At 46.5% G+C, this 67,502-nt stretch overlaps 1 protein-coding gene across 3 annotated transcripts; it reads right to left on the bottom strand.

The window, feature by feature from the left end:
* Positions 1 to 7,743: 7,743 nt before the first annotated feature.
* Stox1 (storkhead box 1) lies at positions 7,744 to 64,315 on the bottom strand. Of its 3 annotated transcripts, none has more exons than XM_075978860.1 (4): positions 63,999 to 64,315; positions 19,607 to 19,756; positions 15,724 to 18,007; positions 7,744 to 7,771 (listed from the first exon to the last, which is right to left on the bottom strand). In XM_075978860.1, exons 1-4 carry the CDS (start codon positions 64,297 to 64,299, stop codon positions 7,756 to 7,758), a joined length of 2,751 nt encoding a protein of 916 aa, XP_075834975.1. In that variant the 5' UTR covers positions 64,300 to 64,315; the 3' UTR covers positions 7,744 to 7,755. The 3 variants fall into 3 exon arrangements, with proteins under 3 accessions (XP_075834975.1, XP_075834974.1, XP_075834976.1); XM_075978859.1 differs by lacking the exon at positions 7,744 to 7,771 and adding an exon at positions 10,270 to 10,692; XM_075978861.1 differs by lacking the exons at positions 7,744 to 7,771; positions 19,607 to 19,756 and adding an exon at positions 10,270 to 10,692.
* Positions 64,316 to 67,502: the final 3,187 nt, after the last annotated feature.

Raw genomic sequence — 67,502 nt, 5'->3', positions numbered from 1 at the left:
GTGCATCAGCTCCGTGGGCCAGCACGCGCGGGGGCCGGCCAGAGCGCCACGCGCCGTCCAGCCATTCGCCGCCGGAAACTGCAGCCCTCCGCCCGCCCCCCGCAGTGGGTGGAGCGTTAGCATCTAACGGCTCGGCGGGTGGACGGGCACTGTCGTTGAGGCTGCGTGGGGGTCTGCCGGGTCGGATGGGTCTGCGGCGTTAGGTTATGGCTTCAGTTTAGTTCCCAGGCTCCACAGAAGAGACAGAACCCACCCGAGAAAGGAATTTGTCCAAAGCTAGTCAGTAGCTCCGGCGGGACTAGAGAACTGCTCAGAATCCAAGATGGGCACACCAGCCTCAGCTATAGTTTCTCGGAGTGGGAAGGCGATTGCTCCTATGAAACAGAAGGAACAGAAAAAAAAAAAAAAACCAAAGGAACCTAAGAAAAGCAAACCCAATGTGTCTGACAGACTTATTTGTAATTTTACTTTTAATTTTACTGATCAGGATTGACTGCCTCTGAGTTAACAAACTTACACAAAAGATATGTTAGTAGCGGCGGATCTTGGTCTCTGTGTGTGTTCACAAAGACTGGCTTCAATCCCAGTACCTCTCAGGCCAGGCTGTCAACTGAACAACCCCAGTCCTTAAACCTGTTTTATCATTAGATGATCGCTTCATTCATTCTGGAGAAGATCTAAGACACAGGACTGAGATGTCGGCCAAGGGGCATTCTTGCAAGCCACATGTTACTGTCCAGTGCAGCAGCCTTGTAATTTGAGCCCAAACAGCTGGACGTGAATGACCGGGATTGCAATATTCACAGTATTAAGTTTGTGTGATACCTTCCGGACTTCGTGTGATTAAGGAATAACCTAGAAGTCCATGCTTGTTTATTTGAATGTAGTTTTATGGATTCAGTTCTGTGAACAGGTGTGTTCAAGGATTGATGGTAGGGGAAAAAAAAGCTTTTTCCAAAGGTTAGAGGAATACATAGGGGTCTCTTTGTCTAAATCTTTATAAATCTAAATCACTTTTCTAAATCTAGCCTGTTGCCTCACACCCACACCCAGCTCTACAGTGACAGTCATTGTGCCCCACAACAGAATATGGTATACATAGGAACCTAGATAGGGTGAAGAATACCACACGAAAAACAGGGATAAAGAAAACAGATGCAGAGTTGGGGATTTAGCCCAATGGTAGAGCGCTTGCCTAGCAAGTGCAAGGCCCTGGGTTCAGTCCTCAGCTTCAGAAAAAAAAAAAAAAAAAAACCGGATGCTGCTTTCTTGTGGTTAAAGGCCAGACAGATGAAGGAAAATTTTAGCTTTTTGGGATCCTATTTTTGATATTCTCGTGGCAAGCCTGAAAAGGAAAAGCCTAAGATCTCTACTCCCTCCTCAAGTGACTTCTTCCAAAATGACCTCCTGGAGGGACACTAGCCCACTCACGCATGTAGCTCTGGCAGGCCTTGTCTTTCTCCCCATACCCCTCTGCCTTGCTGAAAACCGTTAGATTACATTCCTAAGGCTAGGCCCAAGGTCTAGTCCCTTATTGGCCACTTCCTCCTGCTAGGCCTACTATCAAATGTTGACATCCAGCAATCAAAAGCCCCCTTTGGCTCACCTAATTAACATGCCCAACTAAAATTAAACACCTCACCTTAACACGGGGTGGGGGGGGTCCCCTTTACCTCTGGGCCAAGTCTGTCTCCTCTCCATCCAGAAGCTGTTCTTTGCTCCTCTGGGGTAAAGACCCCTGTTCCTTTCCCTCCTTCCTGGTCCCCTGTCTCCTTTACCACCACATCCTAGCCCATTATAGCACAGAGTTCCCTTTTTCTGCCTGTGAGGTCATTCGCTGCTGTTTTTCTCTCCTGCTTAAGAAAGGCTCTCTGCGAAAGCAGGTGTCTAATCCGGGGCTGAGAGGATGGCCCTACTCCCTGCACTAGTGCTTCCAAAGTCCTAAACTCCCCGAACCAACTCGCGGATCTCTAACCAGGCAGAAAAGGATAGTATAAGCCTAGACGTGAGTAACCTGCCCAAGGAGTGGAAGACTCAGTAGCCATCAGCTTAGCTTAATCAATTAGGAAACCTGGGAACGGGAACTATAATTTTAAAATTAAATAAATGGGTTGGAGAGATGACTCAGCGGTTAAGAGCACTCGCTGCTCTTCCAGAGGACCCGGGTTCAATTTGTAGCACCCACATGACCGTAACCCTAGTTCCAGGGATTCCACATCCTCACACAGATGTGCTTCAGGCAAAACCCACTGCACAAAATAAAAATAAATCATAAAAAAATACCTCAATAGACTTATGTCTGCTCATAAGATTTGGACCCAATGGGAATTAAAACAGGACTTTTCTCATCGCTGTGACCAAATATCTGCGAAGGACCGCGAGGAAGGGTTTCCTGTTGGCTCCTAGTTCACAGGTAGCACTCGTTCTGGCAGGGCAGTTGTAGCAGGAGGCATACAGGCAGCTGGCCACATTCCATCCACAAATCATAGAGTGATGTGGCTCACCTAACTTTTCATTCAGTCTGGCAACCAGTGTGGGTCTTCCCACATCAATTACCCAAATATACTCCCTCACAGATATGCCCAGAGGATTTCCTCCAAGGTGACCTAGATCCTGTGAAGTTGACCAATATAAATCATCACAGACGTCGAGTCAAAACACAATCGTCAATTTGTGGGATCAGGTGATCATCCTGTTCCAGCCTCCCTAATGCCTGGGACTACAGGCAGGAACCATGTGCCTAGGTCCAAATATAACTATCGAAACATCGTTATAGACCACATATTTTCATGTAATTTGTTTTAGATAAGAGTTTGGGGCTGGAGAGAGGGCTCAGCGGTTAAGAGCACTGCCTGCCTCTTCCAGAGGACCTGAGTTCAATTCCCAGCAACCACATGTTGGCTCACAACTGTCTGTAATGAGATCTGGTGCCCTCTTCTGGCCTGTAGGCAGAACACTGTAAAAATATAAGAGTTTTACAAAGTAGCCCTAGAAGATCTGGAACTTGCTAGAGGACAAAACTGGCCTCAAACAAACAGAGATCTGCTTGCTTCTACCTCCTCAGTGCTGAGATTAAAGCATGTGCCACAGTGCCTGGCTTTAATTTCTTTGCTTTGTGTGTGTGTGTGTGTGTGTGTGTGTGTGTGTATGTGTGTGCAGAAGTTCTCTTTCTACGACGTGTGTCCTGGAGATTAAACTCAGACTGTCAGCCTCAGTGGTTGATGCCTTTACCAATGGAACCGTCTTGTTGATCGTATTTTCTAACTATCCTAAAATAGGTGTTGATATAACCTGAAAGGATAAATTCTGTGTTCTTTTCTGGCTATTCTCTATCAAAGTTTCTATAAAAATCCCCTTGTCCTTGGCCTTAGCTTATTAAACTGTGTGACTTTTAGGATTTAAAATTTCTAAGCTTGCCGCTCTAGTCATTTCCAAAATTAATTTTTTAGCCCATAGTTATAAAGAAGGTAAAGACATATCAAACGACATCTAGCACTTTGAAGGTGGGTATAAAACTTTCCTCACACGAGGAAATAAAACACTTTGGATTATGATATGGAAGTGAATGGGCAGTTAACAAATTGATGGAGACAGCGGGGGCAGAGATTGTTGGGAGTGATAAGGAGAAACAAGAGGGCATATGACCTTAGCCCATTTACCTTTTGTTGTGATGCCCAGCAAAATTCTTCAAAGACCTCGAAAGAACGGTACTCAACTTCATTTGGAAAAGCAAAAAACCCAGGATAGCCAAAACAATCTGGCGGCATCACAATCCCTGACTTCAAACTCTACTACAGAGCTACAGTACTGAAAACAACCTCGTATTGGCATAAGAACAGACAGGAGGACCAATGGAACTGAATATAAGACCCAGATATCAATCCACACATCTTCAAACACCTGATCTTTGATAAAGAAGCAAAAAATATCAAATGGAAAAAAGAAAGCATATTTAACAAGTGGTGCTGGCATTACTGGATATCAACATGTAGAAGAATGAAAATAGATCCATATCTATCATCATGCACAAAACTCAAGTCCAAATGGATCAAAGACCTCAACATAAAGCCAGCCACACTGAACCTTATAGAAGAGAAAGTGAGAAGTACACTTGAACGCATTGGCACAGGGAACCACTTCCTAAATATAACACTGAGAGAAACAATAAATGGGACCTCCTGAAACTGAAAAGCTTCTGTAAAGCAAAGGTCATGGTCAACAAGACAAAACGACAGCCTGCAGAATGGGAAAAGATCTTCACCCCCACATCAGACAGAGGACTGATCTCCAAAATATACAAAGACACCAAAAGATCGCATAATCAAATAAAAAAAATGGAGTGGAGTACAGACCTAAACAGAGAACTCTCAACAGAGGAATCTAAAATGGCTGAAAGACACTTAAGGAAATGTTCAACATCCTTAGTCATCAGAGAAATGCAAATCAAAACAACTCTGAGATTTCATCTTAACACCTGTAAGAATAGCCAAGATAAAAAACACTGATGACACCCAAAGAAAAACATATAGGCATCCTCCTGAATATTAACCTTCATCAGGTGATGAAAGGAGACAGAGACAGAGACCCACATTGGAGCACCGGACAGAAATCTCAAGGTCCAAAGCAGGAGCAGAAAGAGAGCACAAGCAAGGAACTCAGGACCTCGAGGGGTGCACCCCCACACTGAGACAATGGGGATGTTCTATTGTGAACTCACCAAGGCCAGCTGGCCTAGGTCTGAAAAAGCCTGGGATAAAACCGGACTCGCTGAACATAGCGGACAATGAGGACTACTGAGAACTCAAGAACAATGGCAATGGGTTTTTGATCCTACTGCATGTACTGGCTTTGTGGGAGCCTAGGCAGTTTGGATGCTCACCTTACTAGACCTGGATGGAGGTGGGTGGTCCTTGGACTTCCCACAGGGCAGGGAACCCTGATCACTCTTTGGGCTGACGAGGGAGGGGGACTTAATTAGGGGAGGGGAAGGGAAATGGGAGGCGGTGGCGGGGAAGAGACAGAAATCTTTAATAAATAAACTTTAAAAAAAAACACTGATGACAACTTATGCTAGAGAGGTTGTGGGGAAAAGGGAACACTTCTGCATTGCTGTGGGAATGCAAGCTGGTATAACCCCTTTAGATGTCAGTGTGGTGATTTCTCAGAAAATTAAAAACCAACCTTCCTCAAGACCCAATAATACCACTTTGGGGTATATATCCAAAGGATGCTCAATTGTACCACAAGGACATGTGCTCAACTATGTTCATAGCAGCTTTGTCTGACATAGCCAGAACCTGGAAACAACCTAAATGCCCGTCGATCAAGGAATGGATAAGAAAAATGTGGTACATTTATATAATGGAGTACTACACAGCAGAAAAAAATAACAACAGCTTGAATTTTGCAGGAAAATGGATGGAGCTAGAAAACATTTTGAGTGAGGTAACCCAGACACAGAAAGATAATTATCATATGTACTCACTCATAGGTGGTTTTTAAACATAAAGCAAAGAAAGCCAGCCTACAAACCACAATCCTGGAGACCTTAGACAACAATGAGGACACTAAGAGAGACATAGATCTAATCTACGTGGGAAGTAGAAAGTAGAAAAAGACAAAATCTCCTGAGTAAATTGGGAGCATGGGGACCTTGAGGGAGGATTGAAGGGGGAAGGGGAGAGGCAGGGAGGGGAGCAGAGAAAAATGTAGAGCTCAATAAAAAAAACCAAAAACCTTTTGTTAGCCAAGTAATGCAAAAAACCTGATTAGCAAAAGCAACAAACATCACTGTAGAAGGTAGGTGCAGAGGTGCTCACCCTTAAAATGATTGCTGCTGCTGTTGTTGTTGTTGCTGCTGCTGCTGCTGCTGTTTGGCTTTTTGAGACAGGGTCTCAGGTTGCCTAGGCTGGTCTTGAACTCACTATGTAGCTGAAGTTTTCATTAAAGCACCCATGTGCTGCCTCTTGCCTTCTCTGCTAGAATTAAAGGTGTGTGCCACTGTGACCAGTTTCACCATTTCGCTAGTAAATAGTTTTGTGAGTTTTAAAAAAAATGTATTTTTAATTACATGTATTTATGTGTATGGGTATATGTATGTGAGTGCCTGGGCAGGCCAGAAGGGGCCATAAGATCCCCTGGAAACCACCCTACAGTCCTCTGTAGGAACCAAACAGGTTTTCAGTCACTGGGCTTTCTCTCCAGCCTGGTTTTGCCTGTGTTTTAAATTGGGCTGTAGGAAGCAGGACATCAGAGCCAGCATGAGTTACCCCAGAAGAGGGCACTGTCACCTAAGAACTGCCTGGAAGCTGCTGAGAAGCCCCTGAGGCTTCAGGAAGAGAGGCTGTGTGAGAGACAGGGTGCTCCCTTTCTTGCTTTATAGCTTCCTCACCCCTGGTAGGCAACAGCCTCTTTCCTGTTTCCTGTCTCCTCAAGTCTGTAGCTTCAGATAAGGCCCTTCCTGTTGTTTCCAGAACAGAGCCCACATGTCCCAGGAGCATGTTTGCTAATTACATTCAGCGATAGGTTCGCAACCTAAGAACATACACATGTAGTTTAAGAGCACACCGGCATGGCAATCTATTATTGAGCTAGTGTAATTTCAACTACTATCAATAATTTGATTAAAAAAGGTGCAGGGGGATGCGGGGGAGACACAGGACTGGGGTAAGGGGTAACTGAAGAGAAGATGACTTCTATTAATAGTACTTGTTCTTTTGAGGTGGTGGTGGTGCTCATGTCTTTAATCCCAGAACTTGAGAGGCAGAGGCCAGGAGAGCCTGAGTTCAAGACCAGCCTGGTCTACAGAGTGAGTTTCAGTAGCCAAGGCTGTTACATAGAGAAATCCTGTCTCAAAAACAAAACAACAGAAAAGCATAGGTGTTCTTACAGAAGATCAGGGGCCAATTCCCACCATTCACATGTAGACAGACTCACGGTTGTCTGTGACTCTGGTTCCAAAGGATCTGGCACCCCTTCTGTCTAAGGACACCAGGTATGCATGTGGTAAGCACAATAATTGTGTGTAAAACATTCATATGCATAAATCTAAAGAGTTTTTTAAAGTGTGCATGTGTAGCCGGGCGGTGGTGGCGCACGCCTTTAATCCCAGCATTCGGGAGGCAGAGGCAGGCGGATCTCTGTGAGTTCGAGACCAGCCTGGTCTACAGGAGTGGCTCCAGGACAGGCTCCAAAACCACAGAGAAACCCTGTCTTGAAAAACCAAAAAAAAGCCGGGCGATGGTGGCGCACGCCTTTAATCCCAGCACTCGGGAGGCAGAGGCAGGCGGATCTCTGTGAGTTCGAGACCAGCCTGGTCTACAGAGTGAGTTCCAGGACAGGCTCCAAAGCCACAGAGAAACCCTGTCTCGAAAAACCAAAAAAAAAAAAAAAAAAAAAAAAGAAAAACCAAAAAAAAAAAAAGTGTGCATGTGTGTGTGTGCTCATGTGATGGAAGTCTGTGTGCACCTGACACGGGTGTGCTCCTGGAGATGCCAGGACAACTCTGTGAAGTGCCCCACGACCCATTCATAGCTTAGAAATAGGTCATACACTTGCGATCATTAATAAAGACAATAACATATAAATAATAAAACTTCACGAAAATTACATTTGTTATGGCATTATGCGCAGAGGTCAGAGGACAGCGTCAGAGAGTCAGTTTCTTCCTTCCACTGTGAGTCCTGGGGATTGAACTCAGGTTGTTGGGCTTAGGAGCCTTAACCCACCGAGCTTTCACGGGACCTTTGCTGAATTTTAAAAATGTGTTTTACTGTAAAGAAAGAGAAGATAAAATGAGACATTTGACATTGTATTTACTAGTGTGTGATTGTGTGGTAAGAGGACAAAATTTGGGAGTCGGTTCTCTCCTTCCACTGTGTAGATCCCAGGAGTTGAACTCAGGTTGTTAGACTTGATAGCAAGTGCCTTTACCCACTGAGCCATTTCATGAACCCATTGCATTTGATACTATAAACTACTTAATGTCAAAATTATAAAGCTTTTTTTTCGAGACAGGGTTCAAAATTATAAAGATTTTAACAACTGGCCTCAACTTACCCATCTTACCTCCAAAGCAAATGATGTTGATGAAGTCCACATCAACACTTAATAGAAATCCCATGAATTGGGGGTGATTTATGGGCTCGTAAGAAATTCAATCTTGGTGAGAGACATGATGCCTTTAATTTTCAAATAAATTCCTTGATGCAATGACACCTCATTGAGGGTGAGTTTGGGGTGGTAATTTCATGATAATCTTTTTCAAGTTCCTCTCCTTTATCTACCATTACAGGGCAGGGCACCATCCAGACACATTGATAATGGAATATATTACTTTGTACAAATCTACTTAGTGTGTATTAATGGCACAAAGAAGATATTTCTTAAATTGGGCCATGGTGGTACACACCTTTAATCCCAGCATTTGGGAGGCAGAGGCAGGAGACCAGCCTGGCTCTATAAGAGCTAGTTCCAGGACAGTCTCCAAAGCTACAAAGAAACCCTGTCTCAAAAAACCAAAACACCAAAAAAAAAAAAAAAAGACATTTCTTTCAACAGTGACACTTGTCACCAGCACCACTAATAAAAAGGGATAGTGGAGGTGTAATGGCAGGCTCCAGTGGGAATGTCCACCTCCAAGGCTTAGAAGAACCCTTGGTAGGTCTACCATTTTCCCTTCCTTCCTTCCTTTTGAGACAGAACCTCATGCAGCCCAGGCTAGTCTCAAAGTTGGCATAGCAAAGGATGACCGATGACCTTGAACTTCTAGGGCTCCTGCTTCCACTTCGTGCAGAGCTGGGGCTTGAACCCAGGACCCTCCAGTGCCAGGCAAGCACTCCACCGTATGAGCTTCAATCCTCACCGCCCTCAAATTTCTTTCCATTTTCCAGTTTCTTCGATTCACTTGGCTGTAATCCAGTAGAAAAGCTGATTTTAGAATTATCCTACCTCCCCCCGGGACGTATTATATCTGATATAATCTCTATACATAGATTAACAAACTCACCATCAGTAAATGATTTTGCTGCTATTAAATATGCTACAATATAGCCAGCTTTTACCATAGAATCTGAGTCTCACTTTTTTAAGAATGTTGAGGAAAAGGCCCTTGCTTGATTCATTCCTTTTCACCATGTTCTCCTTCCAACATAATCCTTGTGCACACCCAATTTGGCAGCACATTTTGTAAAATGCCTTTTAAGTCTTTGAAAACATGGCAAGTTCTCTATAAACTAAACAGAGTGTCTTACTACTATAGACACAGACATTAGACATCTGCCCACTTTTCACTTGGAGGAATTTTTTTTTGTCTGATTTTGTTTTCCTTTTTGGAATGAATGTGACATTTTTAGTAAACACGGCTAAAAAAAAAAACCAAAAACAAAAACAAAATCAAAAAACCCTGATGATGTAGGAGGTTCGGCACAGTGGAAGAAGGACCTTGAGAGCCCAAGGCCTGCCTCTTGCACCGGAAGCACGACTGCGATATATTTGACCACACAGCCATCAGGTGAGCTGCTTCTCAGCCACCACGTCTTCATATTCATCTGGATTTCACTTAGTGAAGTCTTTCTTGAAGACATCTTGGCCGGGGGACTGAAGCTGTAGGGCTTTGGCCATGTGGTCCTTATTCATTCCGCAGCTCGATCTGAATGAACATGATGCCCTGGGCAATGTGGACTCTGGCCATGGTGCTCTGTGACTTCCCAAAAGGACACGGCACACAGCATACCTGTCTGGACCTTGGTCTGAGGAGCCTATGAAACCAGAATCATGGATATTCACCAGAAATCCATCTCAAATGCCCCTTAAAGCAACACATACAAGCAATGGGTTGCATACATTTCTTTGTAGTCATTACACACACGGTCTCGAGCTGTAGGGAACCACAGGTCTACGGACACAGGCGTTCTAGATATCCTTAGTCCACCCCATTTGGGGCCATTTGATTACCTACAGGCAGGCTGGAAAAAAGACCCTGGGCAGCGACGACCCAGGGAAGGATTCCTCTGAGAAATGGGCAACACATCGTATCAGTTCTTTCCGACAATGCTTTAATCTCCAAGTGTCTGTGCAGCCCTTTGTTCTCTGGGTTTTGTGTGAAATCCACTTAACCTGAGCATTCCACATTCCTGCGGCTGATGAGAATGGCACTATATGTATTGGCAAACCGATCAAGGAAAATTAAAGTTAATAACATTTAGTTAGAAAATGATAAATGATTTCATGTTTCTTTTATTGAAAAACCACAAAAATTTCTAGTAAAAGGCACTGAAAACTGCTTTAAAATGGTAAAAAGGAAGAAAGTAATTAGAATACAATATGGTGGGGTTAATAATAGCACATATGTTCAGCTTTAGAGGATCCTTACATATCCAGTTCCTAAGAGTTCTCCAAAGTCAGTTAAAATTTTAATCCTGACATGGTGATTTATGCCTGTAATCCCAGCACTCCAGAACCAGAGACAGGGGGATTACCCATCGAGATCCAGGCCAGCCTGATCTACAGTGTAATACCACACCTGAAATACATTTGTTTTTAAGTTAGACGTTTATAACTGGGGTTAGTTGAAGCAAGGAACTGGATGTGAGTGTTTGCCTCTTCTTTATGCCGTCACAGTTCTGCAGAAAATTCTGTCTTCTCTTAAATCCATCCAAAACGGCTGAATTATTAGATGCCAGGCTCTGGGTCCTAAAGACATTAAAAGGGACAGGATTACTGTCTTCCAAAGGGACCTGGGATGCCACTCAGGGCACTGTCATTCCGTGTTAGTTTGAAGCTTTATTAACACTAAGCCATACTTAACAAATCTAAGGTAGCCTTTCAAAACCAAGCCTGTTCTTCACAGCTGAAAAGCCACACAATAGCACCCTAGTTATTTGACAGGTACTTTCAAAGAAGTTTTTGTTTTCTGAACATGGGTTCTCAAAACTCGCATCAAGTGTCAAACATAGTGCCTGCTAGCCAGAAACATCTATCTCCCTAGTGGAATCAGTTTATCAGGTATAGCATCTTTCTTTTGGGAAGTCACAGGAAGGGGATAATGTTCTTGTTCTGGGGACTGTGAGCCGTGTCCTTCCTTATCTAGCCCCATTTGTCTTGTTCCAGGACATCTGTTAAGTGTGTATCCTACTGCCAAGATGCGCCTGCAGCTGCACCAATAATTTGGTGGTGGTTTGGTTTTGTGGTGCTTGCGCTGAACTCAGGGCCTCGTGCATGCTGGGCAAGTGCTCTCTATCTAGCTGCCCATCACTCTGAATCCTACACATCTTTGACAGTCGGGAAGAATCAGTGTGTGTTCTTTAGTTCAGCTTGTCTGTGTTAACTTTGTACTTCTCTTCAAACAAAGTACCAACTATGTCTTGTTCATCTGACCTTAATCCTGAGCATCACAGCATAGAGTTGACGTTCAAATGCTGTTTTCCTTCTTCTTCTTAATATTGGTAATGATTATAAGCCTCTTAAGAAACCCATAGCATGATCAGTTTTAAAAAATGGCTCTCTTGGGGCTGGAGAGATGGCTCAGTGGTTAAGAGCACTGACTGCTCTTCCAGAGGTCCTGAGTTCAATTCCCAGCAACCACATGATGGCTCACAACCATCCATAATGAGATCTGGTGCCCTCTTCTGGCCTGCAGGCACACACACAGACAGAACACTGTATACTAAATAAAAAACTTTATAAAAAAAATGGCTCTCTGCTCTTGCAGAGGAGCTGAATTCAATTCCAAATACCCATGTGAGACAGCCCACGAGTACCTGTCACTTAGGTTCCAGTGGATCTCAGACTTCTAGTCTCTTGAGGGCGCACACACACACACACACACTGCACATTATTAAAAAATACAGAACAGCAAGAAGTTGGGCCAGCATGACAGCTAAGCGTTTAAAACTGTGTGCCATGAAGGCCTAATGATCCTTGTTTGATATCCAAAACCCACATAAAAAAGCCCAAGGCTCTCAGCCAGCCAGTGGTGGCACAAGCAAGCGTTTAATCCCAGCACTCCAGAGGCAGAAGGAGATAGATCTCTGACTTCGAGGCCAACTTTGTCTAAAAGTGAGTTCCAGAACAGTCAGGGCTGTTACAGAGAAAACCTGCCTTGAACCCCACCCCCCACCAAAAGCCACAGGCCTTAACTGAAATGCCAGCAGTCCCGGGGCGAGCGGGGAAGTGGGGACAGAATAATTGGTCAGCAGACAGCGCAGGGGCAGAAACAAAAGAGTGCCTCAAGGTGGAAGGAGAGAACGTGGCTCCCCCAAAGTAGTCCTCTTACTTCCACATGAACACTGTATATACACAGATGAACATGCACGTACAAACACATGTAAAAACTTTTTTATGGGATTGGTTAGATCAGTGGTTCTCAACCTTTCCCATGTTGTGACCCTTTAATAGAGTTCCTCATGTGTGGGACCCCCCCCAACTATAAAATTATTTTCATTGCTACTTCATAACTGTAATGTTTTCTGATGGCCTTGTGAAAGGGTTGGTTTGACTCCCAAAGTGGTCTCTGCTCACATGTTGAGAACTAATAGGACAGATGGTTCAGCTGTTAAAAGCACTGGCTCCAGCCTGGCGGTGGTGGCGCACTCCTTTAATCCCAGTACTCGGGAGGCAGAGGCGGGTGGATCTCCGAGATTACAAAAAGAAACCCACTGGCTCCTCTGGCAGAGGACCCACGTTTGGTTCCCAGCACCCACACAGCAGCTCATAACCCTCCGGGGATCTGCTGCTCTCCTCTGGCCTCTGTGGAAACAAGCACACCTGTGGTGCTCAGACATGCAGGCAGAGCATCCATACCTACACATTTTTCCTCAATTAAAAAAGAGGAAATTAAGCTGGGCAGTGGTGGCACACGCCTTTAATCCCAGTACTTGGGAGGCAGAGGCAGGCGGATCTCTGTGAGTTCAAGACCAGCCTGGTCTACAGAGTGAGTTCCAGGACAGACTGCTGAGCTACACAGTGAGACCCCATCTCAAAGGAGTAAAATAAGTGAAAACAAAAAGCTGTGGGACAGCTGGGTGCCTGCTGGGCTCATGCTCAGGCAGCCGGACACTGCACCCACACTCGGGGAATGGCAGTGCTCACTTCACTTTTTCCGTTTCGTTCCATCCAGGAGCCCAGCCCATGGGACGGTGCTGCCCACAGTCGAGATGGGAAAACCCATCTCAACTAACCTCATCTAGATAATCCTCACAAACATGTCTCCTGGGTGGTGATGGCACCATCATACTCTGAGCTACACGCATCTTGGGTACATAGGAAAACTTTCTCAAAAATCTAAATATCACCCGACCCAAAACTAAATTAGCAAAACAGAAGAATAAAGAAAGACTTGGGAGAGTAATGCGGGAAGCTCACAAATTGGAAGCTACTCTGGTCAACATAAGAAGACCTTGTCTCAGAAATAAAAAGCAGGGGCTGGAGAACGGGCTCAGTGGTTAGGAACTCATGTTAACTCTGGCAGAGGACTAAAGTTTTGCTCTCACTGGGTGACTCAATTGCTTGTAATTCCAGCTCCAGGGGATCCAAAGCCACCTTCTGGCATCCCAAAGGGACCTGCACACACAAGCAAATACCATACACACACACACACACACACACACACATATATATACTAATTAAAAAAATTAAAGATCTGGCCCGGCGGTGGTGGCACACATGGTTTAATCCCAGCACTCAGGAGGCAGAGGCAGGCGGATCTCTGTGAGACATTCGAGGCCAGCCTGATCTACAGAGTGAGTTTCAGAACAACCAAGACTGATTAAAGAGAAACCCTGTCTCAAAAAAAAACAAACAAAAACAAAACAATAAAACAAAACAAAACAACAACAACAAAATGCAAAAAGACCAAAAAAAATTTAAAAATCTGAAAAAGCAAAACAAACTCCCAAGATAGCTGTGAATGTATGGGTTGCAAGAGATCCATGATAAACTAGGTGGAAAAGGACACATGACTGTGAATGACTTCTTGCTAAAAGATGGACTCTGTCTGCAGGTGTTTTGTCTGCAAATTCATTTGCATTCCTAAGGAGGGCATCAGATCCCAAGAGATACAACTGTAAACAGATGTGAGCTATCATGTATGTTCTGGGAATTGAACCTGCGTCTTCTGGAAGAGCAGCCAGTGCTTTTAACTAACCACTGTGCTGTTTCTCCAGTCCCCGGCATTTTGTTAAAATATTTGTATTTGTGTTGAGTGTGGTGGCACGCTCCTTTAATCCCAGCACTCATGAGGCGCAGGCAGGCAGATTTCTGAGTTTGCGGCCAGCCTGGCCTTCAGAGCAAGTTCTAGGACAGCCGGGGCTACACAGAGAAACCCTGTCTCAAAAAAACAAAGAAAAAGTAAGAAAAAATAGTGGGATCCTTACAAAGTTTTAAAAACTACTTTGGGAAGGAGGGTAAGATTAAGATGGTTGCCAATAGTGATGATAACCTGAGTTCTGTCCACAGGAACTGCACAGTGGAAGAGAGAACCAGCTCCTTCAAGTTGGCCTCTTACCTCCACACTCTGTTGTAGCACACACAGAGAGTTATTTAAAACCTTTTAATACCTAGTTTTTGTGTGTGTATGTGTTTGTGGGGAGGGGGTTGAACCCAGGCTGGCTTTGAACCTGCTTTGCAGCCAAGGATGATCTTGAACTCCTGTTTCCACCTCTCACGTGCTGGATGCTACCACACCCCCCCCATCTATGCTGGAATCAAACCCAGGGCTTTGTGCTTGCCGTGCAAGCACGCTACCTGCTGGGCTACAACCCCAAACACGTCCGTCTTATGTTTGTGATACAAACAATTGTTATTTAAGCAAGTGAGAAGTGGCCACATCCTTTACTTAACTCGGAGATCTGATCCAGGAGTAGAAGAGCTCCAACTCTGAGTTCTGAAAGTACTTTGGTTTTAGCAGTTCCTTTCCTTTAGAAATAATTTCCAGTAAAATTTTGTTCCTACTGAAAAGGAACTCAATATATTGAGTCAGGTTTCTTTAATTACGTGAGCCCTGTAGATCAACCACTCTCTAGGTCAGGCCCCACCCCCAAGAGTAGTTAGACAACACAAACTAACCTGGTGGGAAAAAGAAGAAAAGTTAGGTGGGTAGGGAGGAGAGGAGGGTACATATGGGAGGAACTGGGGGCGGGAGGGTGAATACAATAAACGCCTTGAATGAGGCTGGAGAGATGGCTCAGCAGTTAAGAGCACTAGCTGCTCTTGCAAAGGACCTGAGTTCAGTTCCCAGCACCCACGCGGTGGCTCACGACCATCCATCACTCCAGTTTCAGGGGATCTGGTGCCCTCTGCTGATCCCACGTGATGCATGGACAAATAAATACACACACAGGCAAAACACTGATACACATAAAATAAATCTTTAAAAATATATAGTCTGAAATTCTAAAGATACTAGTTTTTAAAAGTGAACTCCAGCCAGGGGATGATGGAATAAGGCCTTAATCCCAACACTTGGGAGGCAAAGGCAGGCGGATCTCTGTGAGTTCGAGGCCAGCCTCGTCTACAGAGTGGGTTCCAGGACAACCAGGGCTACAGAGAGAAACCCTGTCTCAAAAAACAAAGAGTGAACTCTATCCTACCATATGCAACCTGATTATAAGGTGGCACAATTACCCCCCAGGGCTGTTGGCCATGTTATACTGGTTTGTTCAGGAGTCTCAGGAGGCTCCACAAGCTCCACGCTGACTCTCTTACTCCAACCTTATGCAGCCTTACCTCGGGGAATCGATCCCGCTGTCTCCGGTCATGCTGTAACTCTCTGTCCCTTCGAGGTGACTGTGCTCTCGCTGTGGCTCCTGAGTCAACACTGGCACGTTCAAAAGTTGCGATTTGTCTGGGAAAGGCTTGGTTTCCTGATTCGGAGGGCTCTGTCTCCAGCCAGCTGGATCCATTCCTGCATCAGCAGGAGAATCTTGCAGGATCTCTGCCCCACAACTGGTTTTCCTTATAGTAGAGAATTTAAGTAAACTTCCACAAGCTGCTGCTGGGGCCTGGACACAGGCAGCGGTGGTCTCTCTTTTGTAGTTGAAACCAAATGGAGTCCCTGAATTTAGGCCAGGGCTATCAGTGAAATGAGGGTTTGAGCCGTCCCCTGAATTCGCAAACAAGCCAGCTTTGTACCAGTGCCCTTCAAGCGCCAGTGGCTCAAACCTGTCAGCTGTGCTATCACTTTCGGTCAGAGATCTCCCTGTCACCGTTGGTCTTCCCAGATGATTCTGCCTGCCTCCACCTACAGAGGTGTGTCCAGGCAGTGTGTAACAAGAGTCTTCATCAGTTTCAGAGAAGTCGTCATCTAGGTACAGTGAACTGCAGGCCCCGTCATCCACCCCAGTGTAGCTCTGGTTCAAAGCTACCTCGTCCTGCTCACTATTGGAGAACCCCTCATTTTCCAGATTGACAATCTTGGCCCCTGGGACAAACGCCTTCCTCGTTAGTTCTTCAGAGTCACCGTCTTGTCTTTCACGTGCCCTCAAATGGTTTGCCCTAACTGGGCAATCTAAGAGGCCCAGGGTTTGGAACTGGTGTACCGTCTTATCTACTGAAGGATACAAACAAGATATTGAGTCCAAAGAAGGCAGGACCTGATGCGTTTCTTTGGTTCCCAAGAACATGTCACAGTCAGAGTAACTTTTCCTTAAGATTTCAGGAATGACCTTGCTTTCCCCATCATACACGCCACCTCTCAACAAGCTTTCCCGGAAGGAACAGCACCGAGGGTGGGGAGGGTAGTTTCCTGAGCCACCACTGGAGTCACTGACAGGATGGACAGGTGCCTTCACCCCCTGCTTGGTTTCTGTCCCTGGGTTATCACAGCACTGTTCTGCAAATGGCCCTTTGGCTCCAGCGTCAAAGACTCCCAAAGGACCTGAAGACCCCGCCCTCGGGAAAGACTTTTTCTCTGGCCTCACAGGACTAGGTTTCAGATCATGGCTCTTCAGAACACTGTGTCCTTTGGATACTGGGTGCCCTCGGAGACACATGCCCTGAAAAGGATTACTGATCTGTTTTTTATAAATCAAGTGGGCACCTGACATAGCTGGGTTCCCATCATGCAACTGCTGAATTTCTTTACTGGGACTTTTCATTCTGGGAGCAGGCTGGGCTTCAGAGACCTTGGGGTGCTTTTCGAGTCCTGGCTCAAGTTCATCCCCTTGGCTCCAAGCTCTTTGTCTACCCCTATGAGAACAGCCCTGCCGGTGAGGCTTGGCAAACCTGCCATGCCTTTTCCGAATTCCCCCTTTAGGAGAACACTTGTGCCTGGTCGGCGGTACATCAGTGGAAGTGCCCTGGTTATTATACTTTTTCTGTTCTTCATATTTTTGCATTAGGACTGTGTGTTTGATTAAGTTGTCAACAGTCAACACAGGGTTAATTCTTTTGATTATTGCATGTTCCACATCTCGGGGGATGTTGTTGGAGCTGTCTTCATCTCGGACGGGCCACTCTTTGGGCGGGAACTGCGCAGAGAAACTGCGGTACTCTATTTTGGGCTTCTCTCTTCTAGATAAGCTCCTCCACAAGAAACCAAAACCAAATTTTTTGCCTTTGTCTTTGGTGAATGGTAATAATGGTTTGGGGCTCATACAGATATGGGTGTCTTCAGATGCTGAAAGTACCTGGTTCTTAGACAAAGGTGTGGGCTTCTCGAGACCTTCCTGGTTTTTTCTAGTCAGTTCTTCAGCAGACAGTGGGTCCTTAGAGTCCTGAATGCCTGTGTCGAGGAAGCACTGACAGGAGGGACAGTGGGGGACAGGGGCCTCGTTCTCCTGGGCCAGCTCTGCACAGCAATCCACGCTCACCAGACAGGTCACTGACGTGGGCTCTGAGCAGCCTTCGTCTGACAGGAGAGCTCTCTTATTTCCCTGCATGGCTGTCTTTGTGACAAAGTAAGTGTTCGGTGTAACTATGAAGTAGCCCTCTCCAGTGTAGTAAATCTTCCTCTCTTGAATTAGAGTCCCAAGTGTGCTGTGGAGAATGTCTGGGGATGGAACCGCAATACCTAAAAAAACAAACAAAAAAACAAGTGAAATCAGAATTTTAGAATGACCACATATCTGCTCAACAAACTGCTCAATGGGCCGTGGTGGCGCACGCCTTTAATCCCAGCACTCGGGAGGCAGAGGCAGGTGGATCTCTGAGTTCGAGGCCAGCCTGGTCTACAAGAGCTAGTTCCAGGTTAGGCTCCAAAGCTACTGAGAAACCCTGTCTCAAAAAAAAAAAAACAAAAAACAAACAAACAACAAAAAAACAAAAAGCAAACTTGGAGCTGATTGTATCTAATCCATGCAATTGAAATGCCAGCAGGTCAGATAGCGCAATGGAAAACGCTGCCTGTGTGCAGGCCTGACGACCTGATCCTCGCTCCTACAAAGCGGCGAGCTGTCCTCTGGCCTCCACACGTCTGTGACACTCCCATGCCTGGGCTGTCATGCATGTGCACGTGTACACACACACACACACACACACACGTTTTCTAAGTCAGAACTAAGCATGGTGACTCATCTGTAACCTCGGTGCTCGGGAGGCTAACAGAGGAGAATCGTGTCAGTTTCAACGCCACCTACTGCTCTCTACTGAGAACTAGGCCAGCCTGAGCTACGGTGAAACCCTATCTCAAACAAAACAAAACAACTCAAAGAATGTGTAAGCAAAGTACAAAAAACTATGTAAGTTGGTCCCCACAGAGGCAGATGGCTGGACTAAGGGTTAAAAACAAAAATTTGAATACCACTGGATATAAATCAACTTAAAATCTGAAGATTCAGTAGGAAAGCAATTGCCTAGCAGGCATGGGTTCGATCCCCAGCACTGAAAAAAAAAAAAAAGTAAACCTTGAGAAAGCCTTCATAATGAACATACATGAAAAGTTTTAAAAAGTCTCATGAGCGCTACATGGAGAATGCCCAGAATGACTTCACTTATGCCATAAAGGGTAAAAGACATTAAAATGCAGTTCCTGAAGGCGTGAGTAGGAGCTGCAGATTCTACCCGTTCCACCTCTGGGAAACAGACGTGGGAAGGTGGGAGGTGGGAGGTGGGAGAGGTGAATTGATTAACATGTATTGACATATTGGGAAAAAATCATCCATAAAGTAAAAGAAATACCGTTATGAAATGTTGAAGCTAGGCTGGATCTGCTGCTAAGCCCAAGGACCTAGGTTCAAGTCCTGGGACCCACATGGTGAAAAGAGGGTCTGGCTCATTCTGCAAGACCTCTGCCCTCCACATATGTACCGGGGCACGCATGTGACACACAAATGTTGAGGTAGGGCTTTTCTTGACAGTATCCTTTATTTTTTTCCTATACCAGTGATGGAGACCAGGGCTTTGTGCATGCTAGGCTAACGTTCCGTCAGTAAACTATATCCCCAGCTGTCTTTTTATGTTCTATTTTTAGATAGGGTCTTACTAAGCTGCCTAGGCTGGCCTTGAACTTTGAATCCCGCCTCAGCCTAGCAAATAGCTGGGTTGGGCGACTCAGTGCTCTGACAAGAGAGTCTGCAGAAAAGGGGGAAAGGGACACCATACCCTTATGTCACAGTTGTTTAAATAGAAACCCAACACATAGGAATGAACACAGGTGGTGAACACTGGTTACCTGGGTAATGTCTCAAGTGCTCCAAGAGTGATTCCCGTGTTACAGCCACCTGAGCTGCGTTCATATCAGCTATAGTGCAGCAAAGAACTTCAGCCAAGGGCACAAACCGACACTGGGCTATGGGACTCATTTGCACTGGGAAGACATCACCTGAATTGGAGGTCAAAAACAGCAGAGGTGATAAATCTGCTATAAACCATTCGGAATTAGTGAGCATAGAACAGACTCTGCTAACATAGCCTGTGCGAGGGTAGAAACTAGGGAACCAGCCAGGCAGCGGTGGCACTCGCCTTTAATCCCAGCAATCCCAGCACTCGGAAGGCAGAGGCAGGCGGATCTGAGTTCAAGGCCAGCCTGGTCTACAAGAGCTAGTTCTAGGACAGGCTCTAAAACAGGTGAAACCCTGTCTCGAAAAAACAAAACAAAGAATTAATTAATTTAAATAAAAGAAAAGAAACTAGAGAAGAAGGTTTACATCATGGTCTCTCTGTGACACCTGTTGCAGAGGTCGAACATGCTATCCAGCAGTTCACACGCTAAAAGCATGCCTCCAGATCAGCTGGGAAGCCGTGGTACAAAGCACAGCATCATGTGCTGCACAGGTGGAGATGGATCATGCTTGCCACTAGAGTTGACAGAAAGTATCGGCCAATGAACAACCTGTTTATGTCTATGGAGTTTGTTACACCAAAGATAACCATTGATGATAGTTTGGGGATGGAACTCAGTTTGTAAAGGGCTTGTCTCTCAAGGAAAAGACCCTGGCTGCGTTCACCCCCCAACACGGCATAAAGAGCCTGGTGGCACTCGCTTGTACTCCTCTCACTGGAGGCGTGAAGGGTGGAGAACCAGAAGTTCAAGGTCACCCTTAACTACCAAGTAAGCTTGAGCCTAGCTGGGCTACTTGAGACTCGATCTCAGAAACAGACGTGGATATAGCTCGGGGATAGGACACTGGCCTAGCATGTTCATCTCCTTAGGGCAGGCCTTAGATTCATCTTGAGGTATCTCACACTAAGAATAAACTAATCTACTACCTATAATCCCACAAGTTGGGAACAGAGGCAGGAGGATCGTAAATTCAAGGTCATCTTCAGCTACATTTGTGAGTTTGAGATCAGGGTTGGCCACAAGAGACCTTTCCTAAAGTAAAAAAAAAAATGAAGGAAAAAAAAAAACAGAACTAAAACTACCACTAGCTAGTAGTATTTCCTCTTTAAAATCCATGTACCTCTATATGAAACATGCTAGAGAGAACATTCTAAATTGCTTTACTCTCCTCTCAGGCGCCCTTCCTACTGTGTGCATCCAACCTTTTGATTCCCCACCCCACCCCCGTCAAAGCCGGCACATTCCCTTCACAGCTGTTGCGAAGATACACGCTGCAGGTGCATAAATCATGCTTTCTGTGTGCAGGAAAGTGAAGCAAACCCTAACCTGGGAACTTTTGTGTCGGATGCCAGGGCGGCTTCCAAGCTACAGTGATGGTCTGCTTCACTTACTGCTGTTTTCTCTGGGTTTCTGCAATGCAGTGTGAAGTGTCCGTGCAGAAGCTGCACAGACCCCACTGGCAGATCAGCCAGGTTTCGCAGTTCCAGGAAAACTCCCACTGAAGAGCAACTAAACAGCGGCGCCTTTAAGAACAGGCCAGTTTAGGGCCTTCCACCCCCACCCCCCCCCCACCTCCCCCACCCCCCACCACCCCCCACCCCCGAGCTTGCAAAGCACTGAGCTAAAGAGAGACTGTAGGCAAGAGAGCAGTCACCACAATGCCCCTTCTGTTTACACAGGTTAGCATTCCTGGATGTCTCAGAAATGGAAAAAGTAGTTAGGCTGAAAGACAAATATCAAAGTTAAAACAATATAGATGAGGCCAATTGTCTGATACACTTTCTACACTCCATAGATAGACAGACAGATAGATAGACAGATAGACAGACAGATAGATAGACAGACAGGCACATACATACATACATACATACATAGATGACAGACTGGAAATGGAAAGCATTTTTTTGAAAAAAGTTTTTAAAGACAGAGTCTTAACTATGTATCATTGACTGGCCTGGAACTCACTATGTAGACCAACCTGACCTAGAATTCACAAAAAAAATCGACCTAACTCTGCCTCCCGAGTGCTGGGATTAAATGTGTGCATAACCACTATCATCTTTTTTTGTTTGTTTGTTTGTTTTTGTTTTTCTTTTTTTATTTGCTTTGTTTTTCAAGACAGGGTTTCTCTGTGTAACAGCTCTAGCTAGCTGTCCTGGAACTCACTTTATAGACCAGGCTGCTGGCCTTGAACTCACAGAGATCAGCCTGAGTGCTGGGATTAAATGCACCCCCCCCCACCTGGTGGTGGCATCATTTTTTTTTTAATCCCTTGTTGTCTCGCAAAATAATCTGGTTGGTTGATTTATTTGTTTTTAATTTTTGTTATAAAGAAAGCAAAGAACAAGTTGTAAAATAATCACATCCCAAAGCTGACTTTGAGGGGAATTGTAAGGCAAAGTGCATGAATTCCACGTTCACGTAGATGGATGCCAACCAGCAAGTGAAGGAGGCAGCTCTTCATTCGCCAAGGCTGACAGCATCGAGTAAGGCAGATCTTTGAGCTGGCGACCTTCAGATGGTGACAAGATGACGGGCGGTGGTGACACATGCTTCTTATCCCAGCACTGGAGAGGAAGAGAGGCAGGTGGATCTCTGTGAGTGGGAGGCCAGCTTGGCCTCCAGAGTGAGTTCCAGGACAGCCAGGGCAACACAGAGAGAGACCCTATCTTGGAAAAACTAACAAAAATGGTGACTAGATGTCAGGGACCAGATCAGTCTGCTGGCGGATGGATGGCTTTAGACCAATGGTTATCAATCTGCTGGCAAGACCCCTGGGCGGGGGTCAGACGGCGCGTTCACAAGGGTTGCATATCAGATATTCTGCTTACCAACTACTTACACTATGATTCATAACACAACAAAATTACAGTTATGAAGCAGCAACAAAAATAATTGTATGGTCGGGGTCACCACAAGATGAGGGACTGTATTAAAGGGTTGCAGCGTTAGGAAACTTGAGAACCACTGCCTTAGTCTAAGGCAATCAGTCCTTGCCTCCTGGTGCCGAAAGCCTTAGAAAGCCCCAGGCCCGTTGTGTGTGGGCATGACTTGCTCTTTTGGGTGGCAGTGGTTTAACAACCCAGAACAAAATGCTGGAGTGGTGGCCCTTGTTATTCTTGCAAAGACCAAGGTTCGGTTCCCAGCGCAAGATAAGATCTCACCAAAGAGGGAAAGCAGAGGTTCTTTATGGAAGGGCATAGACCCCCCCCCTCCAACCTCGGGGGAAGCCATCAGGAAAAATACAAGCACTATTGCAGTCCTCATTGACACCTCATGACCTCAGTCATCACAAAGGTAATGTTTAAAGACCTTATGATTCAGGGGCTGGAGAGATGGCTCAGTAGTTAAGAACACTGGCTGAACTTCCAGAGGACCAGCTCCCAGCACCCACATGGAGGGAGGCCCACAACCATATGTAACTCCAGCTCCAGGGGCTCAGATTCCCTGTAGGCAGGAGTCATCTAAGAGGAGGCAAAGCACTCAAACACACAGAATTAAAATTTAAAAATTCTTAAATTATGTGAAAGCATAAAAGACTCCTCATAGTCAAAGCAATCGTAAGTAAAAAAAAAAATTTTTTTTGAGCCAGGTATGGCAATGCATGGTTGCTTGTAATCTACTTCAGAGGCTGAGGCAGAAGGATATGGAGTTTGAATCTAGGCTGGGCTCCAAAGCAAATTCCAGGTCAGTGTTGATACTACATCTTAAAAATGAATAATCCCTGATGACAGGAGATAAGAAAGTAAAAGAGGGGGTACCGGAGGTAAAAGCGTGTAAGTAGGGATGAGGGCAGAGAGATGGGGGAGGCTCAATCAAAACTAGGTATGTATGAAAATTCTATAATGAAATCTAATACTCAGTAAGCTAATTACAAAACTAGGAGCTGGACATGGAGGTGCATGCTTTTAATCCCAGCACTCGGGAAACAGAAGTAGACCAAGCCAGCCTAGCCTGGTCTACAAAGTCGGTTCCAGGATAGCCAGGGCTGTTACACAGAGAAAGCCTGTCTCAAAAAAGCCAAAACCAAACCAAACAACAAAAACAACAACAACAAAAAACAAAACAAAAACAAAAACTAGGGGCTGTAGAGCCAGCTCTGCAGTTAAGAGTGATGGCTCAGTGGTTAAGAGCATTGCCTGCTCTTCCAAAGGTCCTGAGTTCAATTCCCGGCAACCACATGGTGGCTCACAAACCATCTGTAATGAGGTCTGGTGCCCGCTTCTGGCATGCAGACATACACACAGACAGAATATTGTATACATAATAAATAAATAAAATAAATAAATAAATATTTTTAAAAAAAAGTGCTTGCGGCTGTTCAGGAGGACCCAGCTGGGTTAAATTCCCGGCACCCACGTGGTGGCTCACAACCGTCTGTGTTATTCCAGTCCCACGGGTTCTGACACCCTCATCTGGCATACACATGGTGTACATATATACAAGCAAGCAAAACTCTCATATGAAATAAATTAAAAAAATCTCGGGAGTTCGAGGCCAGCCTGATCTACAAGAGCTAGTTCCGGGACAGGCACCAAAGCTACAGAGAAACCCTGTCTTGAAAAACCAAAAAAAAAAAAATCTCTGTGAGTTCGAGGCCAGCCTGGTCTACGAAGTGAGTTCCAGGATAGCCAAGTCTACACAGGAAAAACCCTGTCTCTAAAAACTAAAACTAAAAAGATAGATAAATAGATAATTTTAATTAACTCAAAATGAATCAAGACCTTAAGAGAAACCCCAAACTCGCAGTATTCCTTTGGCCTCTGTCTCTGGAGAGTTGGGACTATACAAATGAGTCACCAATGCCCAACTTGTTATGTTTCAAACTGAAGTATTTTAATTTGATTTTTGTTGTTTTTCGAGACAGATTTCTCTGTGTAACATCCCTAGCTTTCCTGGAGCTCTGAGGAATTAAAACACGTGGACTTTGGATCTCTAGGATGTATGATGACAAATGTATTCTTTTTTGTTGTTTTGTTTTTGTTTTTTTGCTTTTTGTTTTTTTTGAGACAGGATTTGTCTGTGTTGCCCTGGCTCCCCTGGGACTCACTCTGTAGACCAGGTTGGCCTCGAACTCACAGGCGCCTGCCTCTGCCTCCCGAGCACTAGGAGTAAAGGCTTATGCCACTACTGCTCGGTTTCAACTTGATTTTTGAGGTTCATAAGACTGTGCTAGCAAATAGAAGAATGGGTTCCAGGGAATTTGGGAAGCATTCACATCCAAACCTTTTGGTTTCATACGTGCAAGAATTTGTTATGGCATTAAAATCTATGTAACACTAATCCTAATATTTCATGTTTAAGAACACAAACCTCCCTCGAGACTATTTCGAGCCTACACAGGTGTGCTTCTGGATGACGTGGCGCTAGGCAATCTGCCAAGAACTCCTGCATTATTGACCTTCAGATGGCTTAACTGAGCCGCTGGACCTCAGCTAATTACCCAGATTCGGGAAACCCGAGACCACCTCTTTGGGGCTTGGTATTGAATCCCACGGTGGGAAAGGGTTCTTCTAAGCGCATGAGAGATGACAGCAAAGCACAAACAAAAAACACCCTGCAGATACACTCGGGCTTAATAAAAGAGGATGCTTGGCTCAGAGTAACCCAAGAAGAGCCCCTGATTTCAAGCTGCTCTTTCATCTGCCACATCTTTCTCCTTAAAAAGAAAGAAAGCCAAGCAGCCTTTGTAACAACAGGCTTCTCATCAGAGATACCGACATTTGCACAAAGCTCCGCTGCTTTACATGATTAGGTCTGCTGAGTTATAACGTCAAATAGGTTCAGAAAAAAAAATCCGATGGAAATAAGATCAAGGTTTTCAGCCCACAGAGCCAAGCCCTCTCCCTGTCCCCCTTTCAGCTGAGTAGGGGGAAATCTATAACCAAATATGCCAGGATTTGAGAGCTGGCTATGCTCTAGGCGGCTGGGTATCTGTCGTGGAAGGAAATTATTTCTCCAGCACAGTAGATACTCCAATATGGGAGTATCCACTATTGGGATACTTTGCCCTAATGGTTACAGGAAGAGCAATGGGAGGTTAGGGGTGTACCTTGCCTGGCATGCCCAGCAGCACAGGAAACAGGCCGTGATGTATTGCATGCCTATAATTCCAGCATCAGAAGTTCAAGGTCATCCTCTGATACACAGCAAGTTTGAGGAAAGCCTGAGACGTGTGAAACCAAGTCTCATAACAAAACAAAAGCAAAAACTTAAGTCACACATCAAAGCCCACACACTAATAATGAGAGACTTCAACACCCCACTGTCACTGCTAGACAGGTCTGCCAGACAGAAACTTAACAGAGAAATAAAGGAACTAACAGATGCCATGACTCAAATGAACTTAAAAGACATCTACAGAACATTTTAGTCAAATACAAAAAAATATATACCACCTTCTTAGCACCTCATGGAACCTTCTCTAAAACTGACCACATACTCAGTAACAAAGCAAATCTCAACAGATACAAAAAAAATTGGAATAACCACCTGTATCTTATCAGATCACCATGACTTAAAGTTAGAATTCAACACAAATTGCAGTAAGCCTACAAACTCATGGAACTTGATCAATGCTTAACTGAATCACCACTGGGTCAAGGAAGAAACAGACTTCCTAGAATCCAGTGAAAATGACCGTACAACATACCCAAACCTATGGGACACTATGAAAGCAATGCTAAGAGGAAAGTTCAGAGCACTAAGTGCCCACTTAAAGAACGTGGGGAAAATTCACACTAGCAACTTAACAATACACCTGAAAGCTCTAGAACAAAAAGAAACCCACTCAGGAGGAGTAGACAACAGGAAATAAACAAATTGAGGGCTGAAATCAATAAAATAGAAACAAAGAGAATACAAAGAATCAAAGCAAAGGGTAACCAGGTTGCAATCCACGACCTCAAAAAAGCCTGAAGAGGAACAGGCATGGAGGACCCCAGGAAGGGGAAATAGTTAAGATCTCCCGGGAGGGGGGCTAGAAGGGAGGCAATGGGAACATGAGGAATTGAGATGGCCAAGTTGGGAGAGGGATGGAGAGGGAGAGCAATGAAAGAGATATCTTGATAGAGGGAGACATTATAAGGGTAGAGAAAAACATGGTGCTAAGGAAATTCCCAGGGATCCACAAGGATGACGCCAGCTAAGACTCCTAGCAATCATGGAGGTGCTGTCTGAACTGGCCTGGCCTGCCTCTATAATCATATTAGTGACTACCCTGTCATCATAGAAGCTGCATCTAGTAACTGATGGAAGTAGACATGGTGTCCACAGCCAATCACTGAGCTGAGCTCCTGGAGTTCAACTGAAGGGAGGAGGGAGTGGGAGGTACGGGGGTCAAGATCATGATGGGGAAAACCACAGAAACTAGTGGGAACACATGGACTCTGGGCTGACAGCTGGGGAGCCTTCATGTGACTGAACTAGGTCCTCTGAATATAGGGACAGTTGTGTGGCTTGATCTATTTGTGGGGCCCCTGGCAGTGGGCCCAGACTGAGCAAGATATCCCACCATAGGGAATAAGGCTCCAAAAAGCCAGTTCATGCACCCTGGTTATCTTGCTCAGCCTTTTTTTTTTTTTTTAACTATCTTTAATTTATATGTATTGGTGTTTTGCCTGAATGCATAATCTCCTGGAACTGGAGTTACAGACAGTTGTGAGCTTCCATATGGGTGCTGGGAATTGAACTCAGGTCCTCTGGAAGAACAGCCAGTGTTCTTAACCAATGAGCCATTTTTCCAGGCCCCTTGCTCAGCCTTGATACAGGGGAAGGGGGCCTTGTTCTGCCTCAACTTGGTAGGACAGACTTTGTTGATGCTCCAAGGAGGGCCTTCCCCCTCTAAGGAAGTGGACAGTGGGTGGGATGGAAGGAGGTGAGGAGGGGGTGGGAGAAGGGAAGGGAAAGGAGGTGGAATCGGCCTTCATTCACCAGCACCTTTTTCTGGGTGCATGCTGCAGGAGGCCTGGGTCTAGCACAGCAAAATTTCTCTGCAAGGACTTCAAACACAGACTCAGTAACGCACTGGGACCTAGGAGGAGTGTGCTCAGTGGATCTGCTCCACGGTGGATCCGCAGTGGACATCTCCTTGGTTATTTTTTAGCTCATACAAAAGTGCCTCACTGGTCTTGCCTGGACTTGTTCAACATCAAACTCAAAGAAATGTCAACTCTGTTCCCTCATAGCCATGTGATGCCAGCCAGTGCTGACAGAGCACCTTGGAACCAAAGCATAACTAGGAATGTAGTGTAGCCAAGAAAGAGAGAACTGCCAGGCAGTGGTGGCACACACCTTTGATCCTAGCACTTGGGAAGCAGAGGCAGATGGGTCTCTGACTTTGAGCTAGTCCTGTCTCAGGTAGAGGGTTTGGGGGTGGGGCAGGGTTTCCACATACCCCAGGCTGGCTTCACTCTGGATAGGTGGCCAAGGATGACCTGGAATTTCTGATCCTTCTGCCTCTGCCTCCCAAGTATTAGGATCCCAGACACGCGTGCTAAGCCAGCATTCTACCAACTGAGAGCTGTATTCTAGTCCCAGTGGACTCCCCAGGTGGGGTGTTCCCCATCTGTCTCTTGAGCTCTAGCTTTACTCCGCTGTGACCTTTCCTGGGTCATCTCATTCTCAGGAGAGACACAGTGAGGTCTCCGCCGGGAGAGAAGGAGCTAGTGGCTCAAACCAGCTGGCTCTCAGACAGCCGTGCTAACGGCTGTGCCTTCAAGGCTGGCACCTGCTGGCTCTTAAACATCCCAAAAAGCCTGGTATGAGAGCTAAAGCATTCGCGGAGGCAAGGCAGGAGAATCGAGAGTTCAAGGTCAGACAGAATCACATAGTCAGAACTGTATCCAAAAAGAAGAAAAGAAGAAGAAGAAGAAGAAGAAGAAGAAGAAGAAGAAGAAGAAGAAGAAGAAGAAGAAGAAAGAAGCTCAAGGACTCAGTGGCAGATCATGTGCAGAACATTAACAAGGCCTTGGGTTGCAGCCCAAGAATGAGAGAGACAGAGAGAATGAGAGTACTCACAAATTTAGGGGTTTTAAGAATAAATTTATCATGGACTGGAGAGATGGATCAGTGGTTCAGAGCTTCAGAGCACTGGTTGCTCCTCCAGAAGTCCTGAGTTCAATTCCCAGCAATCACATGGTAGCTTACAACCATCTATGGTAGGATCTGATGCCTTCTTCTGGCATAAAGTCATACATGCAGATAGAGCACTCAGAAATAAAAATAAAAAATAGCCATGTGGTGGTGGCGCATGCCTTTAATCCCAGCACTTGGGAGGTAGAGGCAGGTGGATCACTGGGAGTTTGAGGCCAGCCTGGTCTACAAGAGCTAGTTCCAGGACAGGCTCCCAAAGCTACAGAGAAACCCTGTCTTGAAAAACAAACAAACAAAAAATAAAAAAAATAATCAGCCTGTTGGTGGTGGTGCACACCTTTAATCCCAGAAGCAGAGGCAGGTGGATCTGTGAGTTTGAGGCCAGCCTGACCTACAGAGTGAGTCCCAGGAGAGCCAGGGCAACACAGAGAAATCCTGTCTCAAAATAACAAAAAACAAAAACAAAACAACAAAGCAGAATATCTACATTCTAGAGATCAAAAGTCGGAGTGTTTTATTTCCTCAGAGCCATACTCAGTGCAGTGTTGAAGGTTCCTCCTTACACCTGACACAGGGTTTCATGTAGGCACCGTGCAGCCAAGACTTATTGTTTTCACTCTTTGACTCTTTCTCTTTTTTATCTGGTCAGGGGGTGCCCCGCCACCTAACTCCCAAATAAACCACACACACTGTCTTATTTTCTTATAAATGCCCAACCTTAGCTTGACCTGTTTCTTGCCAGGTTTTTTAAATTTAAATTATCCCAACTACTTTTTGCCTCTCGCCAAATTTTCCTTTTTTCACTTCTGTACACATTACCTTCACTCTTTCTGCATTGGTGGCTGGGCGGCGGGGTGGCGGGGGGTGGCGGGGTGGCGGGGGGTGGCTGGGCGGCGGGGTGGTGGGGTGGCCCCTAGGGTCCTCCTCTCCTCCTTTTCTTGCTCCGGGTTCTTTCCCAGATTTCTCCTCCTATTTATCCTTTCTGCCTGCAAGTTCCACCTATCCTTTCTCCTGACTCGCTATTAGCAATTCAACCCTTTATTAGCCCATCAGGTGTCTTAGACAGGCAAAGAATCACAGCTTCACAGAGTTAAACAAAGGCAGCATAAACAAAAGCAATGCATCTTTATATCATTAAACCAATGTTCCAGAGCATAAACAAATGTAACACGTCTTAAAATAATATTCTACAACAAAGGCCGGCCTAGAACTCCTGATCCTTCTGTCGTCAGCTCTCAAGTCCTAGGATTATAAGTGTATGCTGTCATGCCCAGGTGTAGATGAAAGTTTCTGTCTTGCCTGGCCCTGCAGCTGTTCAGTCCCAAAGAAACACACAGAGGCTTATATTAATTATAAAGTCTCTGGCCTTTTAGCTCAGGCTTATTCTTAACTAGCTCTTACAACTTAAATTAACCCATAATTCTTATCTATGTTTAGCCCCATGGCTTGGTACCTTTTCTCAACAAGGCATTCTTATCTTCTTCCTCTGCATCTGGCTGGTGACTGCATCTCTGCCTTTCTTCCCAGAATTCTCTTAGTCTTAGTCTGGTCACCCCGCCTATATTTCCTCCTAGCAACTGGCCAATCGGCATTTTATTGAACTAATATGAGTGACAAATCTTTACAGTGTACAAAAAAGCATTATGAAATTTTATATGTTAAAATATATAAAACTCTTTAAATTATATAAAAGCAATATATAAAAGCATTATCCCACAGCAGCCAGGCTTTCAAACCTAGTCTCTTACCTAGACTGTTGAGTAAGTTTAGGTCTTGGTTTTGGGCAGAATTCCTTGCCTTGTGATTATAAAACTGATGATGAAGTTCCCCTACATTGTAGGCCCATATTTCTGTATGGTGTGGCAGCCAGGCTCTGCAGCCATAGGCCCACCTGAGGTGGTCATGTAGACCTGCAGACAGCCTGTCACTGCCCTCAACAATAGCCAGGATGTGCTGCTCCTTCTCTTTTGTTATAAATGTAGCTGATGACTGAATTGCAGGTGCTGTCCCCAGAAAGAGAATATTAATGAGGTATCCACCTCGGTTGAGGGGGTTAAGAGACGTTTGGTACAATAAACATGGGTAGATCTTCAGGATAGAGAGAAGCCTGAGATGCCCTTCTGTGATGATGGTGTAAGCTGTGTCTGGTTATTCCTTGTGTCTCCGTACCAGTCCAGTTAGGGAAAATAATTTTCTATGTTGGGACCCACGGGCCCTGACACTACATCACCAGCAGCGATCCAAGCTGAGCCTTTCTGAAATTCAAAGACAACCTGTATGCCTGGGCTGACCCCATTTGTCATTCGTCACAGTGCTCCTAACACCTCCACTCTCTGATTTCCTTTTAAGACTTCCGATATGAGTCTTGTTTTTAGGAATTGGAGTTATTAGACCAGGCTCATCTCAGCAATACAGAGGACTCTCTCAAGTGGAGGCCATCATATCTGTAAAGTCCCTTCTGCCATGTTCAGGTTCCAGGGACTGGGTGTCATTGGTGGATTATTCTCCCTGGTACCTCTGCTATAGGGACAACCAATAACTAAGAGAACAGCTATAAATTTGGACTATAGAAAGGACTGAGCAGGTAAGAGTGTTGGCTCCAGAGCCGTTAGGAGCACTGACTGCTCTTCCAGAGGACCCGAGTTCAATTCCCAGCACCCACATAGCAGCTCATAACTGTCTAATGCCAGTTCCAATGCACATAAGAATAAAATTAAATAAAATTTGTTTTTAAAAAGTTAAATTTTTGTTTTTATTTTTTTCTTTTTGAGAGAGAGTCTCTATGGAGTCCTGGATGTCTTGGAACTCACTATGTAGACTAAACTGGCAGAGATCCTCCTGCCTCTGCCTCCCAAGTGCTGAGAATAAAGGTGTGTACTACCGTGCCCACCAGGCTAAGAGAAAAAGTCCTGGGCGAGAAAGATGACTCAGTGGGGAAAGGCACATTGCTGCTCAAATGCATCTGATGAGTTCATCACTCCCCACCCTGAACTCCCACCGAAAGGTGGAAGCAGAGAACTGACCCGGCAAAGGTGTTCTCTGACCTCCCCGCGTGCACCCCTCCCTCCCAAGCACCGAACGGTAGAAAAGATGCTGCTTGGGTCTCAAAGCCACGGTTGAAGGGCATCTCTAGAAAATGGCCTGGCTGACTTGGTTCAACAGATCCTGGTCCTAAGAAGCAGTGGTCTGAGTCAATTTTTCCCTCGCGGGGAGAGTTTGGCGCGCGCTCCTTTTATACGGGTAACGACTGCTTGCTTAGGACCCGGGCTCTTTTCCTCAGCCCGGTCCCTGTGTTCTGTGCTGTCCTTGAAGGCTAACTTACACGTGTGCATCTGAACGACACTGCAGGGCAGCACCAAGCGCTGCACCATTCCATATCCAGCAGACATTTATTGAGTATCTATTATACGCCAGTTGTCTGGGAACTACAGCAAATGGAACCCAGTACTTGCCCTCAAGGGGCTTTGGTTATCCTGAGGAGCAGTGGGGTAGAGGCAATTATAACCCAACGTGAGAACTACAACCTTCCACCTAAATGCTTTCTCGAGACATTTGGAGATGCCCAAGCAGGGTTGGTGTGAATGAAAAAAGGGTCAGCTACATTCCTGTGGGGTCTTAGCATTAATGGCAACATAGGGAAGCAGAGACAGTCCAGATATGTGTTAAGCAGCCATGGATGGCCTCACATCCTTCCCTTCACTTCCTGAGGCCGGAAAAGATGCCATTTTTATGCTGGGACCTTGTGGCACTTCGAACTTCACCCCTACCCCTGAGGAAAGTCACGGGGCGGGGGGTGGGGGGTTAGCCCCTTTTAGGGGAAGTATTAGCTATGGGAAAAACCCAAGCTACACAAATCTGCTGACAAGATGCTGACCACCTGACTTCCCTATCGGATGAATAACAATGGACCAATCAGATACTCTCCAGGCAGACCCTATGCTAGCAAAGGGTCAGCAGCTGTCTGGAGGACGGAACCAGGGGGCTGTTGCTATCCCCCTTAGATACTAACAGCCTATCAGGAACCAATTGTGATAGAGGATAAGAATTTTGTATTTTAAGACTTTGTGTTTTGTGTTTTCTCCCTTAGAGAAACAGACGGGGTCCTTCTCCCTCATCTGCTGTGCCAGACTGTGAGGCAGAGGACCCATGCTAGTCCCTACTTAATAATAAACGAAACCTTGCTTCTGCATTTGGAAGTGTAGCTCCATGGTGGTTTTCAGGAGGGTCCTAGGACTTAGGCACAACAATTTACTGGGTGCCCTCTTTACCGATTCACCTCAACTGTTCAACAAGGGAACAGTAGCTTCTCAGAGGCACTCCCAAGGCGTTTGACAGTGCTAGGAATAAGACTGACATGTGTCAGTTCATCAATACTGGACTCTTTACCTTTTCTTCCCAAACTAAGGACATCGCACCTGATCAGCCACAGACTCATTAGAGCCCCGAGATTTGTTTTCTTGCAGCCATTACTTAGGCACATAATGATAGCCTTGATCCACCCTGACTTTTCTCGCTCCCATAGCCTTCTGACTAGACACTGATCCAGGCACAGTGCTTCTCCCACCTGGAAGGAAAGACATCAGGCTGGGCAGGCTGCACCTCCCTTATGGGAGATCTACTTCTGCAGTTCAGTATTTTATTTGATTGGTCCATTCAATACATTCCTAGGCCCCCATTCACTGTCGCTCTGTGGTTTGGGGGCAGGAAAAATGTATGCTCCATCTCTAGCTCCACTTAAAGCTGCCAGGCATGGGACATGACTTTGGCCAAGGAGATTTTCTTCTTCTTCTTCTTCTTCTTTTTTACATTAGTTATAAACTGATTGGCCCATTAGCTCAGGCTTCTTATTAACTCTTATAACTTATATTAGCCCATTATTCTTGTCTATGCTAGCCACGTGGCTTGGTATCTTATTCAGCAAGGCAGTCACATCTTACTTCTCCTGTGGCTGGGTCACAACTGCAGACTAGAACTTCCTTCTTCCCAGAATTCTCCTGTTCTCATTGACCTGCCTCTACTTCCTGCCTGATTGCTACTGGCCAATCAGCGTTTTATTAAAATATAATTGGCAGGGTAAAACCATTGTCCCATAGCACTCCCCCCCCCTTTTTTTAAGAAACAAGAACTTTGAATCTAATATCCTTTGTTTAGCTTTTCTTCTGACTAATATCCATAACAATTTGTAACCAACATTCTAAACAAAGGAAAATATCCATAGTCCATTATTTTGGAATTTGGGAATAGTTTTCCAAGCTACTTCCTGCTGGTTGGGGAGCACTGATAATCTTATGGGGACCTAAAGAAAATTCAGAATTATCATCAGGTCATGACTGGAGTATCCTGTGAGGCTTGATCATCTCAAGCAGCAGTCTTGAACCAGTTCTGGATGAAGAACTCAGACATTTGGGCCATTCACTCCTATCAGAGATTTCTCAGTTGGTCTTCCTTGATCAAACCTGATTTTTCTTAACTCAGAATGAATCCATAGCCTCTCATTTTCTGTGGAAGGCCAAGGAGATTTTCAAAGACTCTTACAGCCTTTATTTTTTCTTTCTGCTTGATTTTTTGTTTTCAGACAGGGTCTCATTTGGCCTGTATGGCCTTGAATCCCTGACCTTTCTGTCCCCCACCCCCACCCCAGCCTCCCGAGTGCTGTGATTACAGGTGTGTGCACTTTCACACCTTCTCGCCTGGGTCTAGGTAGATGCAGCTCTCTCACGGCCAGGAGAAAATAAATTGGAGGTCAAAGAACCACCCACTCAAGGAGGCAAAGCAGAGAGCAGGTGGGAATGCCCAGGTTTGGGACAGCCTTGCTGATCTGTGCCCACGCCAGCCTACCTACCTAGAGGCAAATCTACCCTTTGTGCAAGCCATTTTCCCAGATTTCTAAAATCCCCCAACAAAACTCTTGTTTAGCCTAAATCTCCTGACTCTCTTGACACGTAACCTGAGTTGCCACTTCATGACTTCTGCTGTAAGCTGTGTGTGCCAAGGGCTTGACATCACAGGATACTGTAGTGGATTAAGTAAAAATGCTGCGGATCCCCCAGTAGCTGCAGCGGCACAAACGCTGCAGGTCAAGTGGCAGCAGTGGGCAGCGGGTCCCCAGAGCAGCCAGTCCCAGACAGGGATGGCGCAGTTCCCCAAGTGGCTGCAGAGGGCCACAAGGGGCAGTTAGTCCCACAAGGACAGACAGACAGATGGGCATGCCACGAGACCACATCACAGGTCTCCAAAAGTGGCTGATCCCAGGCAGGGAGCCACGCAGTGGGTGAGAGACAGAGACATGGATAGGCACAACATGCAGAGTGAGGTTGGATATTTATTTAGTGGGTTATGGAAGGGAAGGGGAGAGCAGGAAGGGGAGAAACAGAGAGACAGAGGAGGGGAAGGGGAGAAGTGGGGAGAATGGAGCGAAGTAGAAGATGCCTCTTCAGGGGAGAGATGGAAAAGAAAGAGACTCAGGTTGCAAGCAGGAAGATCTGCCTGCCTCAGCAGACAGGTGAGGTAGCAGGCGGGGCTTGTCTCTTAAAGGGACAGGACAGATTATTACAGATACTTCATTAGCTCCTTCACAGGAACACCACATAGCTGGCTGTCTACAGAAGAGGTCCTAAGCTATTTACGTCCAAGCTGAGCTACAAATGTTATGAGAGACAGAAGTTGTGCCTTCAACTAGCAGTGAATGTTTTAAGTATTGATGAAAACTGTAGAGCTTACAGCAGACCTTCTCCTGGCAGGGGCTTTCCTTACTGCATGTGGAAATCAATGTATGTATTGTTGAAAGCCTACAAGACTATACAGTAAATGCACAGCGGACAGATTCCTAGACAGACCCACAAATGTACCACTTGTGGGGACCCATTTGCAAATCTTCAGGAACACTTGACTTTGGATAGTCACTGTCAATCCTGTAAAAACCTTGTGAAGCCATGACTCTTCTTCCCTTCAAAATAGGATTCATTCCCAAAATACCTCAGCAGTGTGACTTCCTCCTGTAAGGGGCAACAGAATGACCTTCCATGGGGCCTTAAAGCGATAACATTAACTCTTCATTCTAACAAATCTTCATAAAGACAACCCTCCACAACTACCTTTGCTAATAGACCACATAGGAATTTCAAAAAGATAGAAAGACAGCGTGCCCGCCCCTGACAAACAGGTATGGCTCCCCAAAGTCGATTATCACAACAGAGATTGGGGTGAAGGGAGTGAGTGAGCCCAGAGTTCAATGACATTTTTTTGTTTGTTTTTTGAGTCAGGGTTTCTCTGTAACTTTTGAGCCTGTTTTGGAACTAGCTCTTGTAGACCAGGCTTGCCTTGAACTCACAGAGATCGGCCTACCTCTGCCTCCAGAGTGCTGGGATTAAAGATGTGCGCCATCACCCAGCTGGTTTGGAATGTTAGGTGTTTCCCCCTGGATGCTGGCCCTTCCTGGGTAGTGTCACTTTTCCCGGAGTGCTGCTTTGTCAGGTTCTACCTGTTCTTTTCTGATTCTGAAATAAATGCATGTTGATATCATTGTTTTTGCCTATGGAATTTTTTAAACTATGTTTCTAAAAACTAAAAACCTGGTAGAGATCACCTCTTTTCTGTTTCTTTGTCCAAAGAGTAAAGAATATGCAGAGGTAACATGCTTGAGTTAATGTATTTACCGTCAGACCCTATTAGTCAGATTTTCTCTTGTTGTAGACGGCCTGCTCTGAGCCCTGATGGGGTGCTGAGACTGATACTCAAGGCGCCTGATAATGTATTGCCTTGGGAAATAGAGGCAAATAGCTATAACTCCACCTGTATTTTAGGAGTAACCCTTGACATTTGTCAAAGGAAGTTGCCTTGGTCCTGAATGAGCCTGGATCTTCCCTGACTCACCAAGTCTCTGTGGATGGGTTTGCCTGGAAGTAGGTTGTGCCCACTGGTGAGACTCTCTGCTGCACTGGCCTGAGCTCTGTGATGACAGGAGCTGGGGAGGCTGTACTTGGTTTCATGAGATGAACACAATGCTGCCTCTTCCGCCAGGCTCTACACACAAGGTCCTCCAAAGGCCTTGCAGAGCGCACCTTGATGGCTTCATTTTTTATTTGGGACAATAAAAAATCCAGGGAGGCCTGTCCCTGCCCACCCATGCCAGGTTCCCTCTCCCTTCTGTGGGGCAGCTCTATCTGCTGGCCACCTTCTTTCCGGGTATCTGCACCATGGTGGTTGGATGTGGAAGGCATCCCTGGGTTTTGGATCAATGGTCACACTCACATTGTCCAGACTGTCAGCCAAGCTGATTACTTGCTCTTCTGGGTTCTGAAATACTAACTTTTAAAAATAAACACCAAGCCAGACATGGTGGCACAGCACTTGGGAGGCAGAGGCAGGCAGATCTCTATGCGTTCAAGGTCAGCCTGGCCTACAGAACTAGTTCCAGGACAGACAGGGCTGTACAGAGAAACCCTGTCTCAAAAACAAAAAACAAAAACAAACAAACAAAAAGAACAACTAACTAAAGTCACTCTGGGGAAACAATTCCCATGAATGTAATCTCACTATTGAGAACTATTTCTAGACCATTAAAACTTTATAAAGACTGGGCCTGGAGACGGCTCAGTGGTTAAAAGTACCGACTGCTCTTACAGAGGACCCAGCGCGATTCCTAGCACGTGTTGACTCACAGTCATCTATAAATCAATTCCAAGGGATCTGATTGTAAGACCCTCACCCCTTATTCTCAAAGGAGCGAGAAAAAATTTCCTAGCAGAATGTTTTTCCAGGAAGATAGTTCCCTTCCTCTCTCCCACTGGGGAGATTCCAAGTATGAGGACACTCAGCTCAGCCCAGCCAGCCACCTGGTACAGACTGATAAAGATGGACAGACTCAGGAACAGGGTGGCCTTGCTCTAAGAACAAAGAATTAGCTGACATAACAGAATGGGAGAGAGCAAAGGACCTTGCACCCATGCCAAAGCAGCTTCAAAAAGCCTCTTTGTGGTTACACCTTTAAAAGCATACCCCACAGAGGGAGCTCAGCTCCTCTCTACCTCACTTGCAACCAGGGATTGAGATGAGTTCCAAATATGTTTGTATTATGCTAAATAAACCTTGCTTATTACAGTCTGGGCCTCTCGGTGGTCTCTCTCTGGGGGTCGTAATCTGGGCACAACACTGATACCTTCTCTTGACCCTCCACTAACACTGTGCACAGCCAGCGGGCAGACATACATGCAGGCAAAATAGCCACACACATCAAATAGTAAAATTTTAATTTAAAAATTATTTATTTCTATGAATGAGCCAATGCTGTATCCTCAGCATGTCAAGCAGAGGCTGAGGTATTAGGCCCTCTTCTGGGGGTGTCATGTCTAGAACAGCCTGAAGGTCCTGGTTGGTTAGACCAGATACCTCCTTGAGTCCATCAGAATTTTTCCCTGACATTTTGCCACTGCCTTCAATAGCAGTTCGCTGCAATGTCTCCCCGTCTCCTTGTTGGGGAAGGTAAACAGTGATTGCTTTTATAATTTTATAAATTATTTCCTATAATTTCCAAAGGTGCTATCCATCTTCCTCTTTCTCATATTAGCTACCTTATGCTGTAAGATAGGGAAGTCTGATACAGGCTCCTCTCTAGCTGATGCCTTACGTCCCAGGAGGCAGTAGCCTCCCCTCCAACCCAGCATGGCTGTTCTCGATAATCCATCAGTGGCGAAGGCCTGCATGACTATGTAGGGAATCGTCTTAGCAGAGAAAAGTGGTACTCACTTGCCCAGCTTTCTCAACACGCTTCAGCCTGTTCCCTCCAGGTCATCGCTTGACGAGAAGTGTGAAAGGGGGCTACTGCAGGCCAGTCCTAAGAGCTGGCCTACTCCATTTCTTTAAGGGAATTTCTCATTTCATCTTTGAGAATTTCAAACATTCTCTTGAGGTTCTTCTGGTTCATCCATATTTGGTTGTTTGGGTCTTGCTTTTGTAGGGTCTTTAGGTTTTACTTGTCTTGTGTTGCTCTTTGTAGTGTAGCGTGTGATCTTACCTTTTCTACTCATCTTTTCCTCTGATAGGTGTGGCTAGGGCTGTCTGAGATTCTGTTGAATAGTGAATCCAAAGCTCAGATGGTTGTTCCTCGTGGTACAGTCGGTGTCACAGTTCTAGTTACCCGTCGGTTATTCCTGTTCCTGGAGGTAGCTCAGTGCTCCTGTGTTTTAGTCTGCTCCCTTGGAGTTTGCTGTCTCAGGCTTACTTTGGCCTAGGCTGCTGGCCTTTATCTGTATCTGTAAATCATGGTCTGCATCTCCTCCTGCAGATGTCCCTGGCTTGGAGTTAGACCTGTTCTGGTAGCGATTGCTGACTCTGGATCTGGTCGCTGGTTGCTGGTTCAACTGTCTTCCTGTGTCCCGGGACTGGGTTTGCTCCTGGCTTCTGTTCCTGGTTGGAGCTTGTTCTCTCTGTGTCTTAGGTAACTGGCTCAGTCCCACTCCGGGTGGAGACTCTGAGTCAGGTCATTGGCTCAATCCTGGTCTGCCAGTGTCCCAGGACTGGGTTGGCTCCCAGGACTGGATTTGCTCCTGGCTTCTGCTCCAGGTGGAGCTTGTTTCCTCTGGTTCTCTCTGTCCTAGGGGTCTCACTCAATTCCACTTCTGTGGAATTTGTTGCCCAAGGTGGAGTTCCTTGCCTCAGGGCAACTTTGGTTTAGGTTACTGGCTTTGACCTGTATCTGCAAATCCTGGTCTGGATTCCCTCCTGCAGAAGTCCCTGGGTTGGAGTTAGACCTGGAAAGGTTTCTGGTTCTGGTGTACTGCCTCGGAGGTCCCAGGCTCGGGTGCGCCCGAACTGCAGAGGACCTGCTTACTTTCTCAGAGGTCTCAGACTCATGCTCGGACCCGCCTATTCCCCTTGATGTCCCAGACCAATGCCTGAACCACAGAGGACCTGGCTCAGGCCTACTCTCTCTGAGGTCTCAGATCTCTCCCTGCTCTGCAGAGATCTCTGGTTCCTGCCTATTCCCTCTGAGGACCCAGGTTCACTCACACCCAGGTTGACAGAGGTCCTGGTTCGGGGCTAGTTCCTGGGAGGTCCTAGACTCTCGCCCAGATCCACTGAGGTGTTGACTTGAAGGTCCTGGATTCACGTCCGGACCTTCAGCAGTCTCTGGTTCTGGCTCACTCACTCAGCGGTTACTCCCCTGTACCTGTTCTGGTGGAGATCACTGACTCTGGATCTGGTCACTGGCTCAATCCTGATCTGTCAACGTTCCAGGACTGGGTTTGCTCCTGGCTTCTGCTCCTGGTTGGAGCTTGTTCTCTCTGTGTCTTACTTTATCTTTATCTATAGTCTTTCCCTACCGAGGAATGGGAACTTCATTCTCGTCCTTCTTGGAGTCTTGTCCTTGATTTTTCCTCACAAACCAAGAGCTGGCCTACTAAGTTCTTTAAATGACTCTACCTCTGACCAAGGGGCATTCAGAAGTTCCTGGCATGAGTCATCAAGACCTCTTCCCTGGCCTTGCTCACACCTAGCTCTGTAACTGCCCTCCAGAATAAGTTCATTCTTCCTGCCTTTCTTGGTGAGTTTTGCCCCAGAGGGGAGGTTCAACATCTTTTAAAGGTCCACTTGCTTCCTACCTAATTACTCTTCTTCTCAGTCCCCTCTTCTCCTATTGTGGCACCTAAGACTTTCCTGCTGCACTTGATAGTGAGCTAGCCCTTCCCCCAGGGTTTCACAGACACAGTCCCTCTCTTACACTATCAACCCTGTGTCTGGGTCCCTCCACCCCTTCCTCCAGCCTTTGCCTGGCAGCCTAAGGCAGGCACAGCAGTGCTGTCTGAGACAAGCCAGAGCAGCATGACTGCAGTGTGTTGGTGTATTCGGTTAGTACACTAAATAACCAGACCAGCTCAAAACAACAGAATTTAATAATTAAAAAAAGGGAAACTCATGCTACCAGAGTGGAAGGTCCAAAGTCCAAACGGGTCTGGCAAGCAACGCTAGGGAGCGCACACCTTTCTACCCCTGTTTTTCTACCTGGGCTCCAGGCGGCCACACCCTAGCCAGATGTGATTGGCTGAGCTTCCCCATCACTGCAGGGCCATGGCTTGCCCTGCCTTCAACAGGACAGCACAGGGCACCTTGAGTAAGAGGCTGGTCTTTGAAGAGTTGTGGATGCCCAGCTTGTTTTACAACCTCTAGTGAGGGTCTCTGGTGAGATTTCCAAACCCAAAACATGTATTTATATTTCAAGGAAAAGCGAAGAGAGTCCGGAGACTTGAGCACCTCCAAAGCAGAAGCAACTCCTGGAGAGATATGTTTATATTCCAAAAGGTTAGAGAGAGAAGGCAGGGCTTTACCATCCTGTCTCTAAAAAGTAAAGGTTTTTTCCTCCCTCCCTTTAGAGCTGAAAGAAGCTTGTCTCAGATCCAGAACGTCTTGGGTGCACGTTCTGATCAAAATGAACAAAGGATGTTAAAAATCCAAGTTACAGAGGGGAGGAGAATGGTGGGATCTGGTTTCGTCAAGTGATTTATGAGAAAAGAGACCAAGCCTGCAGGCTGCTGAGGAGACTGGGCAGTACTCATCAGAAGCGGTGCGGCCCTGCAGGAGGACTAGGAAGGCTGCTGGCCAGGCCCCAGCACCTCCCAATATGCTTTCCTTTCGATGTGAGGCAAAGAGGCCGAGAAATCCTTCAAGGCCAGCTTCATGTACGACAAGAGTGTTCTATCCCACAGTGGAGAGGGAACCAAGGCTAACTAACTAGTAGCCACAGCTAGAACAAGGACAAGATTGCAGTGCCAAGATGCCAGGCCCCTCAGGGACGGTATCTGGATCACACTTACCCTCTGCTCCTTTGTTGTCTTTTCTGCCCTGGTTGGTTACAGCCCTCCCCCACACACCTCACCCCACAGGGGACCCAGGAGTGCATAGGGGATGCCACTGTACTGACAGCTCTGTTGAGTGACAGGTCTGTGCAGAAAGGAGATTAGAAACCACCTGGCAGGCGGAGAAGCTGAAGAATACAGAGAAGCCTCCACGAGCATCAGCATGCAGTGTCCCAGACACGCCCTCTCCTCCGCAGTCATTAGCCAGGAGGGAAGTTTCCCCTCCCAGCTGTGACCCGATCCCTCTAAATGCTGAATTTCTCTGCTAGGGGTTTTGTGCAAAACTTCATAGTATCACACCCTAAGAATTAAGTTCAGTTCTCTCTGTCTATCCATCCGTCTGTCTCTCCGCCTCCCCGCCCCCCCCCCGGCCCCATTCAGGGTTTCAGGGCCTAGAATCCACAGTCTTGAGTACTGGAGTCAAAAGGGTGTACCACACACCCCTCTGGAAGAATTTTACAATTGCTTTCTTGGTGTCCCTGTGTCTGCATTGCAACAAGGCACAACAGCATCGATTTCGGCATTCTGTCACAAGGGCTAGGAAGGGGTTTCTAATTCAGGAAAGCAGAGAGGACCATTTCCGTGGCGTGCCCTGGCTTTTGCTGCCACCCTGGAACGGCAAGGACGCCTCTTGAGCCCGGAGCTTTTCAGCAGTGAGAAAACTGCTGGTTTCTTACCCATACAGGTTGGGCCTGGAATCTGGGACTTTAGACTCCAGAATACATTTGGCTTAAAGTTCGCTATTTCTGGCCAAGGAAAGGCAATATGCAAGAGAGCATGAAAAGGGGGCAACTTCCAGATCCCAGTATACGTCTGGGACACCAGCTTTGCTGAAAAGAGGGTCTTAGGTTTGCTAATGAGCTCAACTTAGATGTCCATGCTGGGGGCAATTCAACTGTTGTATGATTGACAAGTGAGAGGAGCTCCTAGAAGCCTCCTCTCAAGCTTTGCATGAGAAGTTGACAGCAGTCCCCTTTGCAGCAAGGAGAACCAACCTCTGGAGGGTTTCTCTGTGTGTGTGTGTAATAGGACATTGCTTGTCCTGACCGCCTGTTCCCAAATCCCAGCAGCTGTTTCTGAAACTTCCACACAAAGGCTTATGTCAATTATGCTCATACAGGTTTGTTACTTGCTAACTCTTTTTAAATTAACCCATATTCCTTTTTTTACTCTCGGCCATGTGGTGGTACCTTTATTAGCATGGCACGTTTATCTCCTGCTCCCTCTGCATCTGACACGTGACTCCTGACTCTGCCCTATCCCTTCCTGCCGTCCTTAGTTTAGTTGCCTTGCCTATACTTCCTGTCTGGCTACTGGTCAATCAGTGTTTTATTAAACCAATTAGAGTGACAAATCTTTTGTTTGTTTATTTGTTTGTTTGTTTTTCCAGACAGAGTTTCTCTGTAGCTTTGGAGCCTGTCCTGGAACTAGCTCTTATAGACCAGGCTGGCCTCGAACTCACAGGTCCGCCTGCCTCTGCCTCCTGAGTGCTGGGATTAAAGGCATGTGCCACCACTGCCCAGCAAGAGTGACAAATCTTTACAGTGTACAAGAGGATTATCCCACTGTGTGTGTGTGTGTGTGTGTGTTAGGTTTACAAAGTTTCCTTCAACTGCTGGTCCGGAGCTCATGGATTGTCTGTGTGGGATTTAGCTCTGCAAAGCTAATATAGGCAAGGTTTCCTGTTCAGTGAGCTGGACTCAGACTCTGAGACTGGTGAAAGACACCGCACTGGGGAGCTGCTAGTTATGGGAGCTAGTGAATGCTAGGAACCTGTCTGGGAGACAGCTGCCCACTGAAAGGGCCGTCTTCCATTAAGGCCACGGAGCATGGGGCCCCGTGGGAATTTTAACAGAAGCTGCAAAGCAAGGAAGGGGGGATGGGCAAGAGTGTGGCTTCTCTCTGCCTTCTTGACTACTATGAGTAAGACGGGACACGGGTCTCCTCCGCGGGAGATGTCACTGCTATTCACTTTCTGTGTTTGGCCTCTCTATCTTTTCTGCCTTTTCTGGTTCTGCCAGAGGTCACTCAGCTGTCTGATGCTACTGTGACTCCCAGCACTCACCTTCTCTCTCAGTAGGTGCACCCCAGAAAGGCATTTCATTATCATCAGTGCCTCCGTCAATCACTACATCATGGGTGGGGACTGGACGTCGTGGGTGGGTAAAGGGCAACAAAAGTCTAACTTAGAGTATCTTTAAACAGAATTCTGCCCTGACAATTCCTAACATGAAGTGGCGCTCTCTTTCTGAGAAAATGTTACCCATGAGAATCATTTGATTCACAAAAAACCACGCAAATAAAGAGGCTAAAATCCTTGTGCTCGCTTTAATAGCACTAGGGAAATAACCTACACTAGTGGGGCCGTGCATGTCCAAAAAGCCACCAAGTATCTGGAAGCTGCCACTTTACAGAGCAACGTGGGTCATTTCGGCACAGCAGTTGTGGGATTGGCATATGTCTTCAAAGGCATCTGTGCCATTGACTGTCGTCAGTGGCCCAAAAAAGGGATATTTTGATGCACCGCTTAAAAACATGGAGAGTGGAATGGAAAGAGATGGATCTGCTGTTAAGAGCATTGGCTGTAGCCGGGCGGTCACTACTGCCTTTAATTCCAGCACTCAGGAGGCAGAGGCAGGCAGATCTCTGTGAGTTCGAAGCCAGCCTGATCTACAAGAGCCAGTGCTAGGGACAGGCTCCAAAGCTACACAGAGAAACCCTGTCTCAAAAAACAAAACAAAACAAAACAAAACAAAACAAAAGAGCACTGACTGTTCTTCCAGAGGACCTGGGGTTCAATTCCCAGCACCCATGTGGTGGCTCACTACTGCGTTTAAATCTAGTTCCAAGAGATCTGACATTCTCTTCTGATCTCTGTGGGCACCAGGCATACAAGTGTTACACAGACGTACATGAGGGCAAAATACTCATACACAGAAAAAAAATCTTTTTCTAATTAAAAATACAGAGTAGGGGGCTGGAGAGATGGCTCAGTGGTTCAGGCATTGTTGTCCTTCCAGAGGACCCAGGGTCAATTCCCAGCACCCACATAGCAACTCACAAGTGTCTGTAACTCCAGTTCCAGGGGGACTCAACACCTTCACATAGACAATGTACACTGAATTAAACCAAAACAAAAAAACAGAACAATGTTGAGTTGAAGACTTTGAAAGCCTTTAGTCCCAGCACTTGAGAAGCAGAGGTAGGCATGTCTCTGTATGTTCAAAGCCAGCCTGGTCGGTCTACATAGTGAGTCCAGAACAGCCAGGGTTATAAAGACAGACCTTGTCTCAGAAAGAAAAAAGACTTTGAAAGCAGATTGTCTGGCTATTGAAATACATCCTGATGAGCATGAAGATTGCCTTTGGAGACAGAGCTCCCCTTTCCCAAGGTGTCTCAAGAGTGCGACAAGCCAAAAGGGCTCATGTCGCTCAGAGCCAGACCCACGTGACCATAGAGCTGGACTGTGTCAGCAATCCTCGCTCACTCCTGAATCCCTCAACAGCCCCTTTACAGAAGGAAAAGCCTTAGGGTGAACAGTAGATCGGCACATTGTGGCACCAGCACTTAGGAGGCTGAGGCAGGAGCGCTGCTGTGAGTTTTACTTGGGATAAGCTGTCGACTGGCACAGCCATATCTGATGGGAAGGGCAACAGTCATAAAGCCAGCATACCTGCGTGACAAAGATCCAGCAAAGCTAAGACACAGGATGGCCACCACGCCACTTTCTGATCTCCACATGTGGCATGCATGGAGGGGCTTCTACTATTTGTACAACTTGGGGATTTGGGATTGATGGAAAATTTCTTATGAATCATTTATGTCTTCTCCCAGGAATACTGCTTCTAACCTTCCCCAGGAAAATCCTGAGCATACTACGCCTCCCGCTTTTAGGGAGATATCCTTATCTACTTGAAGGTCTTCCTTACACCCGTAAAGAAGCCAGAGATCTCTTTACAAGGCTGTGAGATAGATTTAAAACATCTGCCCCTGCACTCACTCGGGAGCAAGATAATCAGAACAAAGTAAACGTAAAAGATCAACCAGAAGCAGGGCGGTGGCAGAGCACACCCTTGAATCCCAGTGTTTGGGAGGCAGAAGCAAGTGGATTTCTGTGGGTTCGAGGCCAGTCTGTCTGGTCTACAAAGTGAGTTCCAGAGTAGGCTCCAAAGCTGCATAAAATCTTGTCTCACAAACAATCAAACAAACAACAATAAAGAAAACCCCCCAAAACCAAAAAGTCAACAAGATCGCAAGCCTCTTCCCAGTGTACACTCAGGCAAGATTACATGGTACATACAACATCAGAGTTAGATTAGCTGAAGAGGTGTCTGCCCTACTCAGGTTCTTATACTTATGGGCAAAGAATGGTGTGGAAAGAATGAGGTGAAGCTGGGTGGTGGTGGTGGTGGTGGCGCACGCCTTTAATCCCAGCACTCGGGAGGCAGAGGCTCAATCTCAATCTGAGGCCAATCTGTTCTACAAAGAAAGTTCCAGGACAATCAGGACTGTTACACAGAAGAACCCTGTCTCAGAAGAAAAACAAGTGTCTTGAAGCGTCAGGACCTCCCTTTATTAGAAACATTATCTGGTGCGGAGCCGCTGTGGTACCATAGGACCAAGGAACAACAGAATGCCAGGATTAGACATGTGAACGAATTCTGTAAAGATGTAAAACATAAACATTGTATGTTCTGCCAGAATAACAACTGTGGAAGCTTTGGCCTGAGGACTTTCCTTGAGCGCTCTGACCATTAAGAGTTAATAATACACTGCTCAGGGTGTGGCAAACTGCCTGAGCTGGCTTGGAGATTTTCTTTCTGTCTGGTACCCTTGAAGAGAGCTACCAGCCTGAGAAAAGGCTGTGCTATGCCTCTAGATTCCTAAAAATTAGGTTGTGGGGTTGATGAGCAAAAACGATTGTAAAAAATAACCCTGTTTATCAATGATGACTAAACTTACGAGCCCGGATGTGCAAGAGAAAACCTCAAACACATGTTCGAAAACAAAAATGATAACGATCTATGTTTTGGAACAACACAAATCTATCTCTGCTTACTAAATTCTGTATAATTAAAGATGCCCGCCGATGGCCAGTCGGTCAGGCAGCAAGGCTCTGGCTGCCACCATGGCCTGGCTCACTGTTTGCCTCCTCCCTGGAACCTGTCAACGGCCTCTGGCATTCAGAAATGGCAGAAATTTGTTGTTCAATATTTCTCAGGTTTGCTTTGTTGAGATAGGGTCTCACGTAGCCCAGGTTGCCCTCCAATTCTATCTTTAGCCAAGGATGACCTTGAACTCCCCTAATCCCCTCTGCCTTTACCTCCTCAGTGCTGGGATTACAGATGTGCACCACCTCACCTGGATTAAGAACTCAGGGCTTCCTTCATGCTAGGCAAGCATTCTACCAACCAAGCTACACCCTGGAGACAACTCATGGATTTTTTTAAACTTAATTTTTCAAACTTTGCTTAATCTTTGGATCCAATTATAAATTACATCCTCTGAGCAAGGCAACTTCAAGGGTCTCAGAATCCTGTATTTAGCTCTATGCATACACTTAAATCTCAGTATCTTTATTTAATAAGTCCAACTTTACTTCATACCTGACTAATCCTAAAATTCTTTTTGGGGGGAGGGGGAGGGATTTTGAGACAGGGTTTCTTAGTGTAGTCCTGGCTGTCCTGGAACTCACTATGCAGCCCAGGCTGGTCTTGAACTCACAGAGATCTGCTTGCCCCTGTCTCCCACATGCTGGGATTAAAGGCATGTGCCACCATCACCACCTGGAATAAAATTCTTTTCATAGCAAAGCCGAGTGGAAGCAGCAGGGTTGTGGGGTGTGGAGTCCTCCTCAGAATCCAGGCAACTACACCACTTCTGGCTGATGTTTGTGGCAATCCCAGCCCCACTAGAGATGCTCTCCCTACTGAAACGTCTTGGTACGAATGCAAGTCCTGGCCAAAGGGTACTAAAAAGGCGATCTCCTGGATACCTAGACAGTAATCAGAAACACTAAAGCACTTATGAAAACCCCAAAAGACCATGTAGCTTGGTGTGTGCTTTGTGGGCAGCTTCCAACAGTGAGAAAAATTCTATAAGAAAGGAAAAAAAAAAACAAAATACAAACAACCACAAAACCCTGTTCTTTGTTCCTGCCATTCATGACGGCTTAGCCTAAAAGGCACTGAGGTTGGCTTCAACTCATTAGCCTGTCACATGGAAGAATTTGCTGCAGGTTTTTCCTTGCAAGTCATAGCAGAATCTGTTCGCGTTATTACCATACCATCCAGCTACAAAGAATATACATCTTGGGGCTGGAGAGATGGCTCAGGGATTAAGAGCATTGGCTGTTCTTCCAGTGGACAGGGGTTCAATTCCCAGAACCCACATGGCAGTTTCAGGGATTCAACACCTTCACACAGACATACATGCAAGAGAAACACAAATGCACATGAAATAAAATAATCCCAGCACTCACAGAGAGACAGATGGATCTCTGTGAGTTCGAGGCCAGCATGGTCTATGGAGCGAGTTCCAGGACAGGCTCTAAGGCTTCAGAGAAAAACCCTTTTTCAAAAAAAAAATTAATTACTAAAAGAGTATACGTCTTAAACTAGGTTAACAGGGTAATTTTGGGAAGCTACAGACTTGTTTTGAGGCCAGCTTTCTATATAACCTTAGCTGTTGTGGGGTGTTCCTTTAATTATGTAAAGATGTGTTACATTTGTTTATGTTGCAGAATAGTACTGTAATCTAAAGGTGTGTTAGATTTGTTCATGCTGCATTTGTTTAATTATGTAAAGACGTGTTGCTGTTTTACCTTGCCTGCCTAATGCACCTGATTGGTCTAATAAAAAGCCAAAGAGCCAAAAGCTGGGCAGTAGAGGGATAGTTGGGGCTGGCAGGCGGAGAGAATAGATAGGAGGACAAACCTAAGTTCCAGAGAAGGGAAAACAAGGGAAGAGAGAAAGAGGGAGAAAGAAAGGGAGATGCCTGGGGCCACCCAGATAGACACAAAGAATTGATGGAGGAAGATCATTGGTTAAATAAAAAGAAACTGCTTGGCCCTCATTGGTTAGAAGATAGGTGGGAGGAGTAAACAGAACAGAACGCTGGGAGGAAGAGGAAGTGAGCTCAGACTCGACAGCTCTCCTCTCGGGGGCAGACGCCTCAGAGAGGCCATGCTCCCAGCTCCCAGGCAGACACACGCGATGAAGCTCCGACCCAGGATGGACGTAGGGTAGAATCTTCCTGGTAAGCCACTTCGTGGGCTACAGCAGAATATTAGAAATGGGCTAGTCCAGGTGCGAGAGTTAGCCTAGAAGAGGCTAGATAAAAATGGGCCAAGCAGTGATTAAATGAATACAGTTTGTGTGTTGTTATTTCGGGCATAAGCTAGCCAGGCAGCCGGGGTGCTGGGGACGCAGCCCCGCCGCCCTTATTACTACAAAGAATGAAAGAAAGAAAGCTAAAAAGCCCTGAGACAAAACATAAATGAAGAGAAACAAGTTAAAATGAGTTGTGAGAGCTAGTAGGATAAGCATCAACTAAGTCTGAGCATTCCTAACAAAAAGTATTTGTGTCATGACCCGAGAACTGGTTTGTGGCCTAAAGAAAATATGCTACACTAACTGTCTTGGAGTTCACTATGTAGACAAGGTCATCCTGGAATGCACAGAGATCCACATATCTCTGCCTCCCAAGTGCTGGGATTAAAGGCAGACACCACCACATTATTTATATAGTAACCAATTTGGTTCCTGTCCTACTGTGGGTTTCTATTGTTGTGATAAAAGACCGTGACCAAAGCAACTTGGTGAGGGAAGGGTTTGTTTGGCTTACACTTCCATATCACAGCCCATTATCAAAGAAGTCAGGACAGGAATGCAAACAGGGGAGAACCCTGGAAGCAGGAGCTGATGCAGAGGCCATGGAGGGGTGCTGCTTACTGACTTGCTTCCTATGGCTTGCTCAGCCCTTTTTGTTTGTTTTTTGGTTTTTCAAGACAGGGTTTCTCTGTAGCTTTAGGGCCTGTCCTGGAGCTGGCTCTTGTAGACCAGGCTAGCCTTGAACTCACAGAGATCTGCCTGCCTCTGCTTCCCGAAGTGCTGGGATTAAAGCTATGCGCCACCACCACCCAGTTCAGCCTGCTTTCTTGTAGAACTCAAGCCCACCAGCCTAGGGATGGCACTGCCCACAATGGGCTGGCCCTCCCCCATCAATCACTAATTATGAAAGTGCCTTCCAGCTGGATCTTATGAAGACATTTTCTCAGTTGAGGTTCCTTCCTCTCAGGTGACTTTAGGTTGTGTCAAGTTGACATAAAACTACCCAGAGCAGGCTTCTAAGGTAGATCTATCTAGTAACAAGATTTTCTCAAATAACTAGAATTGGAAGTCTTGGAGAATGAAGTTGATACCATGGCAGCATCATCAATGTCATCCTGTCCCTGGGGTTTCCAGGCACTAACTGGGTAGGTGCCATTTAAGACAAACCACAGTGGATTAGGTCCTAGCATCTGCTGATCAGCTTGGAACAAAACAGCCAATAGTGAGAGGCAGGCAGATCTCTGTAATTTCAAAGCCAGTCTGGTCTTTATAGGGAGTTCAGGGTTATGTAGTGAGACCCTGTCTCAAAACAAAACAAAAAACCAGAGTGGCAGGCATATTGTGGGAAACATAATACAGTCAACTGTGGCAAAACCCAAGGGATACGATTGTGTGATACAGACAGAGGAGTTTGTGTTTCTGCAAGGTTGAATCTCTCTAAAAACATCGAGCCAGAAACCTGAGTTCCCAGAGCTTTGGAAAACTCAGCTACAAGCGCAGAGAGGGAGAAGCCCATGTGACTCACTGAACCCGAAAGGCGTGTGGTCATCCTGCCAGGGACAGGAGGCTCAGAGACATCTCCATGGGGAGAGCTCTAGAGAGATTATTTATACTCCAAAGAGAAAGAATACAGAGCCTTCCCATCTGGTATTCCAAGCCCTCTCCTTGGGGAAGGGAAGAAGCAACTGTTTTTGTCCTGTGTATAAGCTAAGAGAGACCTTTGTTCTGTTTGGAGGTGCATCCAGCAGGTCTTGGAGGGGCGACTCCCTGGTTAAGAGCACTGGCTTGGCCCTGTATCCTGCCTACCTATCTGTCATCACAAGACCCTCCCACATGCTATCCCACCTGTCCCCCACCCCCACCCCAGGAAGCATGTCCTGTGCACCTGACCAGTCTCTTCTGCCCATCTGACTGCATTCCACCCACTTCCAACCTCTATATTTGTCCCCAGCCCCACATTGTCTCTTCTCCCCCACCCTGCTCCACCCATAACAAACTTAAAACTAACAAAGGCAATCCATGTGCCCAGACTTTATTGCAGGAACACCAACAATGTGAAAGATTGAGTCAGCAGCTTCCCTCCAAACTCACCAGTCCTGTCCAAATGCTTGCCAATGAGAGTTACCTAGATGAGCTCCAGGATACAGAAATGAAAAGAACAATTATGAGGGGCTGGAGAGATGGCTCAATGGTTAAGAGCACTGACAGCTCTTCCAGAGGACCGGGGTTCAGTTCCACGCTTCTACATTGTGGCTCTCAACTGTCTGTTAACTCCAGTTCCAGGGGATCTGACACCTTCACACAGACATGTATGCAAGTAAAATACCAATGCACATAAAAAAGAAAAGAAGGTAGTGGCACACATTTTTTAATCCCAGCACTTGGGAGGCAGAGGCAGGTGGATCTCTGTGAGTTTGAGGCCAGCCTGGTTACAGAATGAGTTCCAGGACAGCCAAGACTGTTACACGGAGAAACACTATCTCCCCCAAAAAGCAACTAAAAATTAAAAATTAGAAAAGAAAGTTCAGGCACCAGGCGGGAGCTTCGACACCTCAGCTCCAGGGCTACCTGCAATTTCAGTTCTCTTTGACAAACGGGATGTATCCTCACAAACTGGTTTCTAAATTGCTAAAAACAGCTTCATACGTAAAAAGAAAAAAGAGAAAGCAAAAAGATAGAAATCAGAATAATGCCTTAAAAATGATACAACTAAAAGAGTTGAAAATGGCTGGAGAGTTGGCTCAGTAGTGAAGAGCCCTTCTTGTTGTAGCAAAGGATCCAGGTTCGACTCTCAGTACCCACATGGAGGCCCATCACCTGCTAGGGCACCAGGCACACAGGGGATGCACAGTCATACACTCATGTTGGCAGAACACTCACATAGATAAAATAACAAAAATAAATCTAAAAACTTAAGTTGAAAAAATAGTGAATCCATCCAAACCCAGTCAAAGGCAAGAAATAATAAAAAGCAGAGCAGAAGCCATGAAACAGAAACAAAGGAAACAAAACAAAGCATCGATGAATCGACTGCCGATTCTTTGAGGGGACGAACAAGATTGCCAGACCCTTGGTTCAAGTAACTAAGAGAAAGAAAAAGTAAAAAATAAAATGAACAGAGAAACATTACAGCAGACACCAAATTCAGAATATTGTATGGTAATATTTAAAAAAAACCTATACTCCATGAAGCTGGGAAATCAAAAAGAAACTTTTCTAGCTCCAGCCAAACCTCCTCCACTTTAGCGTCAACAACCTTAACAGACCCCTAGCAAATGAGGACATTGAAACAGTAATAAAAAGCCTGTCAGGACCAGATGGGGTCACAGCAAAATTCTGTCTTTCAAAGAAGATCTACCGCCAATCCTTTTTAAACTATTCAAAAAGATAGAAAGAGAAGGAGCACTCCCAAATTTCTCCTATGAAGCCAGTATCTATCTCTCTAGTATCCAAACTAGGCAAAGACACAAGAAAACTACACACCTATGTCCCCAGTGAAGATAGACTCAAAGTTTCCCAATAAAACACCTGCAAATAGAATAGACACATCAAAAAGATCATACAGCATGCTCAGTTTGACTTCATTCCTGAAACGCAGGGATGGATGGTTCAACATACCCAAGTCAACAGATGTAACAAGGCACATAAATGGACTGAAGGAGAAAACCATATGAGCATCTCCATAGATGAAGAAAACGCCTTTGACAAAATCCAACATGCCTGCATGATAAAAGGCTTAGAGAACATAAAGCTAAAGGGAACATACCTCGACGTAACAAAAGCTGCATACAAAAGCCAACAGGCAACATCATCCTTCGTGGGAAAAGGCTTGAAGCCAAACAACGGAAGTGATGAACAAGACAGGATGGATACCAATTGCCCTATCCTTTTCAGCCTTGTGCTGGAAGTCCTAACTGGTACAATAAGGCAAGAGATGGAGATCAAAGGGATACAAACAGGAAAATAGTCTAACTATTGCTATTTGCAGATGCCACAATACTGAACATAAGAGACCCCAAAAGGGGGCTGGAGAGATGGCTCAGTGGTTAAGAGTATTGACTGTTCTTCCAGAAGACCCTGGTTCAATTCCCAGCACCCACATGGCAGCTCACAACTGTCTGTAACTCCAAGATCTGACACCCTGTCAAGATCTGACATAGGCATATATGCAGGCAAACACCAATGCACATAAAGAAATTCATCAATGTGGCAAGATACAGAATCAACTTGCACAAATCAAGAGCTTTTCTGGGGGCTGGAGAGATGGCTCAGCGGTTAAGAGCACTGGCTGCTCTTCCAGAGGTCCTGAGTTCAATTCCCAGCAACCATATGGTGGCTCACAACCATCTATACTGAGATCTGGCACCTCCTCTGGCATGTGGGCATACATGGAGGCAGAATGTTGTATATATAATAAATAAATAAATCTTTAAAAAAAAAAGAGCTTTTCTGTTCTTTACACCAACAACACACATACAGAGAAGGAGCTCATGGACACCCCCAATCCACAATAGCCTCAAAGAAAATAACATGTCTGCCAGGCTGTGGTGCTGCACGCCTTTGATCCCAGCCCTCGGGAGGCAGGGGAAGGCAGATCTCCAAGTTCACGGCCAGCTTGGTCTACAGGTGGAGTTTCAGGAAAACCAAGAATACATAGAGAAACCCTGTCTCAAAAAAACTAATAATAGCCGGGCGATGGTGGCGCACGCCTTTAATCCCAGCACTCGGGAGGTAGAGGCAGGCGGATCTCTGTGAGTTCGAGACCAGCCTGGTCTACAAGAGCTAGTTCCAGGACAGGCTCCAAAGCCACAGAGAAACCCTGTCTCGAAAAACCAAAAAAAAAAAAAAAACAAAAAAAAACTAATAATAATAATAATAATAAATCTAACAATGGAAGGAGCTCTACAGTGAAAACTTTAAACCTCTGAAGAGATAAAAGCACTAAATATAAAGACATCCCATGCTCATTAATTAATAATTAGTAGAATTAATGTGAAAATGACCGTCAACTATTATAGATTCAATACAATTCCCACCTCATTCTCCATATAAACAGGAAAAAAAAAAACTATCCTAAAACTTCATAAGGAACTACAATAGACCCTGGGTAGCCAAAAGAACCTAAGCAAAAACAACAAAACACTAAAGGAACTGCAATTCCAGTTCCAAGATATAGTATTATAGAGCCATAAAAACAATGTGGTATTGGCAGAAAAATAGACAGGTGGACCAGGGGACACAACTGAAGACCTAAACCTAAGTACATATGACTTTCGCCATTTAGTACTGGACAGAGATGCTGAAAACACACTCTGGGGGAAAAGAGCATCTTCCACAACTGGTGCTGGGAAAACTGGATGTCCACACACAGAAGAACCAGTTTATGCCAGAACTACCTCCAACTGATCAAAGATCTAAACCAGAAACACCAAAACTGCTGGGAGAAAACATAGGCGCCGTCCCACATGAAGTAGGTATAGGAAAGGACCTCCTGAATAGGATCCCATTTGCCCAAGAACTAAAGGGCCAACGATCGACAAACGGGACTTCAGAAAACTAAAAAGCTGGGGGAAGAGGAAGCTCACAGAATGGATTGATATCCAGAATATATAAAGGACTCAAAAAACAAGAGTCAGAAAAGTCAAATGACCCATTTAAAAGATGGGGCTGGGGTCCGAATAGAATTCTCAAAAAAAAAAAATGGCTAAGAAATATCTCATGGGCTGGAGAGATGGCTCAGCGGTTAAGAGCATTGCCTGCTCTTCCAAAGGTCCTGAGTTCAATTCCCAGCAACCACATGGTGGCTCACAACCATCTGTAATGAGATCTGGTGCCCTCTTCTGGCCTGCAGACATACACACAGACAGAATATTGTATACATAATAAATAAATAAATATTTAAAAAAAAGAAATATCTTAATTTTTCATTATCCCTAGCAATTAGCAAATACAAATCAAAACAACTTTGAGATTTCATCTTACCCCAGTCAGAATGGAAAAGATCGGCGAAAAAACTTGACAACAAATGCTGGAAAGGACGTGAGAAAAGGACGTGAGAAAAGTTACTGCTGAGGGCTCTATGAAAATCAGAGTGGAGACTTCCCCAAAAGACAGAAACCAATCTACCACACGACCCAGCTGCAGCACTCCTCGGCATGTGCCCAAAAGACTCAGCACACTCCACAGATCCTGCTCAGCCACGTTCACTGACGCTCTATTCACAATAACTAGGAAATGGAAACAACCTAAGTGTCCCGTGATGGAGGAATGGATGATGAAAGTGTGGTACCTATACACTATGGCTCACTGCTCAGCTGTGAAAAACAAAACAAAAATAAAAAACTGAAATCATGAGCTTTGCAGGCAGATGGATGGACCCCAGACCCAGGAAGACACATGTCACCTTTGTGTCCACCCACTCTGTCCTATGAGCTCCAAATACCAGAACTGACCCCTTTCAGTCTTTGCAAACAACTCACAGACCTTGGCAATGGAGTCTACTGCACGCTCCATGAAGGCTTCAGCCTCCCAGTGGGCCTCTATAACATCACCATGGACACCTTGGACTCCACTTTTTATGCTGCAGAACCTGGCTGTCTGGCTCTACACCTGCCACAAGAGCTACGGCTCCCTTCTTGGGAGAGGTAAACGGGTCCACAAGCTCTAGCCTAACGTTTGAACCCCATACAATACTTAACATGGAGATGACGTGCTAGGGATGCTGGGGTTTGTGTGCCACTTTGACAGAGGAAGGAGCCTCGGCTGAGGAAATGCCTCCAGCCTTAAAGCATTTTCTCAATTGGTGATCAGTGGTGGAAGAGCCAGCCCATGGTGGGTGGGGCCATCCTGGGCTGGTGGTCCTGGGTTTTATAAGAGGTGGGCTGAGCAAACCAGTAAGCAACACCCCTCCGTTGCCTCTGCATCAGCTCCTGCCTCCAGGATCCTGCCCTGACAAATAGCAATGCTGAAGTGTAAGTCAAATAACCCTTTCCTTCCTCCCCAACTTACTTGTTTTTTTGTTTTGTTTGTTTGTTTGGTTGGTTGTTTGGTTTTTTGAGACAGAGTTTCTCTGGAGCTTGTTCTGGATCTCACTCTGGAGACCTTGTTGGCCTTGAACTCACAGAGATCCGCGTGTCTCTGCCTCCCGAGGGCTGGGATTAAAGGCGCCTGCCGCCACCGCCTGGCCCAACTTGCTTTTTGATCGTGGTGTTCCGTCGCAGCAATAAAAATCCTAACTAAGAAGCTAATGCCATTTCGACTGTTCTCCCCTTTAACATACACAGCCCGTGGATTATGAGGCCACTAGGGATATTAAGACCCAGGGAGGACAGATAGATAGATAGTGTCTGCTTTGAGTGCAGCTGGTAAATGTGGACTCTATTACCTATGCCCATAAAGTTAGCAGCAACCTTCAAAAATGTTCTTCATTCGATGTGACTGGTAGAATATTTAGATTTGACTACACTTGCTTCCCCGCATGGAAATTATTCACTGGATAAAGGAGAGCTTTTGGCTTTTTGTATGTATCATATTGGCCCTTTTGGCATGTGTAGTGATATTCACTTGTATTTTAATAAAGCTTGTCTGAAGATCAGAGAGTAAAACAGCTGCACGGATCAGCTTACAAAGGACCAGACAGTGGTGACACACAACCTTTTATCCCAGTAGCCACACTAGTTTCCATAGAAACCGTGCAGTAGTGATGCATGCCTTTAGTCCCAACCCTAGAGAGGAATACAAGACTGGAGGAGACAGCTCTCAGTCTCATCTCATTCTGAGATTCCTGGAGGCAAGATCGCCATTTCAGACCGAGGTAGAGGTAAGAGCCAGTGATTGGCTGTTTTTCTTTTCTGACCTTCAAGTTGAACCCCAATATCTGTCCCTGAGTTTTTATTCATTGTGCTACAGGCATGTAAATTCGTTTTAGGAGGAACCATGACAACGCGTTCCAGACACCACTATCACACCAGAAGGAATAAACCTGCTACATATGGCTCCTGTGGACACACCTGTACAAACCATGATTGGAGAAAGGTCTCCATGACACCTCAGGCCAGGAATGTTGTGTTCCAGAATCTTGGTTCTAGCCCATCAAGTAATTGCCATTTTTGCTGAAAGAGATGGTCTGTATAAGTCGACTTGAGACCCAAGACAGACGCCTACAGAGACTCTGCTGACTTCCTGATGCTGTGTAGCCGTTATTTGCTTTCTCGTACTTGTTTTGTTTTTCATGACAGGGTTTCTCTGTGTGGCCCTGGATGTCCTAAAACTCTCTCTGTAGACCGAGCTGGCCTCGAACTCAGAGATCCACCTGCCTCTTGAGTGCTGGGATTAACGACGTGCGCCACCACCGCCCGGCTGGTTTTTCATATATTAGCATACACAAAACTGAGAAGTGTCACTGAAGTTTACTGGAGTTAGTTGTTTTTTAAAGAAGAAACCTGACCCCCGGCCATGCCCCATGTGCTGCTACTTGACCCTGACCAAGGACGATGCTTAGCTCAGAGTCCAACCCTGCCAAGCCCCCTTCACAACATTTTTGTGTGAAAATGACTGCATTACCTTTTATTTCTGGATGTGTTTTTCAACTTGGTGCATACCAAACCTGAAGAAAATATAAGTTTTGGAAAATATGTATATAAACTGGGGATCACAGCAAAATCCTGTGATTGACATTGTTTTGATGTCTTTGCTTAATAATTGTATGGTTTAGTGTCTGAGATTTATTTTCCAGCAATTAAAACACTAAAGGAACTGCAATTCCAGTTCCATGATATAATATTATAGAACCATGAAAACAATGTGGTATTGGCAGAAAAATAGACAGGTGGACCAGGGGACACAACTGAAAACCTAAACCTAAGTACATATGACTTTTGCCATTTAGTACTGGACAGATTTGCTGAAAACACACTCTGGGGGAAAAGAGCATCTTCCACAACTGGTGCTGGGAAAACTGGATGTCCACACACAGAAGAACCAATTTGTGCCAGAACTACCTCCAAATGATCAAAGACCTAAACCAGAAACACCAAAACTGCTGGGAGAAAACATAGGCATTCCTTTCCTGCCTGCGAACAGGGCAGAATCATCCCCATTCATTCCAAGTCACCACGTCAGAAAAACAACCCAGCTGAAGAAGACCTCTACCTTGAAGCAGGGCAGGCTAAAACACTGGTGTTGGGACATCTGAAGGGCTGGTCACATCGGGTCTTTCCTCCACAGCTGGACATTTCTCACCAACTGAATGACATTCGATTTTATTTCCCTCTTTGGTTTTCTGAGAAGGCCTTGAACTCACTGTATAGCCCCTAGCTGATCAGAGACCCTCTGCCTCCACCTCCTGACCTCCCAAAGGCTGGGGTTACACACCTGTTCTACCACATGCAGTTAAAACATCAGGGGGATCAAACCAAAGGTTCGCTCCATGTTACACAAACACTTTCCCAGCTACGCTGCGCGTCCAGCCCCAGAGTGCCATTTTGTCGTGCCTGTTTGGGGTCTTGAAACTGCAGCCCTGCACAATGGCATCATAAAGGGGAAGAACGTAGCTCAGTGACTCTTGCCCAGCAAGTTGAATCCCCAAAAACCAAAAAAGAAAACATTTAGTCAATCCAATAAAAATAGAAAAGACAGGAATTAAACCAATCGTGTTTTCTTTTTATTTTGAGACAAAGTCTCACTGGCTCAAACTGTCTTCCAACTCCACAAGTGGCTGGAGGGTGGCCTTGAATTCCTGACCCTTCTGTTTCTGCCTCCAGTGGCAGAATGACAGAGGAGAGTCACCTTACTTGGATGCCTTAATTTGCTTCTGAACAGGGTCTTACAATTCACTGTATATCTCAGGCTGGTCTTGAACTCACAGCAGTTCTGCCTTGGCCTCCCCAGTGAGAATATAAACACGTACACCCAGCTCAATTAATTTGGAAGCTCAGGGTCTCCCTCCTGTCAGGCAAGGGCCATGCAGCTCAGCTGAAGGGTTGTGCTCAGAGTTCCTGGGATGTGGTCACCTACTCTGCTATCCTTCTTCCGTGTGAGCAGGCCCACTTTTTCTTTCTTTGGAGGCACACGAGCCTAGAGAAAAATGCATTAAAACACCAGAACCCAGAAGTCACCTGTGTAATCCCAGCTCACCGGGAGGCTGCTGCAGACCTGCCCAGGCCACCGTACAGGACCACAGGACCGTCTCAAAAGTAAGAGCTGAGAGGACCCCCGGGAGGGCTCAGTGGGTAAATGTGCTTGTGGCTTAGCCTGATGACCAGCCTGAGTTCAATCCCTAGGACCCGCACGATGGAAGGAAAGAATGAAGCCCTGCCCGTTATCCCCTGGCCTACACACACACACCAGAGCACGCCTTCACCACCCAAACCCACTCCCATATTGCTTTAAAACTGAGCTGGGGATGAAGCTCTGTGGTCCAGTGCTTGCTGGGGGCAACCTTCACCACTAAAGAAGGGAAAAAAACCAAACAGAATAATCAGGACTAGGAATGAATTAATGAAGACTGTTTATTTTAAAGTGTGTGCGTTAGATACATTTGTATGTGTACATGCAGGTGTGTCAGATGTGTGTGCATAGACGTGTCTATGGGTGTCAAGATCAGAGGTCAATGTTGGGTGACTTCCTCAATCACTCTTCACTATTATTTTTTTGGGACAGGGTCTCTCACTGATTTTGCTAAGCTGACTGGCAAACAAGCTCAAGAAATCTGCCCGTCTCCAGCCTCTGTCAGCGTTAGGATTACAGGTCTGCACCAACACGCCTACCTGGCTTTTTATGTGGACGACGAGGATCCAAACTCGGGTCCTCAGGCTTATGTGGCAAACACTCTACACACTGAGCCATCTCCTCAGCCTCAGGAAGACTGTATTTAAAAATAGCCATCAGGAGCTAAGCCGTGGTGGCACAGGCCTCTAATCCCAGCACTCAGGAGGCAGAGACAGGCGGATCTCTGTGAGTTGGAGACCAGCCTTGTCTACAAGAGCTAGTTCCTGTTACACAGAGAAACCCTGTCTCAAAAAAAAATTAAAAAATTAAAAAGCCATCAGGGTGGTGACCCCTGCCTTTGGTCCCAGAATTCAGGAGGTGGGGCAGGAGGATTTATGTAGGCCAGCCCAGTCATGTGGGGTGGGGGTGGGGGCTGGAGAGATGGTTCAGCAGTTTAGAGTACTTGTTGCTCTTACAGAGGACTGGGGTTGAGTTTGCAGCATCCACGTAATAGCTCACAGCCATCCTAACTGAGTTCCAGGGGATCAATTGTTGTTGACCTCCACAGACACCAGGCATGCAAGTGGTGCACACACATACAAAGATTCATGCACATAGAATTAAAAAAAAAGTGAAAAGATGCTGGGGCTGCCAGAGTTCAGTCAGTATGTGTGTGAGGGTGTGTTCCCTGTAATCTCAGCCCTGGGTGTGGAGAAAGGATCCTGGGCTTCCCTGGTCAGCTGGTCTAGCCAGTTGGAGAGCTCCGGGTTCAGTGTGAGGTCACAGAGGGGGTCAGGGAGAGAGAGCAGAGACTCTGAGCCCTGCTTAGGGCGAGAGCCAGGGGGCTCATTTGGACAAGTGGCATCCCACGGTTTGCCCACCTTTCCTATCTGTCCCAGGAGGTGGCTTCTCAGCAGCAACTGGAGCCGCCCGAACAAAGGGTGATGCCCCTGCCCGCCCCCACCTTGTACCCACGTTGTGACTCAGCTGGGTAAGCAAACCAGCTGTCTCCTTTCATGAGTTAATGTCATTTGCTGCTGAAAAACAAACAACAAAACCCCAAACAAAACACTGGTGGCCCAAGGGCACTAAAGAAGCAGCTGTTTGCTGTCAGCAAGCTAAAGGGTCAGTGCCCTGTTTTCAGGAGAATACTCTGCTGTCCCCACCTTGGCTTCCCTCTAGTGGGGGGGGGGGTGGTCTCTAAGCAAAGAGGGAAAGAAACAGCACACGACTGGAGGGGAACATCAAATCTGCAGCTTCAGTGCCGCTGTGCCCGGGAACTCACGGCTGTCCTTACTGCAGGCCTGTGGTGCTCACCTTCTTGCTTATTTGTTTGGTTATTTATTTGGGTGGGCGCCGGGGTGTGGAGGTCAGAGGCACACTGTGGAACCTGTTCTCTCCTAGGTTTCAGGAATCAAATTCAGGTCCCTGCACAGCAAGAGCCATGCCCTGCCCAGCAAGCTTGGTGGCGCTTGTTCTTTGGGACAAGGCTCTACACAGCCCAGGCTGGGTATGAACTCTTGCTATGTAGCTGAGAAGGGTCTTAGCTCCTGATCTCCTGCCTCTGACTCCCGAATACCAACATCACGGGCATGGGCCACCATCCCAGTGTCTGAGTGCTTGAGAGGCCCCGCCAGCTCCAGAAACTAGAAGGGCCTCTGGGAACACAGCTGAGTTGATGAAGACGGCCTTCCCTCCTCTCCCGGCATTTTCTGTGTGGGCTGTCAATCAGCTCCTTGTGCCCACATGCCTTTCTGCAAGAGGGCATGAGCCTCCAGAAAGATCCAAGTCGACAGCAGAAGTCAAATTGACCTACAGCTGTCTGTCCCCAGAAGCTCTTCCTTTGTGTCCCCAGAGGCCCGGGCTGGCTTTCCGGAAGACCACGCCACCAGGGGTAGTAGAATAGACTGGAACTTCACTTCTCTTGGTGGAAAGCACCTTCTCCCGTAGTCACTGCCCTCTGAGACTCCCAGGCGGCCCAAGAGCTGATGATTGGTAACTCTGGCATCTCAAGTTAGATAATAATTAGCAATCCTATTCAACACAAAAACACCCCTCGCCACCCAGGGGCATCTGTCCCTAGATCAGATAGCGCTTGTCCAGGCTGAAGCTGTAGCCAGGTTGGCAGAGCGCTTGACTGGCGTGCACGTTCAACCCCCATAAACAAGACATATAAGGCAGATGAAGGAAAACCAGTCCAAGGAAGCCCTGGCTATACAGACAATTTGAGGCCCGTTTAGGCTGCATTAGACTCTACCTCAAGAAAAAAACAGTCCCAGTGGTTAAGAGCACTCTTTCAGAAGATCCAGGTTCAGGTCCTCACACCCACATGGTGGTTCACTACCAGCTGAAACTCCAGTTCCAGGCCTTCTGAGCTTCTTCTGGCCTCTGTGGGAACCTACAAGACTCAGGCATTTGTTTTTTGAGGCAGGGTTTCTCTGCGTAGTCCTGGCTGTCCTGGAACTCACTCTATAGACCAGGCTGGCCTCGAACTCAGATCTGCCTGCCTCTGCCTCCAGAGTACTGGGACTAAAGGCATGCACCACCACATCCAGGTACAGACCTCAATTTAAAGAACAAAAAGAAAACAAAAACAAACAACAACAAAAACTTTTTTTTTTTTTTGGATTTTTGAGACAGGGTTTCTCTGTAGCTTTTTAGTTCCTGTCCTGGCACTAGCTCTTGTAGACCAGGCTGGCCTCGAACTCACAGAGATCCGCCTGCCTCTGCCTCCCGAGTGCTGGGATTAAAGACGTGCGCCACCACCGCCCGGCTTAACAACAAAAACTTTAAATAAACCTGTCATACTCTTCCCTTGTTAATGAGTCTTTTGTGAGCTAGGAAGATGGCTCAGTGGATAAAGGCACGTGCTGGCAGTCCTGAAAACCTGAGTTCGATCCCTGAGATCCACGCAGTGGAAGGGAGAACTGATTCCCAAGAACTGTCGGCTGACCTCCAAATATCTACCAAGGCATGCATACACACATTCACAAAAATAAGTCAAAAACTCCAATGAGTCTTGTTCCTGGACGCTAGTCAGGCGCACCGTGTTGGAAAGGAATGGTAGCCAGTTCACCTTTCTGCTTCACTATGCACCATAGCTCTCTGGGCCCAGTGGTGTGGTATCATGGCTGCCTCAGACTTTGCATAAATCGTCTCTTATTTCGCCCCTGGGGTCTAGACCCCTACTGCATTCAATTCCCTCTCTGAAATACACACTGTTCACCCTTCGGAAGAAGGCAGGGAATGGGAGAATGTAGCCGCTAATTCAAACCAGAGAAGTCCAAGACACAGACTAAAAACCTTTTTCATCCATCTCTCTGCAAGCCCCCTTCCCTGGTGAGGATTCTGACTTGGCTACTTGGCTCCCTGTTTCAAAGCCCGAGAGACCTAATCTTTGGACTCCCTCCTGAGTGGAAAAGATGAAACCTGTCTACGCGGAAGGCGTTTCACCTTCACGATGTCTGCCCCCTCTTACCCAGCCTACCCCTACATTTCTTTGCTTAAGAAAAAAGAGAAGATTGCAAAACCACATAACCGAGGCCACCATCCCTGGACAAGACCACACACAGCATCAGGTTCCTCCCGTCGCCCTGTTCCCTTGCACCAGGGAGTAAAATCAATGTTTGTTTGCAGGGTTCCTCCTGAGGTGGAAGGAGAAGGAAGAGGACCTGTGACTGACTGAGAGGTCCCTTGGGAGGAGTAGAAACTCGGGGCTTGAAACAACTGACCGCTTGTCACCACCACGCCGTCAAAGGCCCCCACAGCCACCCACAGCCAGGGAGGGTCTGTCACAGATGCCTAAGTATAGTGTCCAGTGTCAGTGGCCGGTCCCTGATGCAGTGGTTCCGTTTCTCAGCTGAGAATCCCTATTTTGCAAGCAAACACCTGTTGTTCGTTTCCCAGCCAGTGGGTCAGTCTGAAAGGATTAGAGAGGTGGAACTTTCTCTGTTTGGTTAATGACGAGCTCCCAAACTTCTGAAAGTTGGCTGACTCAAGACCACAACCACCACCCAAGACAAACAGGACACGAACAACAGATACTGAAACGGAATAAAGAGGAAGGAAGGAAGGAAAGAACTTAAGAAAAGAAGAAAGGGAGTTAAAAGTAGGAAGAAGGCTAGAAAGGAAGGATGGAACAAACGGATTCCTTCTCGAACTTGAGCCTAATTTCTTTAAAAAAAAAATTTCTCTCCCCTGCTACCAGGAACCCAAGGGCTCCCTTGTCGCTGTGATCCGGGGCCGCCTCTCAGGCTTTCCACCCTCAGCCCCTCACATCGGCTCCCAGCCCGCACTCACCCACCGCAGTGATGCGGAAACCTCGGGGCGACCGCAGGGCTCGGCGCCTCCAGGCATCCCGCAGCACCTGCACACAGGGTTGGGGCGCTCGCACCAGCAGCACCCGGCGCTGCAGCCAGCCGAGGAAGGCGAGCCGCGAGGCGGCGTGTGCCAGGCGTTCGTTCCAGAAGCAGCGCGCGTTGGCACGGCGGAAGGCGCGGAAGAGCGCGCGGCCACCCCGCTTCTCTGTCCCCTGCCCGGCCTCCCGGGGTCTCAGCACCAGTGCCAGCGAGCCCGGTGCCAATTGTACCGGCCGCGCCATACCGTCCGCCCGCGGGACCCGCGCTCGCTGAGTCGGCGCTTGCTGCTCCTGGAGCCGGCTGCGGGGGGCGGGGCCGGGGCGGGGCGCGGCTTCCCAGGGCGCCGGGTCCCCGCAAGCAACTAGAGGAGACTGGACATCCTCCACCCGCAGGGCGGAGAGGACCCAGGTCTAGAGTAGGAGGTGACCCAGGTTTGAGCCTCTGCTCTGCTCCTGACCTATCAAGCAAGTTCTCCTACTTCTCTGGTCTTTGCTGAGAGATGAGAAGACTGTCCAGGTCTAAGTACTCTGAGGACCCTCTCACCCGTGGCTTTCTGAAGTTGTAGGGTCTGTTTCCTCTCCTAACATGTTCCATTCTTTTGAGAATTTTGAGGAAAGCAGGGTTGGAGAGGTGCCACCCTAATGGCGAGAGGCAGTGGCGAAATCGTGGGACCCGGCCCTGATTCGGATCTGGGGGTTCTGAGATGACACTCTGTCCTATCGCTCTGCAGGGGCTGATCACGGGCTTTCCTAGTTCACCCTTTGGGGCTCCTGGGACATGACAAACAGGCCCTACTGGAAGTTAGGTCCTGGGCCCCAAGGAAAAGGATCTATTGAAAAGGACAGCTTTGGGAAAAGGACAGGGTGGGCATCAGCCTTAGCACCAAAACTCAGGGCTTGCCAAAGCACCTTCCTCCTTATAGTACTGAGGGTCATTTCAGAGTTCTCACTTCCCTGTCAGTCATCAATGTCTCTCTCCTCCTCGCCTCCTGCGGATGAGACCCTCATAATCCCCTTACCTCAGTCCCCCAAACTACATGAGATATTCCATGCTCTGTCCATTGTAAATACACCAGAAATCGCAGATAGTATAAATAACAATGCCCAGTTAACTCTGTTGACTATTGCAGACTAAAAAGCGAAAAATACCACACTTGACATGTACAAAATCGCCTTCAGGCTTTGTGTAAGGGGAATGGATATGAATCAGGGGAATTGCGTGCAAGATGCCAGCATCTGAAAAAAAAAAACCTGAATTCTGGCCCCAAGCATCTTGGATACAATTATATCTCATGCATGCACGTGTGTGTGTGTGTGTGTGCATGTTCAAGTTTGCATGCGAGTATGTGTGTGCCATGGTGCATGTGCCAACATCAGTGCCAGTTCTGACCTCCCGCATGAGGGGGGGTTGTTTGATTTGCCACTCTGTGCTGCAGGCTTCCTGACCTGAGAGCTCCCAGGATTTCTCCTGTCTCCACATCCCAGCTCCCCAGAAGTACAGGACCACCAGGAGTTCAGACTATAGTAGATTATACACAAACTACATATGTGCTATTCTACCTCGGTTTACATGGGCTTCAGGAATTCAGACTCAGCTTTTACCCACTGAGCGCTCTCCTCAGCTGTCAGGTTAAGAAGTACTTCCCACCTTTACTCAGGCGAACAGAAGCTTTATTCCCAGACTAGGGATCAGGCAGCTAGCTACCTTGTTCTGCGCTGCCCCTGATGTCCACTGGGGCTAGCCATGACATTGTTTAAACAAACAAACAAAAAGAGGTGTGCCCCAGTCACATAGCAGTCGTCTGACTTCACGTCGTACCAGCCAAGTCAGGCTTCTGTAAAATACATCCGACTTCATCTTCAGTTCAGATAAACATGTGACGCTAACACAGTTCTTCCCATCTGAATTCTGATCCTGAGGTGGGCAGACGGCTCCTGCAGAGAGGACAAGTGCGGTCAGCTCTCGGCTTCCAAACATTAGGCACACAGGAATAAGATTCGGTCCAGCAGGTGAACGCCAGGCATGATACAGCCAGAAGAGAAATTATTTTTGGTGGGGAGCCCCGGTTGGCCTGGGAGTCACTACATAGACCAGGCTGGTTTGGAAGCTTGGAACTCACAGAGACCTGGTTTATTTTTTTCTCTCTTTTTTCTTTGTGTAGCTTTGGTGTCTGTCCTGGAACTTGCTTTGTAGACCAGGCTGGCCTCAAACTCAGAGATCCACCTGCTTCTGCCTCCCAAGTGCTGGGATTAAATGCATGTGTCGCCACCACCACCGGGCTGATGGAAATTTCTATTTGCTTTTGGTTTACTTTGTGCTTACAACCATGTTAGTTTTTGTTGTTGTTTTTAGATGCAATGTAATTTAATCTGCAAAAATCAACCATCCTTCTAACAGATGGGGAAAAAAACCCAACAAGTCTAGGCAGCTTGTCTCTGGATCATGGATGGTGGTAGAGTGTTCCCAACATCTTACCACATACCTGCACTCATATGCACAAACTACACACAAACATGCATACACATACTAACATAATAAAAACAAATCTAAGTCTCCAGAACTGTGTAAACCAGTACAGTAGCTCATAATGGCAATCCTAGCACACAGAAGTAGAAGCAGGAAGATCAGAAGCCCAAGGTCCATCCTTGCTTACACAGTAAGTTTGAGGCCAGGCTGAGACAGAGGAGAACTTGTCTCAAAAAAGAAACCAAAACAAAGCAAACAAACAAAAAGTCAACCGGTTAAAAACAACAAAGAACCTGGAAGATGGCCTATGTGGTGTGTGGGTAAACGAAGTCTCAGGACAGGAACAAACACAACGCTTTAGAAGAGAAGGGCAGCCCCTTTGTCCACTTAAAGGGGCACATTGTCATTTTGTTCAAATGTGACTTATCTACCATAGGGTGTACCATGGGTTTGAGGGGCCAGTTTTGTTTCCTGCTGGACTTTTCTGTAGCCAAGAATGACCTTAGGCTTCTGATTTGCCAGCAAACACGAGCGTCGTGAGAAAGACATCATCCTTCTAGGGACAGGCGTCAAGAGCTTTGGGGCTTCAGGACCAGTGGAGAGGATGAAGAAGGCTCATCCTGGAAGGCCTGGGGAACTCATGACTCGGGTGGCCTACAGAGAGGCAGGCCACCCGCCTGTGCTGCGGAGTCTGACCTCCAAGGCTGAGGCGTCTCAGCGCAGCCTTACTGCTTGTATTTGCCAGAGGTGGAGGGACGGCCCCTGGCATCAGCAGCACGTGGCAGCAGGTACCGAAACTGTAATCCCAGCCCATTCTGCCTCCCCTGCCTACCAAGGACATCAAGGACATCCGCCCACTCAGCATCTCCCGGCTCCGGGCACACGTGCGTCCATCCTCTTACACTGTTTTATGTGTATCATGTACACCCGCAAGCATGCCTGTATGTGCATCAGTTGTGAACTGCCTTGCGTGGGTGCT

This window comes from Microtus pennsylvanicus, chromosome 7, assembly GCF_037038515.1.
Source record: "Microtus pennsylvanicus isolate mMicPen1 chromosome 7, mMicPen1.hap1, whole genome shotgun sequence".
Taxonomy (NCBI): Eukaryota; Metazoa; Chordata; class Mammalia; order Rodentia; family Cricetidae; genus Microtus; species Microtus pennsylvanicus.
This window is presented reverse-complemented; position numbering and strand designations above follow the sequence as displayed.

Coding starts and splice junctions, on each gene's coding strand:
- Stox1 (XM_075978859.1), bottom strand. CDS start 64,299: ATGGCGCGGCCGGTACAATTGGCACCGGGCTCGCTGGCACTGGTGCTG. Junction 19,757..63,998: donor TTTCCGCATCACTGCGGTGG/GTGAGTGCGGGC, acceptor CCTCCAATTCAG/GTGATGTCTTCCCAGTGCAA. Junction 18,008..19,606: donor GCACTTGAGACATTACCCAG/GTAACCAGTGTT, acceptor TTGTTTTTTTAG/GTATTGCGGTTCCATCCCCA.